The sequence below is a fragment of the Scleropages formosus genome, chromosome 14 (assembly GCF_900964775.1).
Source record: "Scleropages formosus chromosome 14, fSclFor1.1, whole genome shotgun sequence".
In the NCBI taxonomy this organism is placed as follows: Eukaryota; Metazoa; Chordata; class Actinopteri; order Osteoglossiformes; family Osteoglossidae; genus Scleropages; species Scleropages formosus.
The window spans coordinates 8,879,656-8,931,310 of record NC_041819.1 but is presented as its reverse complement, the minus strand read 5'-3'; the positions used below and the strand labels follow the sequence as shown (position 1 = coordinate 8,931,310).

The 51,655-nt window shown below is 39.9% G+C and overlaps 1 protein-coding gene across 2 annotated transcripts; it reads left to right on the top strand.

Annotated features, from left to right (window-relative positions):
- The first annotated feature begins 30,663 nt into the window (after nucleotides 1-30,663).
- On the top strand, nucleotides 30,664-38,555 carry LOC108920508 (short stature homeobox protein-like). Of its 2 annotated transcripts, none has more exons than XM_018729289.2 (5): nucleotides 30,664-31,013; nucleotides 32,386-32,597; nucleotides 35,415-35,472; nucleotides 35,782-35,870; nucleotides 37,068-38,555. In XM_018729289.2, the coding sequence occupies exons 1-5, from the start codon at nucleotides 30,764-30,766 to the stop codon at nucleotides 37,314-37,316; spliced, it is 858 nt and encodes a 285-aa protein (XP_018584805.1). In that variant the 5' UTR covers nucleotides 30,664-30,763; the 3' UTR covers nucleotides 37,317-38,555. The 2 variants fall into 2 exon arrangements, with proteins under 2 accessions (XP_018584805.1, XP_018584806.1); XM_018729290.2 differs by having other exon boundaries at nucleotides 35,782-35,902; nucleotides 37,064-38,555.
- The last annotated feature ends 13,100 nt before the right edge of the window (nucleotides 38,556-51,655 follow it).

The window sequence follows — 51,655 nt, the reverse complement described above, 5'->3', positions numbered from 1 at the left end:
ATTTTAATGAATCCAAATATCAGTTTACATTTTTTTTCATGAGCATGACAGGACCACATCGTTTAGTTTTCCTCCTGGGGGAGAGCATATTCCATTTGTATGTGTTTTCTTCAGACGACAAAAACGCTCTTGCGTTTCATTTGAAATTATCCTAAATGGTACTTAAATTCACTTCTTCTTCTCGTTGCTGTGCCAGTCTGACCTGAAACGTGAATGCATGAACTATGAAATTAGAAACTAATGAGAATGAACTCCTGGAGGTTCACCCTCACCAACACCCACCCACCCCCCCCAAGTTCAAGTTTGCACCATTTCAGGTCAGCAGCTTGTCATCATTTGCTTGTGGGATCAAGTGTTTTCTGTTAGCTAAGGGATGAGTCAGGCAAAACACCTCCCACGTTCATCCTACAGGCACAAAGCATTTTTTTTTTTTCTGAAAATCCAGCAACAGATTAAAATACTAACCCAGTAAGTGTTTTTTTTTTTTTTTTAATTCACTTCCCTTATGTGTTGCAGTTGGGGTCTTTCTCCGAGATAGTTTACTATGTGCGAAAGGCAGAGGGGTGGAGAAGAGACAGCGAGTAGTGCGACTGGGTGGTGAGAGAGGACGTGGGTTTGACCCTCGCTCAGTCTGTGTGGAGTTTGCATGTTCTTCCTGTGTCTGCGTGAGTTTCCTAAGGGTGCTCTGGTTTCCTCTCACAGTCCAAAAACATGCTGTTCAGGTTCCCCCATAGTGAGTGACAGAGAGAGTTTCTGTGTTCCACTGATGTATGGATGAGGGACCCAGTGTAAGTAGTGTATCTAGCAGTGTAAGTCTTTGGGTGCTCTGGTTTCCTCCCACAGTCCAAAGACATGCTGTTCAGGTTCCCATAGTGTGTGAGTGACAGAGAGAGAGTGTGTGTTTTCCACTGATGTATGGATGAGTGACCCAGTGCAAGCAGTGTATCTAGCAGTGTAAATCACCTTGGTGAATAAGGTGTGTGGGCTCGTAACACTACATAGTATCCATTGTAAGTTGCTTTGGAGAAGAGTGTCTGCCAAGTGAATAAATGTGTACAGTATGTAAACAGTGAGAATGAATAAATGAACAAGGCATCGTGAGTGGCGACATGGTACCTGATCGGCCACGAGGTGGCAGCACATCCCATGTCTGCTATGCTCTCTTCTGGCCTTTTCTGTGTTTGAATGCCCAATTTTCACATGAATGAGTGAATGAACGAACGAATGAGCTAATTGATTGATTGATTGATTGATTGATTGATTGATTAGAGAAAGTCAGCATTTTCCATCATAGGCAATTAACAGAAAATAATTTAAAAAAAAATTCTCCTTCTGTTTTTCATCAACATATTTGTGGCAAAAGTCTGAGTGGTCATATATAAACAAAGTGCGAAGTGGGATTTATCTTCATAAAACGGATCCATGCAAGTTATGATAATGTTATAATAACAGAAATATTGCCACTCAACAGTTTTAACACAGTAAAATATGTGAAATACTAAGAAGAACATGGGGCGCAAGGCTGAGGGGGAGGGGACACACCCAGGATGCGACACCAGTCCATCACAAGGCACCCCAAGCGGGACTCGAACCCCACCCCACCTATGCCTGTTAGTAGTGTTCCAATAACCACAATAAATACTAATTCCTCTGCAGTGGATGTTTACAAGTGTTAACACCTTGCCTTTACAGCCATCTGTCATTCACTCATCCTGTGTCAATAGCTGCTTCTGCTGAGCAGGGTTGTGGTGAAGCGGAGCCTATCCCGGAAGCACTGGGCACAAGGCCGAGAGGGATAACACCCTGGAAGGAATGCTGACCTTTACAGCTTCAGTTTTGACCTTTCCTGTGAAGAATAATACACACACACAGTCTGAACCGCTTGTCCCATATGGGGTCGCGGGGAGCCGGAGCCTAACCCAGCAACAGAGGGCAAAAGGCTGGAGGGGGAGGGGACACACCCAGGACGGGACACCGGTCCATCACAAGGCACCCCAAGTGGGACTCGAACCCCGGACCCACCGGAGAGTAGGACCCGGTCCAACCCGCTGCACCACTGCACCCCCGTGAAGGCGTCCAGATGTAGTAACTCAGGTTCCCACGGTAGGCATGCAGAGCAACTTTTGAAAATAGTCAGTAACACACACTTGCACAGTACGAGTTGATGCTGAAGACAATGGCATGAAAGAACCAATTAAGAGAAGTGTGCCAAAACTAAAGTTCTTGTATTTGGATGAAAACATGCCTTAATCTCACTCGGTAACCTAAAACTGATTGAAGAACTTCAGTTTAACAATATTTGGCTGGGGGTCTGTTTTGAAGAGGGGGCTTTTCATTGCTGTGTTTCCTTGCATTTTAATTCATGCAGAATGAAAATCACCCACCTCTTTTTTACAATGTGTGAGATCCTTATGCAAAAAACATGGTACCTATGGAGTTTCGAACACAGTGCATGCTTTGATCTGTTTCTGACATTCTCTCACAATGAAGGCGAAAAGAAGTGCAACGACTGTAAAGAGCTTTAATTGAAGTGAACATAAAAGAAGATGCATCCTATTAATTGGTCTACGTTAAGAATAATTCAGACCTTGGAGACTACTGTCCCTTATTGGCGCCCCCCCCCCCCACCCCCCACAACCCACCAAAGTGTCAAGATTTACATCTTTAATTCAGAATTCCCCTGTATTAATTACCTCTACTGTATCTGGATCACTTCATTTTAAAGTATAATAAATACAAAGAATTTTTTTTACATATCCATGAATATAAATTTTTCCTTGTTGGCCTGGAAGAAGCTGTTTTGCTTCTGAGGAGGTTTACTGAAGACCTTGTGCTGAAAGCGCTCATTAAATGTGTAATATACTGTGGCTCTACAGTGATACCACGATTTGATGAAAACCCGATATGATTTTATGGGGAGTGCTCATGAAAGCGTAACAAATGACGACTCTTAGCTGAAGTAGAGCCACGTACGGTACGTGGACGAGGCAGCTTTCGGAGAAAGAAGGTTCGCCTCAGAAGGGCTGAGCTGTACATTTCCTTCATTTCTTAATGAGCAGAGAACATGAATGAAAAGATTAATAAAAAGCACAAAATCAATCAGTACAGTGCAAGTATATATTACATGTGTGAGGAAAAATATGCTGGAATACTAAGGAAACCAGTTGCTGGTGTCGGTGTAGGTGGCTTTTCACTCACCCGTCATCAGTGTATTTAATAAATGAATACAAATGAATATTAAAATCATTGTAAAAAAAATCAAAACATAGGTACTTAACATTTTTTCTCACTTTGAATTCTCCTCCCCTCCCGGGTTACCTGTGGCCAGGGGGTCCTGTGGATCAACTGCAGCACATTAAAATGTATTAGTGTTTGTCTCTGAGATATGTCTGGCTGCTCCAAAGGTAGTAATTATGCCTCATTAGTATTCTTTAGCTCCAGGTCCTCCACAGTGTGCTGCTCATGCTGAATGAGCTGCGGCGCTCAGCTTCTGACACCCACTACACGAGCAAGTCATCGCATCTGCGTTTCACAGGTTCGTATCTCAAGTCCTACGCACGGGGTCTGGAGCACGAGGGAACGGATGCTCTTTACGATCCTCTGGCAATGCAACCATCCTCTCAGAGACAAAGAAATTCAGACACAAGACGCACAGAAGCACAACAAAGACGCAACAGTTTAGTTGTGTTCATTGGCTGCGGCGTGTGTTTGGAAATGTGTGTGTGGACTGATGCCCAGGCACACCTGCCCCATCTTACACCCAAGGCTTCCTGAGATTGTCTCCAGATGACTGTTGATCTGGTTAGGTGAGTACTTTTTCTGAAAATGGATGCTATGATCCTATATGTGTAAAGTGACAGCTGGAGTCTTTTCTGGTAGTGGTTAGCAGGGTAAACAATTAAAGGCCCATCCTGAGGACGATGGTCAATGAAGATGGACTATGTGGCAGACGAAGAAGCTGAGAACTTCCGCAATCCCTTTCAGATGTTCTACAGCCAAAGGCAGAAGCTCCCAGCAGATTACATGGCTTACATGGTTTGACACTGACCTTAAACACAAAGCCTGAGGACTGTGTGACAAGAAGAGGGAAAAGACCGAAGCGTCGGCCAACAAGGATCACCAGATCAGGCAGCGCATAAGGACATGACTGGAAATGGTCAACATTGTAGGTGAGGAGATGTGGTAAGAAAATTTCAGGAAAGAAAAGCTCATATAAATATCCAGCTAGGATAGTTTGTATACTATGTTCACCTTATAATATTTCAGAAAGAATAAAACTGATGACATGTACTTTGTAAAGATACAATATCGCTGTTAGCCTGATTGTTACATATAATATTTTTTATGCTGGTTTGACAAACAGTCAAGGATCACAACAGTATACAGATAGACAGAAAAAGCAAATCTGTTCACATACATACAGTGAGGGCTCAGGGTCAAAAGTTTACAATTTATCACGGGTATAATTACGTAGCACTTTCTAGTAACTCCTGGAAGGGTGTCTAGATATTCCAGAATCCATTACAATTGTCATGTAAATCAAATGGCACTTTTTCAAGTGAGACAAATTTAAACCCATCAGTCATCCATATATTTACAGAGAGAGCCTCTGGTGTAGATCACTTGCCCTAAGTGGGATCACCGCGAGCCGGAGCCTAACCTGGCAACAGAGGGCAGGGCACAAGGCCGAAGGAGGAGGGGACACAGCCTGGACAGGATGCCAGTCTGTTGCAAGCCTACCCAAGGAGGGCTCAAACCCCAGACCAACCACACAGCAGGCACTGGGTGAACCTGCTGCACCACCGTGCCCTCTGCATGGCACATATAGTACAATGAATTGTTATTGGTACAATCACATTTACCTTAGGACTGAAATCCTAAGAAATGAAATGAAAGTTTACTACTGAAATGAAAGTTTATGCACGCAGTGTAAATCACATGGAGTGCACCCTCCCTGATATTGGGGACAGCTGGTAGTGGTTAGAGCACCTGCCTTTGGACCCAAAAGTTGCAGGTTTGAGCCTCCCCTCTCGCTGTTGTACCCCTGAGCAAGGTACTTACCCTGAATTGCTCCAGTAAAAATTACCCAACTGTATAAACAGGTAAATAATTGTAACCTTAACATTGTAAGTTGCCTTGGAGAAAAGTGTCAGGTAAATGAGTACATGCCCTGTACTGTATAGTATGTGATGTAAGGACTGGAGAGCAGAGGGTGTCTCTCTCAATTACGTTCTGTCTATATGCATCGAAAGGGGTGTCAGTCTGCGCTACCGCAAACGCTGCAGGTGGAAAGGCGCAGCTCTCAGCCTTGAAAGGAGCGGTGCCGTCCGTCTCGCAGTAATTAGCTACCGCTCTGACTGACACTTGGAAATGCTTCCGCGGAAAGTGGCGTACGGGAGCGGGTGTTCGGAGCAAAATGCTGCTTTCGAGAAGGGAAAGCAACAGCGTATCAAAGCGGGACAGAAACGTCGGCACGCCTGCAGGAGACAAACGGGACACCGACTGGAGTTAGGGGCCGTCGTGGAATGTGATTTGCGTCACTTTATTTGTAGTAGCTCAATCACAGCAACAAGTGCACTGTCACTGTCGCTAATAACTGGAAGTCGCTTTGGAGAAAAGCGTCTGCTAAATAAATAGATAAATGTAAATGTAATAAGACACTCTAACCGGTCCTTCAATGTCTCTGTCAGAAGAAAGAAAGAAAAGCATGATTTCACATATGATATTTTCAGAGAGGAGGGGGGTGCGATGGGTTAGACCGGGGCCTGCTCTCCGGTAGGTCTGGGGTTCGAGTCCCGCTTGGGGTGCCTTGCGACGGACTGGCGTCCCGTCCTGGGTGCGTCCCCTCCCCCTTCAGCCTTACACCCTCAGTTGCCGGGTTAGGCTCCTGCAACCCCGTACGGCAAAAGCGGTTTCAGATAATGTGTGTGTATTTTCTGAGAAATGTTTATCCTTTGACAGACATGTACATTGAAATGTGTTAAATAAACCTCGGAGAAGAAACCTGTCTCACCTGCACATATCATAGGAAAGTTGTTATGAAACAATGTATTGCAGAATATTTTGTGGTGCGCTTTACATTTACATTTACCTTTATTCACTTAGCAGACACTTTTCTCCAAAGCAACTTCCAGTGATCTCTATGTAGTGTTATCAGCTCACACACCTTATTCACCAAGGTGACTTACACTGCTAGATACACTACTTACACTGTCTCACTCATCCACACATCTTTCCTTTGCCCTTTGTCACGTTGCTGTCATTAGGACGTTTATCCTTCCGACTTTGAGGATGTTCCAAGAGCTGCAGAAACGAAACTCTTCTGGCTACAGTTGGCAGGCGCCAGTATTTTAATTCCATTGTACCTCATATTAAAGATACTTCTGCACAACACAGTTGAACCAAGAATGCAGAAAATAATAAATGGCGATAATGATCACGAAACCCGCCTTGTGCGCGAGAAGGCCGAATCCTAATCTTGGGGTTCTGAGTTCCGCTGCAGGATTCGGCCGACCAAACGTCGAAACCTGATTAAAGCAGCAAGATTAAAGCATACTTTTACAGAGATAATTTCAGCTATAAACCCCATTTTTTTGAGCATAAGCATTTGGGAAAACATGCAAATGGCTCCATCATGCCGCTGGCTTATTTTTGTGCTTACACTTCCTCAACCCCCGTTTGCTAAATGCTCCCAATTAAGCATTTTGTGGTGAGGCACAGTTTTACATCTTAGCGTTGAGATTAGTATGCATACCAGTCCATAACAATCTGAGTGCTGAAGATGATACCATCATGACATCCTCAGAGCATCAGGGTAGCCTACCCTGTGGATGGTTACTGAAGGTCCACAATACATGATGCTTGAAAGGAACTCTTAAAATTTTATTTTCTGTGGGGGTAGCTTGGAGTAAAGCAACTTATTGCAATGTAACTAACCATATTAAGTCCCTATAAGCAGGGACAGCTGGTGTTATACTGGTTAGAGCCGCTGCCTTCGGACGCAAAGGTCACAGGTTTGACTTCCACCTCCAGCTGTAGAACCCTTGAGCAAGGTACTTACCCTAAAGTTGCTCCAGTAAAATTACCCAGCTGTATAAATGAATAAATAGCTGTAAGTAGCTTAACACTGTAAGTCGCTTTGGAGAAAAGCGTAACCTAAATGTAAGTTTTACCTTTCTTAGAATTTTGAGCATGTCAATGGAGTGGCCGTTTTCATTTGTTAGTTATCTGGATAGTTTATTCAGCTTTTTCCTTTTCGTCAACCACTTGTATGAGTGTGCCTTTCCAGCAATGGGCTAGTGCCCCCTCCAAAACATCAGAGGAGAGTAGAGTAGTCAAAAACAGTACTCAAAAAATGTCTTAAGGAAAAATTACAAAATGTATAACGCAGACACGATACAGACTGAGCGAGATTAAAACATACTTGTACTCACAGCCCAGGAGCTGAGGCCAGAGCACTTTGTACTGTACTCATGGTTTACCTTTATATCATAAACACACACCTTGTGACTTTTCATTTTGAATGATGTGGGGACCAGTCAATGACAGTATCTCGATATAGTGACTATAAATGCACCATTAGATGTTAAATGTAAACCAAACATGGGATACTTCGCAAGCGTGCATGAACACGTTTAAAAATGTCTTTTGACAAATTAGAGCGCACACAGAACTGAACAAAGTGTGAGGATTTCGAACCTCTCCGGGTACAAATAGAGAACGGACCCCAAGGAAGACCTGCTGTTTGTAGGAGGTGGACAAGTCATGGAAACACCATTATAGTGTTGCAGTTGCCCAAAAGTTTTTCAGGCAAAAAACAAATGTATAAACGGAAAATAAAATCTGTGCAATCTTATTATCTTCAACATATTTGGAATCTTAATGCTGTCACATGAATAATTTACAACTTTGTCATTTTCAAAGTGTTTTTTTTTTTTTTTTTTTTTTTTACCTTCTGTTCTTTCACAAAATCAGACCAAAACATCCAGTAATTAGTGTACTCTAAGGTTCCTCAAGATAATTTCTTTGTCTCTTTTTGTCATATTTGTCATAGAGAGAAAAAAGGAGCGAAAAGGGCGCACAACTGCAATGGGAATTAGAAACTGAGGAGTCTTCCTGAAGTGCAGAATTCATAAAAGGGTGCAAATAAGCTGATTGACAACTGAAACAAAAGACTCATTGTGGGCTTTTGTGGGGGATAAAAATCGGGGGCAGAAACGGTATAGCTGAATCTGAAAGTTCGACAGATCTTTTGAGACCACAGCGTGACACCTGACAGACCTTTTGGAACTACCTCTATCCAAGTGTAATAGCTGAGAGTAATATTTACAGACTGCTGACACAAACAGCAAAGAGCTGCTAGGGAACTGAGCTGCACCCAAAATCAAATTTTAACAAAGTCCATATTTCACCTTATTTGATGCCTAGCAGTAATACACAAGCAGCCAAAGGTAAAACCAAAAAAACGGGTCCAGATTTTGATGGTCCTCAGCGCAGGCATAACCACGATAGAGAAGGGGATCATGCAACAGCCTGCAGTGTGTAGCCCTAAAAGGTAAAAAATGCGTGTGATTTATTTCTCGAGCATCACTTCTCTTAAGTTAGTTACTCAAGCAATAAAAGGAAACGGTCTGTTGAACAACGTTGAAAAGGGCACTTCAAGATCTTGTATCCGAAAACTGTATCTTCTATGCCTTCCAGGAAGACAATTTTCAGTTTTGGACTAAATGCATTATATCATAGTTAAGTACATGTGGGAAGTAAATGATGACCGACAGAAGGAAGTAGAGTAGTCCAAAAAAGCACATTTAAACTCAGCCGAGAACATAAGCTGTTGAGTAAGACTGTATAGTGTGGGATCGATTTTTAATAAACTCTGCTTTGTAATAATTCTATTAACATGTTTTACAAGGTGCTTTATTATTATTATTATTATTATTATTATTAGTGATTAAATCTGTCTATGTTTGTAAAGGTCTTTTTTGCGGAAGGAAGGCTCATTTATTTAACTCAACGGCCATAATGAATTCCCAGAGAAAAAATTAGCCAAGCTGATAATCGCAGGAGATCACAGCTCACAAATCAAAACTTCAGAGTACAACATGAAACATGGAGAAAGGAGGTAGGGCTGAGGAGGGAAGAGGCCTGCGCTAATGAGGTACAGAGAAACGAAGCGTTTCTAAAGTCCTCTTTAAACTCTGCGAGATGAAACGGGGGGCGGCAGTTGTGTTTGACTGCTGGAGATGACGGGGGCACGCGGCTCTGAGAGGGGGCTAATTCTTTATTCCTTCTTTATTATTGTCGCTGCCAGTCAGCTGGGACCCCCTCTTCCCCTGTCTCTCTCTCCTGCTCCCATTTTAGAATTAGACCAGTTCCACTGAATAATTAATACCCGTCTCCTCCACAACGGACGATTTGCATGGCTCCAATGTTAGCTTTTCATTGAAAGCGACGCCGAGCGTAATGTACTCGTGTCGGAAACGTGTCGAAACATGTTTACCCACTCGGTGCCCGATGTTGCCTCGGTGCTCGGTGGTGGCACTTCGGCAAGGGATGCGGAACTCTTGAATCCTCACGTGCTCCCCATTTCATGACTCTTCCATCTCTCTGCTCTTGACTTCAGACAGGAGGTAACATGAGAAGCCCCAGGCCCTTTTGACTTCTTCAATCGCTATCATGATTATTAACCTTTAATATACCGGAGACCTTCACCCTAGGCAATGTATGATGCCACACGATCAGCTTTACCTGCGATTTTATACACCGGGATATTCCTATAGTACCAGTTCAGGGTAAGTGACTTGATCACAGGCAAGAGTGGGATTCAAACCAGGCACCTGCAGTAACCACTATGCTACCTACAAGCTGCCCTGCTGAATAATGCAAATTTTCTAGTGTATCTCATACCTTTATAATATGTCTCATATTCTGTGTCAGTGTGACAGTATGAAATATCTGTCCAGTGCAGGGAATATGTCTAATTTGCCCCCTCAATGTCTGTGTAAAAATTGTCTGAGTTCTCATGATGGACAGATCTTTATATAACTCACAAAACCCAGCGCTTGGAACACATTAGGTCAGCGCATGTCTGTGTGACATATTGCATCTTTTTTTTACTTCTGCTTTAATAAAACATGGAAGAAACTTTATATGATGAAACTTTTCAATAGCTTATAGGGATTCTTCACTTTGTGACAGTTTGGTAAAAAGGAAAATTGTACAAAATAACACTAAACAAAATTGCTTAACAGTATGAAGAACTGTATACATCCCAGTCAGTTATTTTTTTTTTTATTTCATGAACTGAAAATTCAGCTGCGCTCTGTATACCTCAGGGAGCTTGCATGTTAGCCCACATTCAGCGAACATAAACATTAACTCTGGTAAACACAAGTAGCGAGCACTTTCTCCTCATCCATCCTTATGAAAAGCAATTTAAAAATTTATCAGTTTTATATTTAAGGACAAGAAGGGAGTTGCTAATATGGGCTGATAAAAATGCATGTCAGATGACTAATCAATCAGCTAACCACTGTGTATGTGGAGCAGTATGAAGCTGTAGGTCTGCATTTATATTACAGTGACAATTCCAAAGGGACCAGAACTGGATCTGATCTTTCTTACATCTTTTATAAATATTCAGCAGAGAAACCCACATGGCTTGCATTTACGTGGCATCTGCGAAGTTCACAGCACAGAAAACCTCTCTCTCTCTTTTGTACTTGACTTAAAACAACATTTGAGAACAACCATGATAACAGAAGATGAAGCAGCCAAGGAACAGCATCCACAGAATAACGTAACTTTATACACACATATAGCGTAGTATCAACACAATGTTTTAAAAATTTTTTTTAAAATTTCACGTAAATACTCAGTTTCAATACTCACGTTCCAGAATGGTCAAGACATTTTTTTTTTCCCCCATCAAACGTTAAACAGTTTTGGTGAAGAATATGCTTCTTAAAACCTCTGTAAATTCACAATACACAGAAAACACACTCCATTAATATGAGAGGAGCAGTTTTAATTAAGGACCTTTTGAAAATGAAATTTCTTAGTCAGTTAATACAAGTTGTCTCGAGATAGGAAATGATAAAGACATAACAGGGAAAATCTGATGTCTCTTAGAAGATCTTTTGTTCCAGAATGCCATCTTGGCTGCATTTTTAATTTTGCGGAACATTAAAAGAATTACGTGGCAGACAATCCCAGCACCTTGCAGTGACTGCAGTGACAATACACATTTTTCGAAGTATTAAACAATTAGACTTTGTGTTTCTTTCACATGATGTATGGAAAGACACCTTTTTAACGACAGCACCTGAAAACGGGTTTTCATCCAGCCCATGCATCATTGTCTCTGCTGGAGAAATTAAACTTTACTGTTTCTGTTGGGAAACATTGCATAGGGATGAAGCTGAGCGATCATGAAATGCAAAGTGTGCAGAAACAGCATAACATGAAGAGAAGAAAACGTATCACAATGCCAAGCTGAGTTGTGAATAGCACTGAAGTTGTCAGTTACCTAAACCTCAACACTGTAGAGTAAGGGAATAATAGTTTGAAACAACAGATTTGAAATTAAATGTATTTATATCGTGTCTCCATGCAAATTCAATCTTAATAAAAGTGAAACATGCACCCAGGACTCATTCTTTATTGAATTATTATTTTATGACTGACACTGCCTGTGTAACAATGTCTAATTTGTGAAAGAGACACACACTGCATACACTCTGCATTATACTACATTACTGTGTCTCTTGTGTTTTGACCAGAATCTCTTTACACAACTTGTAAGCATTAATGTAAATAAATCTATTAAATTATGATATCATTACCGCCACTGTCATCATCAACAACAATAATAATAATAATACTCCTAAAACACATGAGGGTATTTTGCATTACTGAAAGAACCCACAAACGCTTGCATCTCCAACTCATTTTTTGGGCCTCTCCCTGAAAAAGACAGAAGGCATTTCTCCTCAGAAGGAACAATAATAAGCCATCTGGTGGACCTAAACAGGAAAGATTAAAATGATATACAGTATGAAGGCCTTCCATTCAATTGCTAATGTCCATGATTTGAGATCCACAGGCCAAAGCTGTCACTCTCTGAGGAAGAGGTAATTATAAGTTCTCCTCTAAGAGACCCTTCGGATCTGGACAGGCAGGGTCCATTTGGAGTAAATGACAATGCCCACCAACTGTCTTAAAAGCTAATCCCTCCTATCCTCTGTATTCATGGCTGCCTACTCGTGTGGGTCTGAGGAAAGGGCAGACTAGAGGGCACATGGGGTCAACATCAAGTCCCAGCTCCACGGGCAAGCCTGGCTCTGGGGCAATTATTTCACATTTCCCTTTTCTTTCCCCTTCTTCAAACTTGGGGGGTAGAAGTGGGGTGTGGGGTAAACTTGGGTTTGGATTACGGAAGGGTCAGTAGGGGGCTTAGAAACAAAAGGAGAAATTCAACTGGATATTGTCTGAGATGGTTCAAAATCCAAGCTATAAGAATGTTCTCACTTGCTATGTGGTTCATTGCACTTAATCGTGTTACAGTATCCAGATGAAATCCAGATCATTCTTTCATTGTAAAAATTGCGTTCTTTCTTGCCTTTATTGAATTATATTGAATTTGGAAAAGAAAAACAAAAATTATTCTGTTTTTAAATGAAACATTTCATGAATATTTTCATATTTCATTTTCTTCAAAAAGATTTGAGAAAACCGCTGCTACAAGTGTCCCAACTGACAGCTGTGCAGTTAAGAACATTCTAAATAGAATTTGTCATAAATGGCACCAGTTCAAAATATCATTAAGAGAAAAATTCATTACAATGGTACGTGTGGTCGTCTGCAAGACTTTTATGTTTTTACAAAGCAGCTCAAACAAGGTTTATTATCACTGGTCATAGTCACGGTGTCTCCGGCATCAGTCAATAGTTGAGTTGGAATGTGCAGGTGAGATTCTGGTAAACTTACCAGAATCCATAAACAGGTCATTCGCACACATTTTATTAGGTTAAGTTTAAGTTTCACCAAAACCCCTCTCACTATACCTTTTACATTACTTTTTTTTTTGGTCATAAGGCTTTACATTTATTTCTTACTTTAAAGGTACAGTATATTCTTAAGAACCTATGAAACCTTTGGAATAATTAAGAATCGGTGACAGATTGTTGTTAAGCTTACTTGCCTCTGTTTCTACACCATAGAAGCTTTCTTAACGATTTCTATCAAGAAACCTCTTAATGAACTCCACTGGTGGAATAGAAATGTTCCACAGTTATCTTTACTGTTGACCTTGTGCAGCTGGTTAACTGCAAAATCCTTGACCTCCTTCGTAAAGTACCTTGAAATGAATCAGACCATGATACGAGACAGATATTTTTAACCCAAAAAATTGGTTGTAAAGAAAATAATTCATTCAAAAGGAATGCTTCCCCCATCTTCACTGAGATCAAAGCCTCGTTTGAGCCCTAATTAACAAAACTAAGGCCGATTCCAGACCTTCTGGCATTGGATAGAGCCTTGGAGGTGCGGAGCCGAGATTTTCCACAGATTTAAATAATTAATATGACACCTTGAGCTCGGTGCAGAAAGGAGCCTCCATGTTCGAATTTAGAACAACGTCACTGCCAAGTGTAATGCCATTTGTATGGATGAAAATGAGTTGGGTGCGCCATGGCAGGTTCATTGTATGGCTTTCTAGGGGGATCAACAAATGTTAGGCCCTTTTGTCATGCTAAGCAGTCACTTTCAGCATAACTTTGTAAACCAGCTTCTGGTCCATCCTGGTTGAGGCAAGCTGCCGGAGGGAGTTTGTGGTTGGTCATTTTATGGCTTTTAATCCTCTTAATCCCCGTTAGAAGGGGGCTTTCCAGGGAGAGCTCTGCTCCCCGAGGTCCTTAGGATTCAAATGCTGCGCTTGAGCAACTGTGTCATTTGATGACAGTGACAGAAGGAAGAGGCTTTGACTACTCTTCACAGTCTTGGGTTTGGAACACATTTCACCACACTTCGTGTTCTTCTCCTTCGGTTTGTGCTTATGTTTCCTATAAACCTTACCCTTCTCAGCCATGCTGTCTTGAAACGTTGTCTGACGGAAAGGTAAGGTAATATGGAAAGTATGTATGTGATCTTTATGCAAATTGACCTTCTGTTCATCCAGCATGGAGGCTAAGACCTGGGCTAATCCAGCTGGCTTTATTCAAATTAATACTTTTTGTGGGATAATCATAGTGGGGCACTCCTTTCCACTTCATTATTGCTCCATTAAAGATGATGAGGAAGAGTTGATCAAGACAAGTTAAAATCCTACAATTTCACTTAACAAAATAACTGAACCAGATCTGATTGAATAGATCATTCAAGATTAGTTCTAATAATTTAGATAATGACTATTGTTCAATTCCCTTATAATCGTAACCTTTATTTCAATGTTTAATTTTCATTCAAAATGAACATTCAATTACCAGTAGTAAAAATGTTATACGTCATGGGTATGGGAACATCACTTTACAAATCTGGTCAGCTGGAGGAGGAGAAGACACTGCCAGACTGGCACCAGGTCACCATGAACTTCTCTGATTTTACATTTAGCATATAACAGAAACCATTTTTCAGGGAATATGTACTGTGTATTTGCTATTTATCTTTGCCTTGACAATATTTCTTGGTACAGCAGGCTTATGGTTTTGCATGTTGGATGTGACTGGGGGTTTGCAGGGGTCACTTGCTCTTGTAGTCATTTACTGCAATGCAACAGGAGCTGGCTGTTGCCCCAGGAATGCTGCGGATTTCCAACTTCCGCTGCTCTGTCACTCTTGCGCTTATAGTTGGTAGCTAGAGACAGTGGCTTTTCCAAAGAATAGCCATGAGCATACACTGTCTTGGGGATACTACCCATGCCAGAGCTCTAAAAGAGAATCATAATTATGGGCTGTCTGCAGGACGGTTGGAATCGGATGTTTTTAAGACACGCTGTGAGGTACAATAACTGTCATCGACAAAAAGAAAGCTCTTTAATGAACAGTCCATTGAACACTAAGGGCCTTTTACATTCTAGTCCCACATTCCGCTTGGCATCTGTATGTCTCCTTCCTCTTTTACTCAGATGTTCCATCAGGTTCTACAACAGCAGAGGCACTTCTTCAGAATACCTATGTGTAACTGGCAGATTGTTGTGAAACAATCAGACACTAAAGAGCTCGATGGTTTACTGTAGATGCAAATGAGTTTTTTATCACTCAAATTCTATTCCATACGCTTGACTCGGTTATGTCCCATTGTACCTTCTCTTTCAAATCACAATCCAGAGCAATATTTTTCTGTCTTGTCTTTGTGGGGATTTTGCACTGAATCTGGCATTAACACAGTTTGCAGTTCCCAAATCCAGTCCAGTGAAAAACAAAAACATATAAAAATGCATAATAAAGAAATGACTATCTGTGCTTTTAGCGTTGTTAACAGATTAAAGTCTTGAAAATCCATTTTGTTTTGTGGAACATTCTCACAATGCCCCTTTTAAAGGGTTTACATGCATCATGATACAGGAAAACAAACACACGCTTGCAGACACAAACACATTCACTGCACTTTTTCTCCATTTTTACCATCAGCACAAGTCCATGATTTGTTTGCGATGACTGTTGTGCATGTCCCATTTTAATTTCAGGTCAGGCTGCCAAGATCAAGGGAAGCTATTCCCTAGGTGATGGATTCATTCACTTAATCTTTGTTACACCTGTAGGTCACAGCAGGGGGTGGGGGAGCCGATAGCTCCGAGAGCGCTGCTGAGCGCTAATGGGGGAAATCTGCATGTGAAGCCCAGTCCCTTGGGGGAGGGGTGACACTGTTCGCGGCGGCTGGTGTTTGGCTGTGGTGGGGCCTCGTTAGCGCTTAATGGGCACAGAGTCTGACCATTTCTTCATTATTTACGTCAGGTTTCCCTCACATCTTGGACAGAATAATTTGTCGCCGATTTGCATGGTCGTATGTTTGCAGTCAAACTGGGGGGGTGGGGGGGGGGGCGGCTCATGGGAGCAACTGGCTCCTGCTGGCCAGATGCAAAGTGAGTTTGGCTGGGGGGAGCAGTTGGCCTGGCCGCTGCCTCTGGCGGAACCTGGAGCTCTCGCTTCCCCTTCAGGAAGCAGGAATTTAAATTACTGCTGCTCAGACACTGCAGTCCACTAAACACTCATTACTGCCCTGGACATAAGTGAGATGTTTCCAGGAGGCCTGTTTGTGTGGCAGATAGAGAGCACCATGTAGACCATAATAACATTAACATACATTGCTGAACTGCTATGTGGATTTATTAGCAGATCATTTTTTCCCTCCTTTTAAATTTCCCATCGCCAGCTCTGCTAGACACCCTCATGCTTCTTTGTCTGTGCACATGTCCACCAAAAGAAGACTGTGTGATGTAAACGCATTGTTTGTGACAAGGCAAAGATGATGTGAAATTATGCCCATGAATACATGCATGGGCCCACGGCGACCTGTACAGAGCAGGCTGATTTCCCAGCGGGCCTGGCTGACATGTTTGGTGCAAGGAGATGTGCAGATCCCACGTGAACCTGATGTCATTCTTCGGTGTTCAGGAAAACACATGAAGCAGCTCAATAAGTGTAACAGCTGAGCTGTCCTTGGGTTTGCTTTTATCATAGTGAAGCTGTCCTGTCTTCTGGGGCGTAATGAAGACCTTCCTTGTCGTCCACTTTCTAGCAACCTCTGATTCTGATTCACTGGAGCAATCAGAGGGTTAAATACATGGAGACAAGGGACAGTTTTAAACCAATAAGTCTCATCTGGTGTTTAAATCATTCTAATTGAAGATATACTGCATACAGATACAGTACAGATATACATACATACATATATATATATATATATATATATACACTGTACATTGATGTCTGAATTATACTAGGAAAGTCTTCTTGAAGCTTGGGTATGGGAGGATCCCTTTGCAAATTAGGTCAGCTGGAAGCGAAGAAAACACTGCCAGACTAGCAACAGGCTGCAATGAATTTTTCTGACTTGAAGCTTCTTGAATCTTCAGTGCTCCACTCAAGTAAACATTGAGCTCAGACATCAATAACACATAGGGCTACCCAGTTACTTAAAGAATCTCTCCCATAGCTGAAAGATATCATATCAAAAATTATTTGTGAAGTGTGTACTGTATTGAATTTGAATGAATTACTTCACAATATTTCTATGAGAAGTTCAAATGTCTTGGTTTATCATTTTTATAATTTTTTGTTCAATTTTCTTTTTTCTGCTTTATGTTGGAATAATTTGGACGGGATATTTTCTCAGTGGTTTAAAAAAATTCCAGCCGTTAAAATAGACAGGTGGAGCCTTATACTTGAAGCTAATTGGTCCATCTGTCCTCCTTTAAGGTGTTTTTTTCTCCAGTGAGTCACAATTAGCCTATTATACACACACTTGAGTTTCACAACCATTTTATAGAGCATTAACAATAATTTACAGCAATCTTAATGGGGTAGAAGTAAGTAACTGGTGTGGTTGGCTTATGTTTTATGGGTTGTGCTTTTTTTCTTCCCTGGGCCTGCTTTTGGCCTCTGGTGACCTTGAAATTCCGCACAGCCAAGTTGCTGATATTAAAACATGGTAACCTAAGTAATGTCATATGCTTCACATGAGAGCTTGCCCAGGCCAGCTGAACTCGTGCTATATGGCAACTCCTGACTACACTTCTGAGAGACCCTACATTCCCACAGTCCCTCTGGGTGTCTCACGGAGAAGGGGGTCCTTCTGATCCACGTTTCATTGAGCTGATTTGCATTGCAAACAATCTTTACTGAGATGTGAAGGTCTGATAGAAATTCCAGGTTCTTCCAAATTTTTTGCTGACAAGGACATGTGCATGAAAGGGACTTCCCCTGTAAAAACACCTATCTAGATTCTCAAGTTGAAAAGCGTCTTATTTATGATCTAAAGTAAACATTATTTGCATCACGTCGTAAAAAGGCAATTGTAAGGCTACATTTCGATTAGCCATGTTCCAAGAGCAAGAAGGAAGCATGCGTACATCAACGCCATCATTGCGTCCCAAATAAGGACACAATAAGCACCAACGAACACGGAGAGACACTGTATGTGCTGCTGCCATCAGCACATTCTCTCGGAGACCTCCAGAGCAAGGAACCTCTGGCTGTTATCAAGAATTAATTGACCACATGCACCATTTCATAAAGCACATTCATTAATTAACAAAGCTTAAAAAATTAATTCTTGAAATCTGCTTGTATCAGTAGAATTGTATTTTGAACAAAAATACCATGATCCACCTGAACTTCATCTCAGTGGCCATTGTATGTCTCTGGAGAAAGCAGGGGTGGGTTGGAGGGGCTGAGGAACAGGAGCACACCTGCTGCACTTGTCATACTAAGCCCTTGTAGCTCCAAGTCGCACATCCTGTTGTGACACTGCTCTTGCCCTCCTCTCTATTCTCTTAGTCAAACTCGCTGGACCATCACATCTCAGTTAACTCATCAGACGCCCTTATTTCCGGGAAGGAAAGACGTTTCCTGCCGTTGCTAAATTGTGCGAGTTAAAAGCAGGCAAGGTCTTTACTCTACCATCTATGAGCGTTGACTCTGGACATTTCCACTTTGAGTACAAGAGGTGGTGCGCTTCAGGTTTTTCTGAACAATTCCACAACATCGTTCCGCAACAAGCCCCACTCCGCGAGCTGCTCCAGCAGCAATGAGAAAAACGATTCGTACTTTTACTCCGGATTTCAAACCCCTCTGCCAATTCACCCCTTGGTTCTTGAAATCATACCACGGAATACCAGCGATTGTTTCGGTGTGCGCGTTTCATTCTTTAAGGCTTCGCATGCAAAGAAACACTTGTATGTCTTTGCCTTTGGACACTTTATACTGCTGCCCTGCCTCATTCTCTGCGGGCAACATGCGTCGGCTATAGTTCCGAATCCGTAAAGTATTCTAGCAGCTTTATCCTTTACCAAAAGTGTCTCTGCTTTCTCAGTATCACACAGTTAATCTAGCTCTCCATTTCATCCCTATTCTCACCCCACCCCCAGCCCTTCTGTTGCATCCTTTGTAGCTATTTGTCTTCCCAGCTGGCTTCAGAACAGCACTGCTAGCTGACAGGACTGCGACTACAGCGCTGGAAAGCGTTTCTTATGTGTAGTTTCGCTCAGTAACAATGCCTTGCATGTTTCGCTGTGATCTCTCCTTCAGTAAAAATAACCGCATCCTGAAGTTATTTCAAATACGACAGTCGATCCTCTGGGGCTGGACTCTACTGTAAGTAGGTGCTGTTTGTCGTAAGCACGTTCCGACGGGAAACAGACGGCACGCTCAAGGGGCCGCGGTATCTCTCCATCGTCGTGGTTTTCGTGCCGAAGCATTTCAATTAGAGCAATGACATGTCTATGGAATGATTATATTTTCCATTCAATTATTTTCACACTTCTAGTCTTCATTATTTGCTATTATTTGCTTGAATAGCGCGAGCCTGGGGAAGCTGATTTACAGCGCCGTGCCTGGCGAGCACCGAGAGGGCTCCGTCAGATGAAAGCGGGGCTGAAAATTGACCTGTAACTCGGCTGCTCGGCGTGACAGTCTGCCTTTGTTAAACCTCTCTGACTCGTCACATCAAAAGATCTCATTATACCTCACTGTCATTCACATTCAACGCAGGAGTTTTTTAACGCCGCGCGTTTTCTGTAAGAGCTTGAACTGTGTACAACGGCAATTCATCTTTGCTCATTTCGGGGGAAAAAAAAAAAGGTCTTTACTGAAACGACAAATGTCTTGCTCAGAGCAGTGAAGGAAAACGCTGACCCCAAATAGTCCGGTGAAAACCAACAAAAAAATTGTTCCTTATATAAATACATACATGCACATGAATCGCATAACCTCATGATTTTTCTGACCACTGCAACTACCAGGGTAGTTTAGCTTCAGCTCCATGCCTCTGTTTTTCACAAAAAGTGCAATTTTAGTACAAAAACTTGCAGAAAATATTTGGTGGTTAACATGCCTTTAACTAGGTTTCTGGCTGCACATATTACAATGTGTCCCAGCCCAAATTGAAAGTTATGCCACCGGCTGCACTTCTGCTGTCATGCAGCAGTTTGTGTTTATCTGTGATGGGCAGCGCAGGACGGCAGTGGGATCATGCAGCTACTTTTCAAAAAAGGATCCGTAACACGCCTCACCGCTGTCATCTACCGTAACAGTATAAGGTTGGTCATCAGTGCCGGTCAGTGTGAATGATAGAGTTGAATATTGGCTTAGTAGATTTCACAGTCTGCCCTTTCTCATTTCAAGGTGTCAGTCCAGCACTGTTCCAGCTACTCAAACATGGACATGTGCTGCGCAGATGAGATCCTCTCCTCTACTGGTATAAGCCAGTATAAGACTGGTATAAGTCGTGAGCGGGGGCGACTCATTTGTTTTGTTTGTAATTCACGGCATGGCCTGTCAGGCAAAACAGCAGCTGTGGAGCTCTGAGAAGGCCTTACAATACTGATAGTGTCACGCATCACAGAAGATGACGTGGAATGGGATAAGCAGAGAAGAGAGGAGGTAGTGGACTGGCGTCATCTTGCCTGCATCTTCTGACCGGTGCTGACATTTTACTGTTAAGTACTTTAAAAGGCTGGTGGAGCTGGGGATGCATCCTTGAGGGAACTTCTTTTGACTGATGTTAAAACATGTGACCTTTGTAAATAGTGACATGTGTGGTCATCTTAGAGAATATTCATCCGTATGTGCTCATGTGTTTCTGCTGCATTTGTAGCAATAACAGCGACACGCAAATCTAATAGTCCAGTGTTATAAGTACACCAAATTCTATTGTACCAGAATTTCCCATCGACATTTATATTCTCGTTGCTGTGCACAATACAGAAACAACATAGAATATAGATCAACAGCAACAAGGAGGCATGCCTTACAAAATCAATATAATTAAAAACTCAGACTGATATTCATTCTGGTAATTGCCTTATGCCTTTAAAAATAGTCTAACGCTTTTTTCTGTTTCAAGTCAGAACAGAGTGGGCTTTTTATGTCTCTAAATTCTTTTCCCTAAGTATCCGCAATTGGTCTCAGAAATTTTTGAGCTGTGACAGAACGTCATATGACTTATCTGCATTTTTTCCCATCTCACTGGAACTATGAAATTACACACCTCATTTAGGATTGACTCTTGACTGGTTCTTTTGATCTCTTAAAAGCTCTATGAGTGTATTAAAACAGCAGACAATTTGATATTGCTGCACACTGCAGTATAATTCAGCATGTGAGTGTATGCATTCATAGAGCCTTTCAAGGTATGCCATGGTAGACAGTGTAAAAGTGTGTATTCTTATTAAAATGAAATGGAAGTAAAAATCTTTTCGTAGCATACCACAAATCAAAGTAGATTTCCTGCAGTGAAGACATCGGAGGACTTGTGCACTGTGGAAAGCATTTACTCAAATGCCCTTAGTGTTTGATAAAATCATCCAAAAAACATAAATGCGGGAAGTTTAGCTTCTTCAAGAGGATAATAAAGAGAAAATCATGAAAGGAATTCATAGTGCATGAAAACTGTGCATGGGTCATTTTCAAAAAATGTTTAAAATGACCACTGATTGATAAGAAACATCTGCTTTATTCTGGGAATCACTGTTTTGACCCTAGGGATGAATTACAAGCTTCAAACTTTTGAGTGATTCACAAAGACCTGTATCACAATGACATGCTAAGCCACAGAAGAAGATCACAATGTGAGTGAGAATGACAAACTGCGTTGCTCCTTATCCAACTTGTGGCAAGACATATACAGCAGGAGCAACCCGTGCGAAAGGGAAGGACTTTAATACCTGTTCATCTAAGAGCGTAATGCAGTCCCATCAGAGTTCGAGTTTCACAAACTATTCAGTATAGTTTCACACTTTAAATGCATCTCTTAACACCAGCCTGTGCTGTAATTCACAGGAGTGTATGTAACTCTGTAATGGTCTTTGGGGTGATAACTTCAGTGCATACATTAGCAGTGTTCAGCATACCCTTCTTATTACTGGACATAAATGGTTAATCTCAAATTTCACATTCCTCAGAGAAAAGCAGTGCTGTATTTGGCAGAGAAATGAGCTTTATCAATTTACCTGATCCATATCAAGCTCTCACTGAAGTCATTTCAGGGCCATTGACTGTGTTGCAATGGGATTCATAGATGTATACGTTTGTCACAGAGACATTTTACCCAGCAATTTAAAGGAAGAGAAGATACAATGTGAAAGGGCATCTAGCCATGGGGCATTTAAAACAGCAGGCAGTCCTGATCATCTGCAGAACCCGCTACACATCAATGGATGGAAATGAAGAAATCTCAGTTTCAAAGAGCATGCCAATTCAGTACACACAAAATTCATTACACAAACGTACATCTTAGATAACATAAGATTTATTTTTGAAAAAAACTTGCATTTTTAACGTAGCCACATCGGTTATTGATATAGTCTAAATCCTATGCCTGGATGAAATTTCGCAGTAAAACCAAAATATATGGACAATTTTTAGAAATTGATGCAAAATACCTGAAAGATATTATTACTATTTCTCTTCCCTTATTTTGAAAAAAATCAAGTTATTTGAGAATCAAAGCATGTGAAGGGTATAACAAACCCCCTGGCACACGATCACTACCTGCACAGGACGGGACTGTACATACTGAATTCTTGAATGTGTGGTCTGTCAGTAATTCTACTTAACAGTCTGTTAATGCATTTGTGTTCTTAAAGGTTTGCTCTATCGGTAAAAACATTTGCAGTGACTTCATGTCTTCAACAGTCATAAAATATAGCACAGCCAGTGTCAATAAGTAAACCATAGCCATCATTCCGTAAGCAAGTAATAATATTGCTGGATTTTCTTCATAATGTGATCCTTCAAGTTTCTTAAATATTAAATATATTCAGGACATTTTGGTGTATTATAAATTAATGTCATGTATTTTAACTACTGTATTATATTTATGTGGAATACCGTTACCTCCTAGCAGTACCTAAATAACTTCATTGGGCTGAATGATGAAGTGCTCATGCATCTGCTACATGTTGCTAGCAGAGGGACGTACAGTAAGAGTCAGTTCAGTACTGGAACTAAAACTTCTTTGGGAATCACATGTGAGGCTGTTGTTTTCGACAGGAATGAGTGTGTTATTCAGATATGAACGGTGATCTTAGAATTTTGCAGACCAGTTTAACTCTAGCATTTAGGTCACCAGTGTAATTCCATCATGAATAATGCTTTCAGGGTTTAGAAGTGAGTGAGAAGCCCACCTGTTCTCAGGTGCGTTGCTCACAGGAAGAGAGCTCTACAGTACACTTTTAAATTATTCAGCTTCATGCATGAGCATATGGTCACATTTTAACCTAAATTATACACGTCAGAATTTGCGTTCATCTTTCTGATTAAGTCTGAACGAAGAGGAAGCACAAAATCATATTAATTACTTGTGAACTTTTCAAGGAAGATGAGAACACTTGTGTACCCAGAAAGAATACTCAAGGAAATTAAATGTTAAGATAATCTAACAGGAAATTTGTAGTCCATTGTTTCGCTGTACATGGAGTAAGATTCGCTTTTATCGTTACAGTTGATATCGCAGCCTCTACTGTTGCATTCTGAGGTTCTTTTTTCAGTTTGCTATTTAACATTAAAACACATCTAAATTACTGTCTGTCTGTCATACAAAACAAACTGCTTATTGCTCTCAGTCCAGACATCCTTTGTAGCTCCTCAATAATGGGTGCGGTGACTGGACAGAGCAGTTTTTTTCTGTTATTTTCCATAAATAGCTGCCAAAAGGTGTAATGTTTCAGTGCTGGTAACCAAAGAGTCTGAGCAGCACTATATAGCAAACATTAATATATCATATAAGCGAGAGAGCAGGCAGGTAAAAAGCAGTAGTTCACTGAATCTCATCACATATATATTTGTACATATTTAATATAAAAAATAACTTAAGATTTATCTTGATTGCAAGCCTCGGTATACTGGATAAAACAGACAACTACAAAACAGGAGTGCCCTGGTATACTTCAACCTTTCCAAATGAGCAAGTGAATTAAATTATGGTGATTTATTCATAAATTTTAGAGATTATTCAGACTAAGATTATTCAGCTTTGATACAGCAGTGTTTGCTGTGAATGTCTGGCAATTAAAAATAATTGGGGAAGCTGGTTTGATTCTCCACCTTCCGAAGAGGTATGACCTAAAGAAGGATCATTACACACTGAACAAGTTGAGAACATTATATGGCAGGATCTAGAAGACTAGACACGGGCTCATCAAGATGAAAAAAAGATTTCCAAATACTGAGCAGTTCAGTTGCAGTTCAATTCAGTCAGGCTCATTTCTCACTAAGAATCTTAAAAACATCAGTCCATTTCACTCCTAAATATAACCTAATGTAATGCGAATATATATTTATGCTTCTTAAAATGTTGATATACTGTATACAAGGCAGCATGCAGAGCACGCTCCATTGCAAACTTTGGTCACACATGCTGCATGCATTAGGCTGGATAAAATACATTTTCAGTGACTAGTGAATTCTGTTATGGGTATTTTGTCAAAAATCTGTGTTAATAATGTCATAAACTGTTGTTTTTTCCCATCAGACTCAAAACTCTTTCTTCCTTGTGCTTCCTTGGATATGCTGAAGTTGAGACTATTTGATACGCTTGCTCCTCACTGGGTCGGCCCAAGGGGACAAGAACAATTCAGTGAGACAGATGTGGGATCACTGGCGATTCTGCTCAGGCACTCGTGGACAGACGGTCTGCTCATCCATCCTTCTACCCCTATGCATTGCTCAGGGTGATGACAAAATTGAACAGCTGGCCAACTCAGCCTGCACATGACAAGCTTGGGCTCATCTCTGAGGCCTATTCTTCAGCAGTGCCGCAACAGGGCCTGCCACGACCTCATGTTCATTAGCTAACACAAATAAGGCACAGCAACAATATACAAAGGTTTAACATTTTGGTTTGTCTGCACTGCAGAAGCGTAGCCTAAAACAAAACAACATAGAAAAATAAATAAAATAAATCAAAGTTTAACTCTGTGGTTTCAATGTTACAAGAGAACATTTCTCCGAAACAGCCAAACATACAATTGAATGACTGCTTATTTAAAAGCCATGGGTTTCCAAATGCGACTTTGACATGGTGAGGTATCGTGAAGAGTTTAATTGGCAGTGTCAAATCAAATCTGAGAGTTAGAAAACAGACAAAGTCTCAACAGAGTTTTTAACCTCTTCAGTTTTGCTGCATGGGACAAAAACAACTTGATTCAGCTCTGCACCAGCCAACATAACTGATGCTAAAAAGAAGAGCCAGTGGAGTCTAATCTGTGCCCCCTTTAAGAGTCATCTCAAATTTTCCTCTACAAAAAAACACACTTGAACAGAAAAATGCTGTATAACCTCATTATATCTGTTTGTTTTCAGTACAGATGAGCCTCTGAGGTTTGTATTTGCATATGGATTTTACTCACAAGACCATTACACACTTATGAGCTGAACAATTCACCGAAATTGCTTTTTCCCGCCGTAACTCTTGTTTCTATTGAGACTATCGCACAGTGACTTATATCACTGTCACATTCTGTATTTTAATTACCTGCAATGCTATTTATGTTGCTTAATTTAAAAATGGGGATTGTCAGTATTTACTGCCATGTATGTTACTTTCAAATTTCAATTCAGTCCTTTCTGCTGTATTTTGCTTCAGAGCAAAATAAATAGACATTGATGAATGAAAAGAGAAAATACCACAGTGAGACTTTTATGTGTGTTTTATTAAAGTATTGATTTCTTCTAGATTACTGTTTACAGTATTTTTATTTCCTGTGGGACGGTTGCTTTTTTCAGAAAACTGCAGTCATTTAATGTATCTGTTTTTTTCCTCTTGAGGTAAATATAGTTTGCTGAGCTGAAGATGAAGACAGCAAACCTTGCATGTATTTGAAAAAAAGAACAATTTCTCTCCCAGTAATCTTTAATCTGATTAAACACAGTTCCCTTCAGATGCAAATAGCGTCACCTGTGTATTGTGCTGGTACCGGAATATAAAACAGAACAATGAATTTTGACCTTTTAAAATAAACGCTCTCCATTATTCATTTCTGCTGCAAGATTTTATAGAGTGTTTCCCAAAAGTGTTGCAGTCCAACGCAGCTGACATAATAGTTCTGATCCTTGCACATGGTTCCAGGGAAAAGGCCATCTGAGCGCAATAGGCGAAATACAGTTGGAGGGTAAATTGTCTCTTCTGACTCACAGCGGAGCGTTTCCTGCGCAAACATCATGTTGTTCCTGGAAGGCCAGAAACACCCTTTAACGATCCAGAGAGGGCAACCAGGCACTGTCATTTTGAAATGCAGCAGTCTGCCATAAAGTTACACTAAAAATACGAAAGTGGTAGTAAATAACTGTACTGAAATCCAAACGGTACGTTTTAACTGTGTCTACACAATATTTATAAATGGAGCCAAAATCATGAATGCTAGATGTTTAAAGAAAGGGATATAATCCAGACGAGTCATGCCTGTATGCGTGCTGTGATATGTGTTTCATGTGTAGTACAATGTGCAGCAATGCGCACATTATATATATATACAGTATATACACAATGTGTACAGTGTATAGCATGTAGAGTACATAATGTGTACAGTGTATATAGTGTACAGTATATAATTTGTGCAGTATATAGCATGTACAGTATATAGCGTGTACAGTACATAATGTGTACAGTATATAATTTGTGCAGTATATAATGTATACAGTATATAATGTACACTATGCTATGTACCACTACAATGGCACTCAGTATATACTTTCTGCGGTCAAACAAAAGGACTTAACAGTGAAGAGCGATGCAGAGCCAGTGCTGTGAACAAGATAATACCAACATAGCTACTTTTCAACTGTCTCCTTCCCTACAATGTAACGTTATTGCGCCGCAGTCTCTCGTCTCAGAGCTGCGCCGCCGCTCGTGCTGGTATCAGAAGGTTGTTGGTTCGACTCCAGCTGCTGCACCACTAGTACCCGTGGTTGAACTGCTGACCCTGAACTGACACGTCGGGAGTATCCTGCGGTCCAAATTAGTAAATCAGTGTAAAGTCGTTGATGTGACACTGTCACTGTACGCATGGTTAAAATTAAAATATTTGTACTTGTTAAATTATCATTTTGAGGAAGTAACGAAATTAAACAACCAAATATTAGTAAGTAATTCATCAATAACGGATAAACGCGAGACATCTAAATCCATTAATTATACCTGAATATGTGTGCGTATATAAATTCTCGTCCCGAGGACATTTCATTTTCGGTATGGAAATGCTCTTATAACACCTCTGTACATTTTGACTACTCCAGTAATACAGTGTTGACCATCCATACGTCGTCGGACAAAATAATCTTTACGCAGTCAACTTGAAGTTGGCTATCTGTACAGTAGGCTCATCACTTAAAGAACGTTACGTAATGTATTTGCGAATATTCTATCTATCTATCTATCTATCTATCTATCTATCTATCTATCTATCTATCCTGTTGCTTAATAATACAATACATTAATTATGGATAAGTTTATTAAATGTATACAGTAATATTTAATAATAGACTAATTTGCTTCATGCCAAGTTGGGCTAATTTATTACACTTAGAACAGAGTTTACTAAAATTCGTACTGTAGCGCAGCCAAATTAAAACTGATTGTGAATTGATTTTAATACAATAGCAGTAATTCTTGCACAATGGAAATGCATCAAAAAAATCTGGAAATGGCCCAGTAATGCGACCGGTATTTAAATACATAAGGTACGTTTTGTTGTATGAAGACTGTATTTACATTGATTTCTTTGAGATATATTTAGATAAATTCCAGATGTATAAATTCCACGTATGATGCAATTTTGAGAAGCATTTCACAATAGATATTTAAAAGGATTAATATCCGTTGCTCAGATTTCTTGCAGCTCAGTATATATTAGAAAAAGGTTCTTTTTTTTCTCATAAGTCTGTGCGCAGAAAGTTTAGTATTGTCAAGTACAGTAGAAAATGCGGCACCGTAAGTCACATGTGTCGTATTCCTCTGGAGCAGAGAATATATAATTTCACCATCAGCTTCAACGAGCATCCTGCACACAAAAATCACCGTGCACATTAACTTTGTTCAGCTTCTTCTTATTTCCTTTTAAATGAATCTTTCATATATTTAGAAAATAAGCAGTGCTACATGTACCATTCCTGTAGGAAGTAAAAGAGACTATTCGGGTATAAGCGTCATATTTGAACGGTTTTCAGGATTTCAATATGTTTCACGTGTCTGTGCGTTGATATAAAAGCTAACAAATGGGTTATTGAACGGATCCGATGTGTGTTTTCTGGGAATGGGGACGGCAGGGTGTACCTAGAGCTGAAGAGCAGACCTGCGCTCTGGTGACGCGCTCCCACGGGACAGGAGTGGGACTAGAAACAATAACTCCCCGGGGGACTGATTTAAATTGCGAATTGATTTAAACAGCACGCATTCTCAAAGAACAATAAAGCCAAAGCAAATTAAATACCATAATTAAGAATACCCTCAGGTTTTTGTATCTGAGTTTTAAACTTTAATTACTGGATACATTGTAAATATCCACATTTTAGTGGAAGAATAATACAGCACTAAATTCATTGAAGCTTTTAAATCAAGCTTTTGGGAAACGACCCTCCGAAAAAAAGTAATCCGGAGGAGACGGTGATGGGAAAAAGGCTGTATTTTAAATTTAAGCCTCCGCACTCAGTGCCAGCGCTACTGAGTGTTCGGATGAGCGCAGGTTCGAATCACGAGAACCGAACAGCGGAAGCGTTAAGAGCATCAGAACAAGGAGGGATCAGATGTTTTGGATCACTTGTTTTGGTACCTTTAATATGTAGATAATCCACGTCAATCGGTGTTTATTCTGTAAACTGCTAGCGATTCGCAATGGGACATTCCTCATTTCGCTGTTAAAAAAGGCGCTCTACCCTTCTCTTATGTATATTAATATTTGCCCTCTTATTAAATTGGGGGTTTATTTCACAGATTACATAGAAGGCACGAGAAGAACCTGTGGGCACAAAGACTGACGGCCTTGCACAAGGAGTTAAATGAGAGTAAGGAAACCTTTTCCCCCGAAAACACTGTGGGGTCTTAACCCAAAACCTTCTGGACAGTTTGTTCGACTACAACAGTATGGGAAATAGCACTGGAAGCATTTGGGATTCATGTCGTATGAGAGACTGTGTTTATTTTTAAAGAAAAACATTTAAAGGATACATGTTGCGTTTTACAGAATTCATACACATAAAGTGCTGGTTAGCAACAGTGAGTATCAAACAGTTGTTTGAAGTTTAATAAAATATTCATATTTTTCGGATATCACACCACTGGACGACCTGGAGATGAGAATTTGTTTCATTTTCCCGCACACCTACCAATACACACATACCTACTGCGTTCTATCACATAAAATACCCCAATTAATTCTATCCCTATTATTATAAACATAATGGCACAATTATGTTTATTTTCATTTAAATATCATTCGAAATGGACACGATGATCTTAAAGCAAGGATGTAATAGTAAGGAATACAACGCTACACCGGAATAATCTCGAGTTTCCGACTATTTCAAATAAATATAAAGAAGGAACAGAAATAGAGTTAAAAAGAAAAATAATTACATTCAACGAAATAATATTTATTTTTTTACAAATAGCCAAAACAAGAATAGGCCACAATCTTGCGGGATTATTTCTAGTTGTTACTAATGAATCTCAGAAAGCAACCAAAAACCATCTCTTCTATGGGAGTTAAGTACTTCTGCGGTATTTAATGCATTTATTTTCCAAGATGTTATTTTTCTGGTAATGCATCGTTATTATTCGTTTCGAGTTGAGCCGCCCTTCCAAAGAAAAAAGGCAAAACTGTTAAAGCAAAAGATGGAATAAAAATAAAAATGAACTCGAGGTAGGACTTTGGGCTGAAAAATATCTGAGATACGATGTCAAGGAGCCGCATTATTCCATAAGAGGGGCTAAATCATTGCCCTCTCTCCGAAGAAGCGGGACAGCGGTTCCAGGAGCGCGTGGCAGCGCACGGGTGGCTGCTGTGCTCTGTTGATTAACACGTTCTTGATTAACGCACTTGAGTCGCGCGCTCCGGGTCGCGTCCAGCTTGTTGCCTCGCAGCATAAGAGTCCGTGGTTCGAACCCCCTTCCTACTGCAGTACCCTGGAGCAAGGTACTGAAGTGAAACAGCAAGAATACACTCCTGCATAAAATCATGGGTCCATTATCCTGAAGTTCATTGTTTAGGGCTGTTATTGGACACACGATTAAGGCACGTAAGCCTGGGATACTACTACTACTAATAATAATAAGAATAATAATGCAAATCATGATTTATGGAGACAGCGTGCTGCAGGTTCATTCCTGGGAGCTGAGTCGCTCTGCTGTGTTTAATGGCTCCAGACATGGATGTGGGGGCCGGGCCGAGGTGGCCACGTATAAATAGAGTGCTGTGAAAAAGACAGACTTGAGATCAGATGTAACCACCCCGAACATCCCAGAAACACGGCGGCTGCGAGGAGGGAGAGAGAGAGGACACGTCCGCGCACGTCCCGAGTGGATTTTATGATCAGGACCCGTCCCGCGAAGCGCTATGGAGGAGCTCCGAGCTTTTGTTTCGAAATCCTTCGACCAGAAGACCAAAGAGAGCAGTCAGGACGGGATCTCGTACCGGGAAGTTCTGGAGAGCGGCTTGGCGCGAGCCACGGACCTCGCGAGCCCGGACTTGAACCCGAAGGGCGTCACGGACGCGAGCGACCGCTGCGTCGTGCACGCGTGCAAAGACCACGCAGAGCTGCCGAAAGACAAGCTGAGGGAGTTTCGTGTCGCAAGGGCTGCCGAAGGTATGTCCGCAGCTGCTTTTTTCGTCGTACGGCGAGCGTTTTCACCGCGTGGCTGCTCGCTTCGTGCGCGCGCGCGCGCCCGCGCTAAACCGCTCGCGGGGAGCGAGTGCGCGAGACCCCGTCCCCGGTAACTGCGCGTTGCACGCAGCCGCGGCCCGAGTCCCTGCTGCTGCGGGACCGCGTTAATTAAGCTTTGAGATCTTCTAGAAGACGTGGTGTGTTAAAGTTGATCACTCACTGACACCGAAGGATGAGTGTGAGACCGTGGAGCGCAGGCCTCGAGCGCTCACTCTCAGTCTCGCCAAAAAGTTACACTTGCGCCGCGCTGAGAAACGTTCAGAGAGGCGAATAATCAGTTTTAATTAATGACATACCGCAGACATAAACCCTAGGAATGCTAACATTTAGAGTAAGGAATGGTCATTACGCGCTGATTTAACGGGCGTCGGGGTTTTTATAATAATGTCATTACAGTACCGCGTTAACATAACATTGCGATAAATCATCGGCAGACCTAATGGTTTAAATGTGTGTCCCTTTGCGCACAAGTTTACACGCGTTTGTGGCCATCAGCGAAGGGTCACATCAGCTCTCATTGCTGAGTAGCTTCACAGTAACCACTGAAGACTGTTTTACTTTCAATTACTTCATTCATTAGACGTTTTAAAGCAGAAGGATTTTTCATATCAAGGAAACAATACCCGTTATCTATTATTTTGTTGACCATAAGTAATTGTGAAGTAGGTGTACTCGTTTACTTGGCTTACCAGGGCGCACACAGTGTGTACGTTTAAAAATGTTCAAGGTAGCCTGTAAAAGTAAGTAAAAACTGTTACACTAGTGTTCTACAGCAAATTGCTTAAAGTTTAATTTAGATTTTAAGGGACTTTTAATGGACCAGGACAAATGGTAGAAATCATGACTTAAGTGCGTAACTGTTAATGTAATACTAATTAAAATTAAAAAAAAAAATCAATAAATTATTGTATATCACTGTTTTGCGTATTCTGTACCGTGTATCAGTGCACTTCGAAATGAGAATTCTTCTCAGAGTATCAGTATGTATATCGCATAACTGTACTCGTTTATTTTAGTAACTGTCTCAAATGCACTGCTGTAGTAATTTTAACAACAACAATATTATTAGGGTATTCATCATGAGTACCTTTTGTGCTACTTTAGTCGTATAACAAGTACGACTTAAAGTTTGCATGATGAAGAAGCGGTTATTGCTATTAAATCACGGCAAACTCAGTGCTCCGCTACACACACCGAGCGCAGTACAGTATTTGCTATTATCGAGGGCCGCTCGGTCGCGACGGCGGGGCGCGGTGTCCACGCGCGGCATCCACGATGCACTCCGTCCACGCAGGGATATACGAATGCAAGGAGAAGAAAGAGGACGTGAAGTCGGAGGAGGAGGAGGAGGCCCACGGCCGGCTGAAGCAGAGGCGGAGCAGGACCAACTTCACCCTGGAGCAGCTGAACGAGCTGGAGCGGCTCTTCGACGAGACCCACTACCCCGATGCCTTCATGAGAGAGGAGCTGAGCCAGAGACTGGGGCTCTCCGAAGCCCGGGTCCAGGTGAGCGCAGCAGGGGGCGCGGTGGTGGCTAAGGCCGCGTAGACCCAAGGTTGCAGGTTCGAATCCCACTTCCTGCTATAGCGGCTCTTGCTTGGGACCCTGAATTCACGCAGTAAGAGTTTTCACTTACATCGTAATTCCCTCCGCGCGAAGGACTCAGACAAACGAAGGCATAAATTACTGTATATAAAAACAATAGTAATAATATGGTCGAAGAAAACAGTCACAGTCCACTTGCAGGATCAGGTAAAGTTCGGGTTGTTTTCCACATAAATTACGCGTTTTTTTTTTTTTTTTTTTGTCTCCCCATCTGCACAAATCTTTAAATGCAAGCAAGCGTTTGTCCAGAACTGCAGTCCATAGTTCGTGTAATACGAATGTAGAATGTATTTTTTATGTTGCAGGATATCACGCAGGGTATTCTAAATGGTTCCGCTAAATAAACAGACCGGTATATCGCACATAACATCAGCACAAAAATTATAATGCACTGAAAAGAATAAAAAATTGCCGAAGAACTTTTGAAAAATCACGAAAGCAGAAGATAAAATGAACAAAAGACATATAGATAGGTGGATCAATGGACAAATAGCAGGACAAGTAAAACGTTTGGAATTTAAACATTTTACACAAGCGGTTTCCCACGTGTCTAAATTAGACCTACATAACAGCTCCGTATCATGTGAATTAATAAACGTCATAATTCAGTTCAGTTTAATGTTACGGATTTCGTTTACAACGGATTCCGTTTGCGATGAAAAATATAACACATATTGACATTTAAACTTAAGCAAATATCCCGTGGCTTTGCCTTGATAAAGTGCCGAAGAGGTTATTAATTTTGGAGCTATGGTTTTCAGCTTGATTAATATAAATCTGTTTCTCATTAAATTAAACAAACCGCCCTTCTAGAACAAAAGAAGACTTTTTCACTGACTGAGGAGGTCAATTTTCTTGAGAGACGGATTTAAAACTGCGCGAACGAAACATATCGGCTCGCGTTCCTTTTATTTCTTAATGTATTTTACGCAATAAACGGGCAATCGTTTGAATTTTTACTCTAAAGCCGGGCCTTGAATCATAAAGTATTTTTTGGAAGACACACACCCTACACGACGGACCCCGAATTACACCCATTCTTACCGAAAACGTGCTTTTGAAACTCCACTTGTCTCGGATTATATTTTATTCATTTAGCTGATGCTTTTCTACAAAGCGACTTACAATGTTAAGGTTACAATTATTAGGAGTTTACAACTATTTATCCAATTACACAGCTGGGTAACTTTACTGGAGTAATTTAGGTAAGTACCTTGCTCTGGGATGCTACACAGCCAAAGGGGGGACTCGAACCTATGAGTCCAAACCAAAGGGAGCAGCTCTAACCACGACGCTACCAGCACATAATAAACACAAGCGATGGGGTGTAACTCGCAGAAATATTTTGTGTATTTCTTATTTGTATTGTGTAGTTTCGAGCTGCGCGTTCGTGTTTTCAAGCCTTGAAGCGCTGCGCTATTTTACGTCGACCTACTCTTTCGTTAATAAATCCGTTCAAAGTGAATTCTGAAATATGTGACGTCACATGTCTGATATTACTGCGTGTCTACAGGCTATACTATCACCACACAACGACACATGTTGGACTTTTAAAACCACCAAGTTGTGGGACACATGGACTCCCAAGTAGATATGAAATTACCACCAGTTTGTTTTTTTCAGGCTGGTATGGGATTAGCTCAGATTAAGATTAAGATTACTATATTTATCGCCTTTAATAAAAATCAATATAAAATGAGGCTAGTAGTATACTACAGAAACGCAAGACTGCATATAAAATGATTTTTATATGGCTACAAAAAAGTACTATAGGCAAAGAAAATCTAATATGCAATAAATTGTGAATTGTCCTGGTAGTATCGTAATTTTATAGCTGCAATTAGAAATAACGGAATTGTTAAATTTGGTGTTGGTAGTAACAGCTTGTAATTTACAACTTTAAAACGCCACGATCACTTAAAGCCACTTTATTTACAGCTATTAAAAGATTTATAGCTGTGAAAAGTATAAAAGGTGTGAAAACAGTTGTGTTACTCTGGCCCAGTTTTACTAGTGAAGCCTCAGTTCATTTGATGCGGATGATTTTAGGGAAAAAGACGAACCACTGAGTCTGAGTCGAAGTGCTTCACTCTGCCAGATATACTGAGAAAGGGGAGCAAAACTCAAGTGCAAAATTAAAATGAACATGTGTGGGGTTTTTGGTGGTTGTTTGACTTGCAGGTATATCTATGACACTCATTTTTGCAAATGATTAATTGGACATGTTGTGACACAGCACAATACGCAAGTTTTTGTAAGGCCCAATAATGTTCTATTGTTTAAATTATATACTGCATATATAAATATATAAAAGTGCATTAAAATGCTGTAAATGTGAAAATAATAGCAACATATTTTTTTTCTAAAGAATATACCTTCTATTTGGATAAAGAAATTTCACATTTTTATTAATGCAATAGGGGGTGCGGTGGCGCAGTGGGTTGGACCGCAGTCCTACTCTCCGGTGGGTCTAGGGTTCAAGTCCCGCCTGGGGTGCCTTGTGACGGACTGGCGTCCCGTCCTGGGTGTGTCCCCTTCCCCCTCTGGCCTTACGCCCTGTGTTGCCGGGTAGGCTCCGGTTCCCCGTGACCCTGTATGGGACAAGCGGTTCTGAAAATGTGTGTGTGTGTGTATTAATGCAATACTGTCACTGAGATATCTTTAAAAATCTTGTTACGTCATTAAGTTTCACATTCAGTGTCTTTCTTTTTTTTAAAGGTCTGGTTTCAGAACAGAAGAGCTAAGTGCCGAAAACAAGAAAATCAAATGCACAAAGGTAAGTCATGTCTTTCAATATTAATTCAGTGTGATCATTCTGACTACATAATATGATACATATTATACACTAATATGATAAATAATATCACACACATAAGAAATCTCATTGAAATAATATTAAAGTTTAGACCTGAGCCACTGTATTCCCTGAATAATGCCTGTTAAAACATTGCCTTCTATTAAGATATAGTCTAAGACTTAGAGCTTATTTGCCTAACATGCAGTGTATTACTAAAAATTCTCGTTTTACTGTGGGAGAACTCAAAGCGTACAGTATCTGTGAGCTGATAACTGTCACTTTTCCCAGGTGTAATCCTGGGCACTGACAGCCACTTGGATGCTTGCAGAGTTGCTCCCTATGTGAACATGGGTGCTCTCCGGATGCCTTTTCAGCAGGTAGTTTTCTGTACGCTCGGATTTTTGATATTTGCGGAGTACTAGTTAATTTGACTTCAGCCTTTAAATGCAACGGTCACTTTCTAAACGAGGCAAAATTATATGTGCACGGTGACCGTGAACCGCATAAGCTTTTAATGTGTAAATAATCAAGCATGAGTGTGCACAGTGTTGTGTACACTTTGCTAATTTGCATGTTTAAAGCTAAAAATGCTTCAGAACTCAGGAAATAAGGAAAACCCCAAAATATAAGGAAAACACTGGACTTGCCAAAAATTTATTTTAGGCACTTTTGCTGTGGTTTGTGGACATTGCTGGCCGGTGCTGGATCACACACAGTGTGTGTATACAGCTATGGTATAAATTCATCCATGCTCGATCTTCAAATGCTGAAAAATATGGGAGTTTTGTCACTATGGTGGTGTTGTATTGTATTCATCGCTGAAGTGTAAATCAAGGCAAGCATTCATAGTTCAACCTATGACCCCAGGGACTAGCAGACATATGCAAGATTAGAGATATTGTGAGATGTATGAGTCCTTTGGTGTGGATATGTGTAGATCACTTAGAAAGTGCTCCTAATTAGGCCTGGACAAGAAAGCTCAAGGGGATAAAAGGAATATGAAAATAAGGATTTGTACATACTAATTCAGTTGCGGTGTAAAGACTGTTTTACTTTAAAGTGCGAACTGCGTTTTGTGTCTTGCAGATGTTCACCACCTGTTGTTGCAACACTTAGGTGTCACACACTGTTATAAATGTTTTACATATTTTGTCTAGCATTCTATAAAAATGCAGACTAGTGTGATATGGTGTTTCCTTTTAAGGATGTAAAATGCACTGAAGCAGAATAAAATGAGCTGCATAAATGTGTCAATGCTGTGAATAGAAATTACGCACTGTTACACGAAAATAGTTGCTGGTTATAATTCTGTTATTATGATTTCTATTATCTAAAATGCTAAAAAGTATTTTATGGAAAAATCTTTTACAGTAGCTGCTGAGTGAGCGAGTGAGCGAGCGAGGTACTGATGTATTTCGGTATTAATTCCCATACATGATATCTTTTCATGACTTCATTTAAGATATGAAACAGAAGTCGCTTTACCTGAAAGTGACATGTATCAGACTTTAAGATACTGTGGTACTACAACAAGTGCTACAAATCGGTTTGACTCTGTATCGATTTTTGCTCAGGTACAGGCTCAGCTACAGCTGGAAGGAGTTGCTCACTCCCACCCACACTTGCATCCTCACCTGACTGCTCATGGCCCTTACCTGATGTTCCCGCCTCCGCCATTTGGACTACCACTTGCGTCCCTAGCTGATTCGGCTTCGGCGGCGGCGGCAGCGGCGGCAGCCGTGGCCAAGAGCAACAGCAAGAACTCGAGCATCGCCGATCTTCGGCTCAAAGCAAGGAAACACGCCGAGGCGTTGGGTCTCTGACAGCTGCGGACACCTCCGATACTTCGATGACTGCTCCGCGTGCAAGTCTGAGCTTCTGAAGCCCGTGACGCTTGCGACTAGAGCGAAATACAACCAAACAAATCCAATGGTCGAAGAACCAGTTGCCAAATCATCCACTTGTAGAAGGCAGAAGATAATGCAAACACCAATGAAATGGCCTTTTACTCTCTGGACTTTTACCGGGCCTGTTTCAGCCACGTGTCACAGGACTGAGTCTAGTCAGAACCTTTTGGATAGTCAATATACTTTAAAAGCGGCAAGAAATAGTGCAGCAGAAGTAGACTATTACTGACGCTTGTTGAAAGCTTGTCTGATTGGAAAGGCGTAGGGCTCTTAACTCTGTGAAACTTTTCGTACTGGCCTCCAACCACTGTGTCGTTGCATCTGCCGAGTGCACTTGTATGAAGGAAGTGAAGACTGTGTTAGGTTTACTGTGCCGAACAGTTTTTTTTGCTTACGTTTGACAGCCCAGCACTGTTATTGTCCTTGGCACCAGCTGGCGCCATGGGGTTGAATTAAAATGAAAAAAATGAGACACACAAGGACCGGAGAGCAAATTCTCAATGTTTGAAGGGAATTTGTGTTTTGGTGTATTTTTCTGCTGAGCATGACTCGGTTGGACGAATTGATCTTGTCCTTTGCTGGTGAAAGTGCTCCATCCAGGGAGCGGAGGTGAGAATACTATTTGCACTCACAGTCCTGTGTCACATTGTTTACAAACTATGCTAACAAGCAGCTGTTACTTCTAAATAAGGGAAAACAATGAATATATAGCATTTGATATCAAAAACGGATAAAGGGTAACTATAATTAACAATGTACAAGAAGCAGTAGCGGAACTGCAATGCAATTGTCCAATTAAGTGCAATACTGTAAATATAAAATGTAATGGTCTTATTATTTTTTGAGAATGAATTCAATTCATTAATCGTTACCTGCCACAGTTCCTGAAGTTTTATGGAATTCCAATGTAATTTTTTATACATTAAAAATGATACCTTGCCGAGGTACAAAAAAGCACTTTTAATTTCACCAAACAGTAGAGGACAGGATCTGAAACAATTACTTGTGTGCAGTATTGACATGGATGAAATTATTTATTTATTTTTTTCTTTTTTGTAATATTTAATGAGTGGAAAGATTACAAATGTATTTTGATACCCTCGATTACATCTTTCCCCACAGCTAATGCATGCTTTATACTGGTACACGTAAGCAAACAGAAAATTTTGTCCTATTTGTAGTACAACACGAAGGCTAAAAATGTGTCCGTATGAACAGAGTATAAACCTTTCCATAAATTAATTTGAAGGAAATTATTTTTGTTACAAACTGTTCTTAAAATAAAAGCACTATTGTTGCTTCTGACTTGTCTTTGAGCTAAGAATCCTAATGTGATCTACCTCTAACAATAAATCGTTACGATGTTACATTTCTTCATAAACAATTTCCTTTATAGTTTTCTTCACACTTTTTGATGTCTGTTGCTCATCTATGTTATTTTTTTACTGCTCTGTAAAATATTTTTCTACAGTAACAATATCAAAAAAAGATACTCTGAAAACAGCCTTTACATCTTGTGGCTGAATGGAATCAGATCTTCAAGTAAGTTTGCATACCATTTGTGTACTTAAAGTACCACATTTTTAATACGTAAAATTTTTTTTACTGATATGCAATATTTTATAGTTTTAATTGTCATGCTATATTATTGCATTGGTGTACATGTATAGATTTATGAGTCTTCAGCTCCTAGTACAAGATGACATGAAAAGAGGAACAAATGTCAAAATGCTAATAAAAAGCTATAAGTCGATGGAAAGAGTGGAAGGCATAAAAGATATAGGACAGCTTTCAGCCTGATTTGTGAGAAAATGGTCAACAAAATGCACATAAGTATTTGTATGGAAACACACTGTTTAAATACTAAATATTTTTGTGCACTGCAGTCGTGTACATAAGACAGAACAAACTTTTTTAGCACAACCACATAATGGTCAAACAACACCTGGGTAAACTGCCTTGCAAATTGCTGCACAGCTTCCTTTTTTCCAAACAACATATCATAATAATAAAGCTTAATATTTCGTAATCACATCTTTTTTACAAAAATGCACAGTGACAGTTAAGCAATACAGAGAAGTAAAATGCAATTTTCAGTTCTGCAACCAAAGCTGATCCTCATAACTTTTGGTGGGCTTTTTTTTCTCGCTTTAATTATGAGAGCCGACAGCGCTCAGGCCACTCTGTACATAAAGTTAACCTTAATGCTGACGCTCCTTTTCTGTAGTGCGGTGAATTCTTCTGGAAACTTCAGTCTGAAAGAAACATCTGTTTTGCTTTTGCAAAGTCTTCCACTATTGGAAGTCTCACAGTTATGTACTTATTCACAAGGTGATCTAAAAGAGCACTTTATTTCTAAAATCAGATGTAGATGTAGCTGTTCTGAGTTGCGTGTAAGGAGCTTGTTATCGAGATGCACACTATCTTCTGGTACGCATTTTGTCTCACATCATTTATGGAACTGTTGACTATCAACAAGACGCAACGTGAGAAACTCATCGCTGCTGTGGCAAGTTTCTTTTTTGGTCTTTAATTTTTATTGTTTTCACTTTTTGACGCAGTCATGTGCCACCACTTTTTGTTTTTCTTTTGCCTTTAACTTTGGGTGCCCTTCACTGCCCCCTTATGGCCAAATCCCCTTTTCACCCAATCATAAGGAGTCTTGTGTTTTTACTTTGTTGTGTACTGATGTTGAAGTACAGGCCAGTGAAAATCATAGATTGCAACACCAGTAGTGTATGGATGTATAGGAAATCCATTTGTGTTTGGATTTACCCACGATTTAGATTTATACTTAAATTAATATTCATAGACTTTTTAAATTATCATACGTTTCTTTTTTTCATGAAACACTTAAAGCGTAGTGGAACTAGTAGTGTTTCTGAATACAGGCTTCTCTATTTCAGCTCAAGATTATTTACCTCTTTCCATTAACTTGTGCTCATCTTAACAGTGAAAAAAGTATAAAAACTGAATTAATAGTTTATGATTCAAATCAAACTATTATGAAATCAATGTAATCAAACATCAAGAGAAAACTGCAATAATACAAAGAGGTAACAATACTATGAAGTATGGAAAACAGATACAGTGGACTGAAAAAAATTAAACTTTGTATTTTCCTTAACACTTTGTCCTGGAATTAGACAATGGTTTGATTTCTGTCAACAGAGAGATAGTGTAACATACTTGTAAATAATATAATGTATGCAGTAAATAATCATTCTGTCATTCATTCACCCACTCACCTGCTGTGAAAGCACCAATGGCTTGGAATACGAAGCCTTCCATAGTTCATTAATTCTCAAAGGAACAAGTACATTTTCAATGTATCTTCATAAAATGCTCTATTTGGAAAAGCCATTTTTAAAATTTAATTTCCGCACCAACCTGATTTTTACATCCTTCTTTCTATAAAGGAAAATTCATCTTCCAGCTCTTTAACACACAGTCATGGTTCCACTCCTCCCAAATTCTGCAATTTTTTTTTTTATTTTCTTTTGATTGTGCCAGAAGAATTTATGTTATAGCTGTTATATCACAGATATAGAAAGAATGTATTTGTGATGTTAAGGAATCAATAAAAAGCATGATTTGTTATGAGAGTTCGTTGGAATGAACGATCTATGAGTGAAACCAGTTGACATGCAGTTGGAGCCATGAGGCAGTGAGATCACTCTTTCCCTTCATCTTCCCCCGCTCTTTGGATGAAGATTTACTGTTGGGTATGTGGCCTCGAAGTGATGTCTATGGTTTGTGGTGTAAAAAATTGATTGGTCTACAATATGGTAGAATCTGTTGCAGGGCAGACTTGTCATTATTCAGTTCCTTTGTTGAAGGAGCATATGATAAACCAGTCTTCTACCACAGTTACCACATACTGCTTTAAGTGGAAGGTACCAATATGTTTCTTGAGTAACGTATTGCAGTGGCTGAAGATGAGAGGGTTATGGGAACATAGTTTCTGCAACAAAATGGTTTCGTAATCCTCTTAGTGCGACGGTACTAAAAAAGAGATCTTAGTGTATTCCCATTTCTGGGTGCAACGTCATTGCTGTGATTCACAGGAGCACTGAGACTGGGCCAAAGACTTTGAAAGGGGAAAGAATTTTAAAAAAACATATAGTGAAGACAAGGCACTCGGTGTGCATGACATACCATACAGACAACCTAAATCCCACCTGAAACAATGGACTTGTATTAGAGATAACTTTTTTGTTCCTACTGTTAATTATTGCACATATGTTTGAGTTATTTACGTTTTTTTCCATTTTTGCCAAACACAACGTAGTCCATAAGAGAGATTCTACATTTTTTTAAATAAAAGAAAATATAATTCCACTACATTACTTTTCTTAAGAAGGGGGTGAGGTGTCGCAGTGGGTTAGACTGGGTCCTGCTCTCTGGTGGGTCTGGGGTTCAAGTCCCGCTTGGGGTGCCTTGCGATGGATTAGTGTCCCATCCTGGGTGTGTCCCCTCCAGCCTTACACCCTGTGTTGCCATGTTAGGCTCTGGCTCCCTGTGACCCCGTATGGGACGTGTGTGTGTGTGTGTGTGTGTGTGTGTGTGTGTGTGTACTTTTCTTTACTGACGTGAGAAAAATAGAATTCTGTACCTGTGTAGCCAGCTGAGAAAACAAGCATTCACAGAAACTTGGGAAAACAGAGCTGAAGTGGTAGCATAAGCACAACTTTTAGATCAAAGGATATTTTTCAAAAGGAATTTATTTTGGTTTAGTTTACCTTTAGTGTGTAATACCTGAGAAAGAGAAATTTTGGGGAGTTTCAACAGTGCGAAACTATATTAAAATTAACATCTCATAATCTTGCAGTATCAGGCTCCTAATGTGAAGGTTTCCGGTTCAAATCCCACTCACGAAGGTGCTACAACTGAAACACCTTTTAAAAAATGTACCTACCCTGAGTCACCCATGTGTGTAATACAAGAAAAACAAGCATAATAAACTGTAAAATGGTTGCATATGAATGTACTCATGGTTGCAAACAAAGACTAAAGGAAACCTTTTAGTGGAAGTATATTCTCCAGACTCTGCTGAGGCATAACTATGCAAACAACCTGAACAAAAGCAAAGAAGGAAAATCGTTTATTTCTACACTCTTAGTGACATAAGAGCTTCTAAGGCGATTAGAGACTGAGTTTTAGAAGCTCATGGCTATGGCTCCTGGTAGTAATAAAATCTGCTTTCTGAAGGTGAAAGGTCAGAATTAAGCAGCTGAATGACATTATCCACATGGCACATGGATCTCCGGCAGGAGTATATTCTGCTTTTATTGAAAATTGGTTGGCAGTTGGCTGAAAGAGCCAAGTGAAAGAGCTCACCTTGCAACCACCAAGCAGCTCAGGATCTGTGCGGCATCAACTTTGCCTACCGTGTCACTGTGTCCCCAACTAAACACATCCTACTCCGAAAACATACGTTCACAAATCCTACAATTGTTACAAACCTGTAGATAACTTCCTTCTGAGGAAAATAACAATAGTAATATTTTACAGGATCTGTTTCTGGAGGAAAACAATATATTACTTTACAATGTTAAAATTCACAGGCTAACCTTTGAGCACTAGAGTTATACAGTAAATGAATGTAGTGTACACTTGTTCACAGATATCTCTAAGTCCTTGTAAAAGAAGTGATGGAAAACATCGGAAACAATCATAATTCTTTGCCGACAACACTGCTGGAGCAAGTCCGTCCACTGTTGTTTCCAATCTAGAAGCTCATTGACCTTCTTGAACATCATCTTATAAAATCATTCAGAGGTCAAGATGGAATTTAGACAAATCCAGATTTGGCTAAGCAGAGGTAAAAATTTTTGTGAGCAATTGTATGTCTTAATCTGGGGCAGGCTCTGGATGAGCACCTCACCCTGACAAGAAAAAGTGGTTAATGAAATTGAGTGAGTGCAAATTATATGTTTTACATGGAAAGAATATTAAGAAGAAATGTACAACACATGCTATAAAATAATCTGACATTCCCATAATTACTTGCAGCCCAAGGCTAGGCCCAGAATGTGAAAAATGTGAGGTATTACACAAACCTTCATTTCAGCAGTGTTGTGAGAAATCCATGTCATATAATAAGGGAATAGTAGTACAGTTTATTTTTATATGCAAGAAAAGGAAACTGGCCAGGATGAAATTTGAGTGAATTCAACAGAAAAAATAACGTAGGCACGTTTTGCTCTTATTTACCTGTTGCAAGTTAATTAATTTTTACTGTTATGTCCAAATGTTACACTTCTGAAACATTTTTTCTGTCTTACTACTTTCCATGTCTTTCTTTGAGCAGCTGCTTACACAGAACAGTGTGTTTATACAGCTGAAGATATTTCTGCAATAGGCCTATGTCTTAAGTACGCTGAACATACACCACTCTAGTCACCCAGTGCCATTGCTGAACAGATCCCCTTCTGTGCGCCTATCCAATCTGCCCACTTCTGAGTTGAGCTGAATATGCAAAATGATTATGTATTTGTTTAATGCAATTCTAGTCCATAATTAAAGTTACAATGTAGATAACTTTTCATTTGCTGGAACTGAAAATTAATGAGTGTCTTGTTATTCTTCGGGGGGTGTGGTGGCACAGCGGGTTTGGCCGGGTCCTGCTCTCTGGTGGGTCTGGGGTTCGAGTCCTGCTTGGGGTGCCTTGCAATGGACTGGCATCCCGTCCATGGCGTGTTCCCTCCAGCCTTGAGCCCTGTGTTGCTGGGTTAGGCTCCAGTTCAACGTGACCCCACTTGGGACAAGTGGTTCAGTCAATGTGTGTTGTTACTCTTCTTTAAATATAAAGAAAAACAAAAAAAAATTTAAAGATAAATTATTTGGTTCAACAAGGGCAGTATACCCTGCATGGGATGTCAGTTCACCACAGGTTCTGTCTCCCCTTCTTATTTAATTTATTGTGTATTCCTCAGTGCTGGATACAGAGCCACATTGCGGTATGAAGTCATGTTTTTGCAAAGGAGAAGCCTATATTTGAAGAAGACTAATAATATTACTGTAATATTAACAGCAAAAGGAGACTGAATATGAGATAGAAACTTAGTAAATTTATGTGTTGTAATTAATAAAGCAAATAGTCTCCCTTCAAAATTTACTACAATAGCCAGCATTACAATAGCTCTCTGTTTAACCACTTATGTTTTTAGTTTTTTATGTTTTCATCATTCATGTAACCAAAATTGTACATTAGACACATGAAATTCACAGTATCTGAGTGTCTATACACATGTCTTTAATAATAATAATTGACACACTGCCTGAGCATATTTTCTCGTGGTGGATTTTTTTTTTTTCCTCATCAGTGGTGGTAACAGAGTCCAAACTGGTACAGACTGAGGGACACTTAATTTGTCCTCCTGATTTACACAGCAGTCTTCAACACCGAGGTTAGTAATTCCTCCACAAACAGCTCTTGCCTTCACTGGCGTGTCATTTTAGGAGTCATTGTACATGTTTAAATTGTAGTTTTCTTTTCTTTTTTTTTTTTTTTTTTCTGAGAAGTCAATAAACAATTCAGACGAAACAAGGGAAATTATTGTTGTTCTTTTCAGAATTTTTTCTTGGTATTACTACCATTCAATTTCACAAGTACCTGCACTTTACAAGTAAAGTAGTAATTGTTGTCTTTCCCAGCGAGCTCCTGCCCAGCTGCATGTCACTCATTGTAACTTGAAGGACGTTTGCAGTCCAGGTGGCTGCGATTGAGGCATAGACCCAAGGTGGTGTCACAGTTCATCTGAAGGGCTGTGAGCATGAAACTGACAGGTGTCTCAGGACAAGGGGCAACAGACGTGGGAAACTAGACAAAGGCTGATTTTATAAAGCAGGGCAGCAGAAATGGCTTAGTAAACGAAAATATGTTATTTCATTGGTAAATGTGTTTTATGTGAGAAAGAATATCATGTTATTACACTTAGAGCTCTGTTTTCTCATGCATTTGCAATGGAAAAAATTAAAAAGCGGAAATGTAGCTTACTGGGGCTCAGAATTGCTTTGAGCTCTTTTTAGAAAACAATGAAAAACAAACCACGATACTTTTAAAGTCAGCTAACTTTAAAAAAGGGAAACAGTTATTCTTTATTGTCATTTTTTTATATTTTAACTTGGATGGCGAAAGAATCACCATTGCATCACCGTGAGAGCGAAAGTGAAATCACAACTATGATAGGAAAAGTATTGCCTGTGTTTGTTTCTTATCCGCAGCATAGTCAGGTCTTTATAAATAGTGACCTTAAGAAAGTGTAACTGTACTGCATTAGGGGGTGCGGTGGCGCAGTGGGTTGGACCACAGTCCTGCTCTCCAGTGGGTCTGGGGTTCAAGTCCCGCTTGGGGTGCCTTGCGACGGACTGGCGTCCCGTCCTGAGTGTGTCCCCTCCCCCTCCAGCCTTACGCCCTGTGTTGCCGGGTAGGCTCCGGTTCCCCGTGACCCCGTATGGGACAAGCGGTTCTGAAAATGTGTGTGTGTGTGTGTGTGTGTGTGTGTGTGTGTACTGCATTATCGTGGAAAACATATAAGCTTCAGGGGTTCTGAAGCACGAAGGCTTACTATCTGTCCCCTCTTACAACATCTGGGCCCTTTTGTAAATATCTGATTTTGGAACATCTGATACTTTTTATAACACCTGATCTTAGAAGATTTTTTTCATGACATAAACCTAGTCTTAGAACATCTGATTTTAAATTATCTCATCCATTTTATAACAGTTGACCGTAAATCATCTGGTCAGTTTGGAACACCTGCTTGTAGAACATCTGATCTTAGAATATCTAATTCTTTTAGAACATCTGGTCACACTATGGCTTGGCTATGTTTCTTGCAGTTATTGGGTATGTTAAATTTATGAACAATTTTTTTTTAAAGACATTAAAAAAATCACAGATAGAAGATTATAAATGTGTTAGTCACAAATATATAAAATATAAGATATACAGTATACAAAACAATATTTTATGGGTTTGAATCCAGCTTGGGGTCGGTGGAGTTTCATATTGTTCCTGCTTTTTCAAGCTGCAGACTTGTACAGAAGAAAGCAACAGTGAACCACTTCTGTTCCCTCTCTTACGATAACATGCGAGTAGATACTACAAGTCAGCTTCAGCTCAATGGCACATTTTTCCATCCATCCATCCATAGAACAAATCAAACTTAACGAAATACTGTTCAAAAACAGATTATATTTCAGGAACTGAGACTGACTCCACTGCGCTACACTGCATGAATTACATAAGTATTTTGTATAAGTATTTATATACCAGTATTTTACTGTTTATGCTATAAGTATATATATCATACGCTTAGCATAAACCAGCAAAATGCATAAAGACTGATATTTTGTTTTAAAAGTCTTATATATAGTCTGTTATTTCCTCAGCTTCAAAAGGGTATAAAATTGCAGTGGAGCAGAAAAAGAAATGTTGAAAGGGAATATTACAATTATTCCACATTTTACCTGTCTATAACCCATGTGTAATTCATAAGAAGCTTGCAGTCAGTTGCAGCTGCTCATTCATCCAAACTTTTATAAAATCCTATTTTTTCTGCATGAATACATAAACTATGAAACCAAAAAAAAAAAAAAAGAAAAAAACCCATGCTGCAAAAATTTCGTGACATGTAGCTCCGTGGAATTGTACAAAAATTGTGCTACAGAAAAATAGCAGAAAAAATTGAATAGTCGTGAAGTGCGGATTTAAATACCTAAAACCTAACCTTATTTGACAATGAGCACAAGTTAGCAAGACACAATTACTGCCTGGGTGACATGGACAAAAGCAGACAGCCCTGGAAATAATTTAGTGAATTTTATTTTTAAAATGGTATTCAGATCCCTGGCAGGAGACCTAAATGGGAATAGAATGTTCGTGGCCACTGATACTCTTGTAGATCTATTTTTGGTTAAAATAGGTGTTCATGAAAAATTCATGAAGCATACCATACAGACAAAAATTGCTAATAACTATTCTGCAGGCAGAAATTGGGAGGGGAAAGAGAAAAATGTTACTGAACTTCTTTATAAAAAGGTCTTTGCCTTTTTTTCTTTGCTAATTGTCTCAAGACAGTTAAATACAAGAAAATTACTTTCAAGTGTTCCAGCATGTTCTGAAAAAGGAAATTTAAATTTTACCTTTAAAACAGCTGGGAAGAGAGTGTAGCAATTACCATGATTAGACTTTACTTGCAATGTTTTTTATAATAATTACACTATAGTTTAGATACTCTGCACTGATTTGATGCTAAAATACACATAACTTCTCAGAACATTGTGAATAAATGTATTTATAGGCTTTTATGGCTAAAGATGGAAAAAGACACCGTTGAATGTTATCAGAATATACAAAACGGAAACGAGCTAAACTAAATGAAATAAATAAATAAAAATTAAAAGACCTTATGTTTACTATGTTTTAAAGAAATATTTTGGGTGCTTTGCGACGGACTGGCGTCCCATCCTGGGTGTGTCCCCTCCCCCTCCAGCCTTACGCCCTCTGTTGCCGGGTTAGGCTCCGGCTGCCCTGCGACCCTGTATGGGACAACCGGTTCAGATGATGTATGTATGTATGTATGTATATGTATGTATTTGAGACTGCTGGTTAATGACAGATAAACATGAACCGCATCGTATAAACAAGTATTGGGCCAAAAATATCCATCCATTCATCCTCCATAACTGGTAGCAAAGGGTATGTAGCATTGCATACACTGTCTGGGGCACTGGTCCATTAAAGAACACACATACACACACAAAGGGCAATTCAGAGTCATCAGTTCCATTGAAACACTCCTTTGGATTGTGAGAGGAAACAGGAGCAGCTAGAGGAAGCCCACATGCACAGGGACAGAACATACAAACTCCTCATAGACCACGCTGGATTTGAATCCACATTTCAAGAGCTATCGGGCACCAGCGCTATACACTGCACCACAGTGCCCGTTGACCAAAAAAACGGAAACATCAAACTGCAGAAAATTAGGTAGACATGACACTGTTCATATTTTCCCTTTTGCTTAACATTTTGCCATAACATTCTAACATCATATTTAGTAGCACAGACAGGAAAACCTGATATTTGTACTCACTGCTGCCCCAAAGCGCACAGCTGGGATAATGATGAGACAGTACGCTCAAGGTCTACTTGAAATTCAGAAGCCTTCAAACACAAATGCTGAAAAAAGCTTTTCTGTGTTCTTTGTAAGTGAACCATGCCTGGTGTTACATTAGAATTTCAATATTAGTCTTAGGTCATGTAAAATCGGTTAATGTTGTCAAAGTCCTTCAGGGTTTAACAGTCCAACGGTGTCAACAGCTGTCTATCATTTTTTACTAAATTGTGATATATAAAAACTTGCCTAATTGATGAAGATTGAGCTGTGGTGTTTAAAATGTAGGAGACTATTTTAGTGCCTGTAAATATACACATTCATCTGAAAAAGCTGGATTTGAGAGAACGATTACATTTTCTTTCTTTTTAAGATGTTTCTCAGTATTTTGTAGCTCGAAAGAAGTGAATCCTAAAAATATTCCTGAACGTTTTTTGCTTCATTTGTTTTTTGTTGAAATCAAAATAATATGTTTCAATAACAGTTGGTTATAGTATAGGAAAGAATTGTACTGTACAACACTTTCACTTGTGTACTTTACTAAACAATTTTTTAAATCAAATTATTTCACGTCACAAAGCAGAATCTAGATACCTGGTATCCTCTAGACTTTTTGTTTGAGGATTAAAAAAAACAGATTGGATAAATTTCTTCATATTTTTATAGAACACCTAGGGACACACACATATATATATACATATATATATATATATATATATATATATATATATATATATAGGACACCTACACCACATGCTGCCTCAGAAAGACGATGGGCATCATGAAAGATCATAGTCACCACACACGGGCACCTTTCTCTTCCCTGCAAAGCGACTCAGGTCTATTCAAACCCGCACTGCTAGGCACAAGAAAAGCTTTCACCCCACTGCTGTAAGACTATACAACACTAACCAATGTGCCACCTTTAGTAACTAGAGTTGGACTGCTCCACCCAAGCACATTGGTAAATTACACTGTCACTTAAGCATTCTCATTCTCGTTCTCTCGTTCTGAGTTCTCTGGCTGTCAACTGGTATTATTGTTATTACTGTTACCATGATTTATTGCTATTGCTGTTGCACTACTCACTGTCATTGTCATTGTTTTGTTTGTGCAGTATTTCTGTTGTCTCCGTCCTTGTCCATGGTCTGTGGAAAAGAATTCAGGAAGAATTTCATGATACTTGTACATGTTACTTGTACCTATGACAATAAACCTGAACTAGAATATCTTTTAATATCATTTCTATAAAAAAAGAGAGAATGTGAGCCAGTCATGGACACTCACACACACAGAACTTATAACAATCAAAGTAAACAGGTGTTTGTTTACAGATGTCGTTGAAAAATCATCCTACAATCACTCCTAAGGTAAGAAGTCAGGAGACTGATTGGACATGTCACCCAAATGCTGAGGCTTCCAAACAGAGCTTGTGGTGCTTCCATAATTATTGGTCCTAATGAAGCCAGTGATCCCTATACATGTTTTTGAAATGGTAGGAAATTGTCGTAAAGTTTATAGCTGTGGGGACAGATGGACCAAGTAAGAGTCAGTGCTCCTCCGTCTGGACCCCAGTATTAGATTTCAAACAGACACAAGGACACTGGACCACCATGCGAAGTGGGAAATTCTATCGGGCTGTTCCAGAACTAACTTTACTGCATTACAGTCCTAACAATAGTGACCATCTGACACAGATTTGAGACTCCTGGGGCCTCATGTATATTCACCTTTCTAGTATCGCTTGTATTTCATTAACACTGATAAACATCCACAAACACTGTGAATCCTGCATGAGAAAGGTGGTGCAGTTTTTCGCAGGGTATTGATACACCTGTGGCTGCAAAGGGTGTCTAAACAATTGTGGCATCATTATAACTTGTTGGACAAGCAGACATTACAGTGAGATGACTAGATGGACCCCTGCCTCACTAGTGGACACAGCAGGGTGTTATTTGTATCACTGTGGACATTTTGATCATTGCTGATTCCATTTGCACGATATATTTTAGGATTTATCATTTAATGTGGAAAAAAAAACTTACTTAAAACTCAGTTTCAATCTCAGTAGTTGTGAGGAGGAAGGAGAACGAATATGTCAAAGAAAACATGAAGTTCTATAAATTGCAGCATGTAATTGATTTTTTTTTTAGTTTAATCCAGATCTAAATGTTTTACATTTACATTTACATTTATTCATTTAGCAGATGCTTTTCTCCAAAGTGTACATCTCAGCGAAAATACAATTTGTGCATTACATTAAGAGAAAGAGACATAGCTGCAGCCACGTGATTCATGTTTTAACATGTAGTTTAAACATTTGGTACATTGAAATGAAAACCAGCATTTTACCCAATATATTTTGATGTAGTCATCGCTGATAAAACAAACAAACAAATTTGTTTCAGCTCAGTGTGCTGAATTTTCATTTCCCTGCAGGGTTACTGAAGCGCCAGAATAAAATCATTTGCATTTATCGGAACACATGTACCATTCGGGCGAATGCAAGCTGGAAGAAAGTGATACTTTATGCACGAGGGGTATAAAAACAACAACAACAACAACAACAACAATAATTCGGAGAAAACAGGGACATGTCTGCTGTGTGAAGTCTAAATAAAACATGATGGCAGGTGTCCAATCTACTTTGCCTACTGCTGGATGTCTTTCCTCAGCTCCTTCATTCCTTCAGTGCAGGACTTTGGTTCCAGGGGTACACCTCCCGAGGCAGTGTGCTCAATATTATTCCGAACTGAAGAAACGTACACCTGCTCCCAACGGCTGCTGACTCCCAAATAAAGTGGGCAAGAGGCGCAAGTGTACATGTAAACCATTTAGAGTGTGTTGCCTTGCTGAGCTGGAAGTACCTGTTAAATTGTCTTAACACATCAGAATGTTTTTAAACTACAACACAATTAACGATGCTAAACGAATTGCAAATTTTTTACCATGCATGATAACATACACAACACAGCCGGGTGATCCCCAAAGTGCAACAGGGAAGTGCTGGACTTTTTTACACCTTAGCTATATGAATATTGTTGTGTGAAAACTGTGTAATCCTGGGACAAAAACTGTGATTATATCATTAAAAATTACATTTAGAAATATTTTAAACACACACACACA

Coding starts and splice junctions, on each gene's coding strand:
- LOC108920508 (XM_018729290.2), top strand. CDS start 30,764: ATGGAGGAGCTCCGAGCTTTTGTTTCGAAATCCTTCGACCAGAAGACC. Junction 32,598..35,414: donor TCTCCGAAGCCCGGGTCCAG/GTGAGCGCAGCA, acceptor TTTTTTTTAAAG/GTCTGGTTTCAGAACAGAAG. Junction 35,473..35,781: donor AGAAAATCAAATGCACAAAG/GTAAGTCATGTC, acceptor CACTTTTCCCAG/GTGTAATCCTGGGCACTGAC.